Source organism: Musca vetustissima, unplaced genomic scaffold (genome assembly GCF_032173495.1).
Source record: "Musca vetustissima isolate MV318-11 ecotype Yass unplaced genomic scaffold, APGP_CSIRO_Mvet_v1 utg32735, whole genome shotgun sequence".
In the NCBI taxonomy this organism is placed as follows: Eukaryota; Metazoa; Arthropoda; class Insecta; order Diptera; family Muscidae; genus Musca; species Musca vetustissima.
The window spans coordinates 3,490-75,578 of NW_026888895.1; the positions used below are offsets into that span (position 1 = coordinate 3,490).

Genomic DNA, 72,089 nt, shown 5'->3' on the forward strand with positions numbered 1-72,089 from the left:
CTAGACCTCGGATTTTTGCATATTTTTTATGCTTTATCCGATTGGACTCAAATTTTGTATTTAGGCGTTTCATGCTTTAATTGATCAATATTTGAGGTCATGTCAAAAATATGCAAAAAATATGCAAAATATATGCAAAATATGCAAAAAATATGCAAAATATGCAAAAAATATGCAAAATATGCAAAAAATATGCAAAATATGCAAAAAATATGCAAAATATGCAAAAATATGCAAAATATGCAAAAAATATGCACGGTATGCTAGGTCGATATGCGATAAATATATGCAAAAAATATACAAAATATGCATTGTCGATATGCAAAATATGCAAAAATATGCATATTTTACATATATTTTGCATATTTTTGCATATTTTGCATATTTTACATATGTTTGCATATTTTGCATATTTTTGCATATTTTGCATATTTTGCATATTTTTGCATATTTTGCATATTTTGCATATTTTTGCATATTTTTGCATATTTTTGCATATTTTTGCATATTTTGCATATTTTGCATATATTTTGCATATGTTTGCATATTTTGCATATTTTTGCATATTTTTGCATATTTTGCATTTGTTTGCATATTTTTGCATATTTTGCATATGTTTGCATATTTTGCATATTTTGCATATATTTTGCATATTTTGCATATGTTTGCATATTTTGCATATTTTGCATATTTTTGCATATTTTGCATATTTTTGCATATTTTTGCATATTTTAGCATATATTTTGCCTATATTTTATGCATATATTTTGCATATTTATTGCATATCGACCTAGCATATTTTGCATATATTTTGCATATATTTTGCATATTTTTTGCATATTTTGCATATTTTTTGCATATCTCGTGCATATGCAAAATATGCAAATATGCAAAAAATTAAAAAATATGAACCCTTCAAATAATTCTAAATCCTTTGAAACGAATTTGTGTCCAATCAGAATTTCGATATCTTCATTATTAAAAAATATGCAAATATGCAAAATCCGAGGTCTAGTTATTACTCAACCGAAGTTTCTTTAATTTAGCATTTCAGGTTCTTGGTATTCTCCCAAAAAATGTTTATATAGATTAACATTCTGTTAGGGGCTACGACACACACGGGCATACAGTGGACATTTTTCTAGACGCCGTCTGAAGTTTCCGCCACACATTGTAGATTGTAGTTCTAAGACATATTTGTTGTATTTTCACATTTCAGTTTTTCGAAGAATAAAATACCACTTGGCGGAACGTTCTGAAATTTATCATGGCCCCCATTTAGAGGCCCCAATTCACTTTAAAGGTTTTAGTGATTCTATTTGAAATGGATTTAATTTAGAGGTTCTGATTCTCGATGTGAAAAACCTACTCTCAGGGCATTCACAAAATCCGGGAAACCTCTTCAGGTATTTTGATGGTTCTCTCCACATTTTAATTCGAGTACTTGGGTGATAATGTATTTTCCCACAGAAATATGTACATGTTGGGTCATGTTTCCAATACTCATTGTACACGACGGTTCCTCGGTTTTAGAGGCCAAGATGAATTTTCCAACCGATGTGGCTGTAATTTCATTTTTCATGTTCTTAGAGGAAAAAGGCATCTGGAGGAGTACAAAAATCAGTTTAAATATAGGTACACGTTTTGAGGTAACTCCTGTATTAGGATCGCAACCAATTCCATGGAATTTAAGGTTGTAGACACATTTTTCCACCGATATGGCTGTAATTTCGTATTTCGTGTTATCAGAAGTATATGTTGTAACATATCCCCCATATAGTAGTCCCGATGCATTTGAAGAATATTTGAAGTTTCAGTAAGTCAGAATTTAAGATTCTCAGTAGGTCCTTGTCCATCCCAACTTACATATATCAGTGAAGTGTTATTTTTCGGGTTGTCGGATGGTATTTGTCTTTGCTTTGACATACCGCCTATATACGTCAGATTTTAGAGGTTTTAAAGGCATGATTTAGTCGATGATGTTGTAATTTGTTCTCAGAGGATAACAGAAATCCAGGTAGTGGAGAAGATTTCTAAAATATGACATTTAGGGTCCTCAATGTAATTGTCACGTCCTACTCAATATACTCTGAACGTCATAACAGTTCCAAAAGAAAGGGATCTTTAGGAGATCTATGGGCCCTTTCAGGACTATTTTAAGTTATATTAACATAATTGTAATATTTTAGAAAGTCTTTTATCTATAGAATACCCACAGGCGGTATTTCATCTATGGAGGACCTATAGAAGAAACTTCTAAATGTAGAATAACTATAAAAGCGCTCCTAGACCTATAGACGGGTTTCTATCTAAAGAAGGCCAATGACAGGTCGTCAAGCTTTAGAAGATCTATGGAAAGTCTTCTGCCTTTAGAATACCAATGGAAGGTAATAAAATATATGTTATCCATAGAAGTAAGTCTGTACGAATTTGTAAAGCTACATTTAGCTTTTCCATTTAATTGTTTTAAAGGGCTTTTATTTGTAGAAAGACCTACGGTCATTTTTTAATACTACCCCCTCCAATACACAAAATTGCCTACGCCACTGACTTATTAACAAGCTTTGATTTTGTTTTACCTTAACTCATTTGGCCAACAATAATAATCGTTTTATGAAAGTGCATTGGAAAGTATTTTTTATGAAAAAAATTTATATGGATTGCAAATAAATAATTGGATCGGCGTTAGGTCGTCTATTGTATCCGCTACAGTGAGCTGCGGCGCCCCATATCGTATAGCATCCATTTAGACATTCATTCATTCAAACACTTGAAGTGATTCACTTCCTTCCTCATTGATTGCGAAAGATGTTGTTGACAGTAGTAGCGCGGGTTAGAGTTACGTTTTACTTTTCATCTCACTCTCAATTTTTGAGATATGTTGGTAAAGCTGCTCTCATCATTAGCAGCTCTTAATAAGATGGCCATGGACATTTTCATGTAAACTGGGCAAACAAATAATAGCTTGGCCAGACAAAACCCCACATATGTTTGCATGTACCTTGGACCGACTATGTTGGCTGGCTGGCCAAAAAAAGCTTTTTCTGCAGTTGTCTGCTCGAGTGTGTGCGTGTCTTTCCCGAACTATAAAAAATGTGTGCAATGATGTCGCAGGTTTTTTGTTACAATTTTTGTTTTTGGTTTTTGGCTTTTTGTTTGGCTGCTAAGCCTTTGGCCTCAAATACAAATCGTGATTTAAAGCACACCGCCTATTTAGTTGGATTTTACAAATTGTACGAATTGGTAGTGCTTAACGGAACTCCGAAACTTCGTGTTGATTTTCATCTCAACATAATTTTTTCGTTCGTTAATTACAATTTAAAACCCAAAATTTTGTGATCGAAATGAAACTATTTTGTGTCTTGACCATTAATGTGGTATTGTTGTTGTCGACATTGTGTGTTGCCTTGCCATTGGAAAAACAACAACAAGAAATCATATTTAAAGATCAAAGTTCCGATGACATTGACATGGACGTAGCCGAATCTATAAATATTCCACTGGTGACAAAAACTGTAAATCTACCGGAGAAAAATAGTGATGATACGGGAATTGCTGGTGTGCCTAAGAATTCTGAACGCATTGCCCGTCAATTGGATATTGAAACTGCGGAAAGTGTTAACTATGGTTTGCAGCCGAATAGCCCACAATCTGATGATTTCGATATACATTCACAAGCGGAAGATGCTGCATCTGATTCAAAATCTGGATTTAGGGTAATGTATAAAGACTAAATTGAAAAAGTGTTGGTAAATAACAAAAAATTAGGTAGACAGTAACATAATAAGAGTCGAAAAATAACAAAAAGGTGCGACAAGTAGGTCAATGACAAGAACCTAATAATATGTTAATGGGTAAATAAACATGCCATAGATGATGGCCACATTTATGATTATATTGTAAAAAATGTGTCTAAGTGTGGTAATTATATGGCAGCGAAATGGGAGTAGGACAATTTATTTATAATTTAATAATATGCATAAATTAAAACGTTTTTTTTTGGAATATTCTGAAAATAATTCAAGACATGATTTGAAATAGGTTTTTAGGAATTTTGATGGATTCATCGTCATTATACCCTAAACAACTATATTGTCAGGGCATTATAGCTTTGTGCAGCCCCAATAATTTTGTAACGCCGCGAAACATTGGTTCTCATATCTCGACTAGCTGATCGTCATATCTCGACTAGCTGAGTCGATCTAGACATATTTGTTTGATCCGTCTGTCTGTAAACACGATACAGGCCACAGTTATGGACCAATCTTCACGAAATTTTGCATGTAGGATGGGTTTTGGCCTATTGGTGTTGGTAAAGATCGGATAATATTTAGAAGATGGACAATAAAAATTAAATATTTTTTTTTTTGTGTTTTTTTTTTTACATGGAGAAGGGGATCGGGCCAAAGCATGACTGTTGTGATAAAGATCGGTCAATATTTTTTTGCTTTTTTCGATTCGATCTATAGGCCACAATCGAAAGCCAAATATCACAACATAACCCACGGTGAAGGAAATCTGGACAAGTAATTAGAAGGGCTGTGTTGAATATTAGTAATATTTGTTGACCTCTAGTCGGTCAAGAGGGTGAAAATATCGCTAATTATTTTATTAGATTAGAAATACAAAGTTAGATTTTCGTTGAAGTTTTGTAATGTACCATATGGTCGGCCCCGTCCAACTATATTGCTCCGCTCACTGGTAAGCTGTATTAGTGGGCATTTCCGGATTTACAGAATAAAACATATGATGCTAGAATATTTTAACATTGCCTTCCCATCCTATTTTAGGGATTTCCTAGGCTTATTTCCGACGGAATGGGGGAAGTTTGATATTCCAAGACCCTGAGTTCAATAATTCTTTGCATATATATATATATATATATATGTCTATGATCTGTTAGGGGCTACGACAATAGAAGTCCCGTTCCACTTTGGATCAGCCTATTACCTTATTATTTTGTAGGTACCATAGGAAGTGTCATTTACGGAATTGATCTAAGTTTGAAATTTGCAAAGTTTGCGAACAATTGACATTAGATTATCAAATTTAGACAGGTCTCACATCCGGACATAATTTAACTACGGTCAAAATATTATGTTGTACAAAGTTTCAATGAAGTTCGCTTCATATGAGATGCAGAGAATTTCAAAATGTTGAGCCTGAAGGAGTAGACCAATGAGTATAATTTTTCAACATTATACAGCCATTGTTAAAATATAGGCCCCGATCGATTTTCATAAGATCTCAGATAGGGTCCTCAAAGGCAAGAAATCGGCATTCGTATTTTTTATCGCCCTTTCACAGCCTTACTCGATACTTGCCAAGAAACTTGTACATATATACACACTAATTAATTAATGTAGGAAAATTATAGATTAGGAAGAGCTGTCAGATTCATTTGCAATATTTTTCAATTCCTCGTTATTATATGGAATTAGAAATTCCAAAAATGTCATACACTCACAAGAACTCAAGCCTGAGACTTTATAATGCAGCTGGACCATTCCCATCTCTGTGACTACGTGAACAAGCGGAAACACTATGAGTTATTGTGGAGAAGCCCAACTGTGAACACGTGTGGTGTGGTTTACGGATCGACAGGGGTCATTGGGCCTTAATTTTTGCAAAAGAAAAAAAAAACAGTAAGGAAAGTGGTAAAGTCGGACTGGGACCGACTATATGATACCCTACACCACTTTGGGAAAATGTACATATGTTTCCTACAATTGCATGTCAATGTTCCCTCCAAGGGACAGACTCGTGTCTTTCTGCAACCTATGCTAAATTTAAAATTTAGAGTCGTTTGCGTACCATGGGGCAAATTTATGAAAAACGATAGCAAAATTGATACACGCTATTCGGTACGCCCCAAAATTTCGAACGAATATATATGTATATGTGGGAGCTATATCGAGATTTGGAAATTGGAACACACATCTTTTTAGACTTAATTCAGTACGCTATGTGTGCAAATAACTTTGGTGCACTATTTACCCAAATCGGACGAAAATATATGGGAGCTATATCAAAATCTAAACCGATTTCCGCGAAAGTTAGCGCACATCGTTCTAGACTGAATTCAGTACGCTTCGGTGCATAATTTACATAAAATCGGATGAAAATACATATGGGAGCTCACCACTCATCCAAATAAAAAAATGTCTTCCATTATTTAAAATAGCTCATATAACACCAAATTGTATTTGTTTATTTTTATGGAAGGTCGAACTGTTAATAAAGTTTGTATTGGGTGTATTATGTAGTTAAGCACTTTTAAAATACAGCTACCAGCAATTTCTGTTAATAGCTTTTAATACTTATCTTTACGAGCCACAGATTTCATATGTACTTATCGTAAACTAATATTAAGCATACTTGCATATTTCATTGTTTATATTTTTTTCTGCTTCAACATAACATGTGCTTTTTTTGATTTCGTTGTTTCAGGTATCACTCTTCCAAGCTCCCGTTAAAACTCGTGAATCGGTAAATTTGGAAACTGAAGCTGTACCCTCCAAAGTTTTAAGTGTCTATGATAATAGTCAGAAATTTATTGCCGATAAAACACAGGTAGGTTTTGGATTATGGTGTCATGAAATGTAAACATTTAAAAAATATTTCTTTGTTTTTGTAGCCCCAACCAATTTTGGATACAATTAACGAGCATGAGAAATATGGGAACAATGGTGATATGTTTGATGGCATATCTCGCAGTTTAGTCAATGGTTATGAGGCTTTTTCAAATTTCCTCAATACAATAATAAAGGTACGTTGAGGAGCATAATTTAATAAGTAATAAAAAAACCGCAAGCAGATAAGAATATAAGTCAAGAAGCTTTATTTGAATTCGAAACTATTACATTGGTATTTGACTTACATTCTTGTACTTTTTAATTTCATTTAATAATTATTAGATAATAATTACTTACCTTATATTATATGTTTCTTTTTCCCCTCTCTCTCTTTAGAAACCTCAACAAATCTTCAAGTCGATTAACAAAAGTGTAAATGCCCAATTGGATATAATTGGCGGTAAACTTGTGGGTCTATAATTTAGATAGACCTTATTTTTCTATTTTGTAGTATTAGTATTCTTTTTAATTTCTTACAGTTCTTGTATTAATTTCTTATTTAAGTTTTATAATTTTCTTATATACTTTTTTAAATAAATAAATTATTTGTATAATATGAATTAATGATTATTTGATAAGAAAATAAAATTTCCATAAAAAATACCAGTACTGTTGGCAGGTTATTAATACTAATAAATAGTTGTTTTTATAAAAACTAAGATCTGGGATTAAGCTCGACTATTTTGCAAAAACAAAATACAAATACTAAAATTCTAAATGGCAACATATTCGATATTTTGCAAAGGGGTTGGGATTCGGAAAATTTTTATACCATGCCTTATAGCTGGAAAAATGAGCCTTATCAGAATATTGTTTTTAGGCAACATGTTTCGTTTTACAAATGTCCGTCCGTCTGACCGGCTGGTGCGCGCAATAAGTCTCGAAGGGCGTAAACGATTTCATTCAAACTTTGCACATTGTAATATTATTCAAATTTAGATACAGTTCAAACATTAGGAATATAGCTCTACTCTTTCTTGTACCTTCCACACAAGATTGTCAACATTTTGCTGAAAATTAATTTTGTAATATTGCGAACGAACTATCCGATTTGTAATTTTGCACAACCTAATATTTTTACCACGCCTGTATATTATTAGAAAATGGGACGTATCGGCGCATTCCTTCTAGTACGTCTCCCATGAATCGTCAACATTTTTACAACATTTGTTAATCCAATAACAAATATGTACATACAAGGGCGGTTCGGAAACTTCTTAGCCTATCAATGAAAGAGAATAGTTAGTTTTTCAAAAATGTTTTTATTTTTCAATATAATATATGAAAAATCAATACACTTAGTCCAACGCTTTTCTAGCAAATCTATCCCTTGATTAAAATAGGTCTCTTCAAAATCTTCAAAATACAGTTGTAATTGCATCTTCAACGCAAGGATTTTTTTAGATTTTGGAATAAGTAATTAGCTCCCAGTGAGCAACTCGCACTGGTGTGTTTTTCTAAAATTTGTACATTTAATTGAGCCAAAAGTAGTACTCTAAAAATTTTGTTTTGTATCCTTTTGAAGATAGCCAATCAATAAAATACTTCTGAAGTCCCAAAAAACCATTGACTTAACCTTACCAGCCGATTTAATTGTGTTTGCCTTCTTTGGGGGACTTCCTCCAGCTTCAGTCCATTGTTTTTATTGTTCTTTTGTCTCTGGATTATAGTGGTGGATCCACGCCTCATCAACAGCTATGAAAAGACGCTTGAGAAATGTTCATTCTTATGAAAAGAATCTTGAGATATGTCCATTCTTATGCGCTTTTGATCGACTGTTAACAAATGCGGCACCCATCTTACAGAAATCTTTTTTATCTGTAGTTCTTCATGCAAAATACTGCGCACTATAAGATAGAGGATGTACTAAGCTATAAATATACATTCAAAAGGTGTGAAGAATCTAAAATACCAATGATTTTCTGTACATTTCGTAGAAGCACTGGCAAACACTTGTCATTAGCGGCATCTATTGAAATTTGAACATTGATTATTTTAGTCATGCCTTTTTTGGTACAGAATGCATTTTAATGAAATTGGCGTCATATGGATGGTATATATGAAATAAGAAAAAACTTTAATTTAATAATTATTTTAATATTAAATTTATTTGTGTTAATGATCGTAGTACAGCATACACCTTGCGCATTCATATGCGCTTCAAAATTTGGACTTCAAAAACGTATATGCATGATTCGAATCATGTCCATTAATAGATGGCGCTTACGACGTGATCTTATCATATCATTTCTTTCTTCATAACTTTTTTCGTAATACAGATATTAAATAGAAACTAGTGTAATGAAGGGTATAATTGTATAATATATTGTGAATTAATAAAATAAGATTTTGAAGAAGGGTTTCTACTTTTCTGTTACAGTGGCAACTCCGGTATAACCTCATTAAAAACGTTTACAGAGAAGATATTATGATCTGAAAATGTCCGTTTGATTTGTTTCTGTATCATACGCATTCAAAAGTTATGAAAAATCTAAAATACCAATGATTTTATCTCAATTCATGTCAACACTGGCAATCACTTGTCGTTAGCACCATCTGTTGAATGGATAGATTAAAAAATTTATTATGAAAAAGTTAAAGCTCATTTATTTATTCTATAACTTTTGACGTAATGTATATATTTAAACGAAATTAGTATCATAGGAAGGGAACCGTTCCACACTTTTTTGCAAAAAACCAATAATTTTATTTTTTAAGTTTTTGATATTAAATGCAGTATTGAAGGTTTCTATAATTTACCTCGATAATATTTGTGTTATAAGAATTTTTTGAAGATAGCAGTAAATTGGATTATTTACACTTTCATATGACAAAATTTTTGTTGAAATGCGATAAAAGTCGGACTTAAAAAACAGAGTTGTGTGAATCATTCCTATCAATAGATGGCGCTCGTGATGGGGTTATAAGAATTACATTCTTCATTTCTACTTGCTATAACTATGAAAGGAATTTTGATATGATTTGGAATTTTTATTTATTTCACAAGAAAGTAAACGATTACTTTCTTGTGAAATAAATAAAAATTCCAAATTAGGTTTTTCACTTTCAGTTAAAAGGTTCCCAGCACCAAACGGTAATTATATTTCGAAACATTTTTGAATTAAAATACAATTATTTCTGATGTTCAGAAATATTGACACACGTTATGATATACTAACTCCGATACCATGTGCAAAATTTCCTGTCAATTGTACAAATGTGGAAACTGTGATGCACCATTTACATAAAATCGGACAACAATATATATGGGAGCTATAACTACATCTGAACCGAGTTCAACAAAACGTTACACACAGCAAACAATAATTAATTCTTTACTCTGTGAAAGTGGTTTAAGTCCATTTTAGATTCTGACACAAATCTTGGTTTGCAGAAAAGTTTACAAAACATATTACCTTATATATTCGATCATGTTTGAAGACACAAACCACAAACACAATTAATACCACTTAACAATATTTTTTTTCAAATCAAATCCAATACTTTAAATAGTTCGATATACTAACCACTAAGGAAAGTAGTAAATTTGGACGGGTCCGACTATAGGATACCCTTCACCACTATGGGTATCGTTGTGCAAAATTTGATATCAATCTGACTAACATGTGGAGTTTGATTCCCAATTTACTTCAAATCGGACGAAAATATATATAGAAGCTATATCCAAATATGAACCGATTTCAACGAAACTAGTTACAGGTTAGGTTATACTAATTTCAGTACGTTTTGTTCCTATCAGCCATATATTGGTTCCTTGGTGCGTGAATTACTTAAAATCAATCTATAATATAAGGGAGCTATATCTAAATCTCAACCGATTTTCACGAAACTTGGCACACATTATTCTGGACTAAATTCAGTATGCTATGCCAAATTTTGTGCAAATCGAAAGTTGAGCAAATGCAATACCCAAGCCCACAACACCTATGATATCGAGTTTATCGGTTAACCAGGTTTGCAGAGACTGGGCACAGCCCTTATCCCACCACAAGGTTGGGTTTTCAGATCTGTAAGAAGTGTAAAATTTAATTATATTATTTTTTGGAAAATAATAATTCAGTTATACCTTCCACACCACTTTGTTGCACCATTTACATTAAATCGGACGAAAATATATATGGGAGCTATAGCTAAATCTAGACCGATTTTCACGAAACTTGACAGACATCACTCTAGGCTCAATTCAGTACGTCTGCCAAATTTCGTGCAAATCGAAAGATATGACAATGAATGAAATTTTTTCACTGAATACATTTTTTAAAGAATCCTCACTTAAGAAATGTTTAACAAAAATCGACGAATTGAAAACAAATTATGAAATCTACGACTTAATAACTATTTACGACTCAAAATCATATAAGACGTCTTTTGTAGGGTATTGATCCCTTCCGACTATCGCATTTCCTACTACTGACCATGGATTTGAATTCAATTTCAATGTCAGTGATGTGCTAATATACTATTAGCATTAATACCAATACAGCTGTGAACTGTACAGATCTGACCTAATTATTTCCTATTTATAAGTAGGTGTGAAAAATCTTAATGTGTTTTTAGTTTGTTTTAGCATGTTTTTATTATTTATTATTATTTTCTTGTTGAGGAATGTTTTATCATCACATTATTGGTTTTGTTGTTTATTTTCTTAATACATAAAAAATAGGCAGTATTTTTAGATATGTGTTTGTATTGGGGTTTGCTTCAAAGGACTTCTGCACAAATAATTTAGATTTGATTTGGATTTATGACAATTTAGGATACAACTTAATTGTTGGTCTTAAAAATATACATATTTCCTTTGTCGGCGTTTCTTATCGATTCGTATTAAATATAGCAGGCTTATTTACTAATATTAAATATTTTGTATATTACTCACACTATTCGACTAAATATAAATAAGACTAATGTACTAATAATAATAATGACAATTATGTAGGGATAATGATAGGATTATTGATATGTAGATTTAACTTTGGTTATTTGATTTTTTGTTGTAATAAATTTTATTTTAAACTTATAACTAATAATTTGTGGTTAATTAATTTACAGTCAGGCAAGGTTATAACGAATGATATTCGAGATTGTTATAGCAATTAAAATTGTTATATTAAATCAGCTATTAAAGGAATTGATTCGTTATAACGTTACATGTCTGCAATAATTTATTATATTTAAGGTATTGCATTATATTAAATAATAATTTTATAACATAATTTTTTTATTCAATTGCATATCATATTAAATAATATATTTTATAATGTGATTTATTATATAATTATAATTATTATCCTTATTTGTGTTTGGTTGCGGTTATTTGGCACATATTTCGAGAAAAAAATGTCTCTGTTTTTTTGTTGCATTTGAAAAAAGGCACAATTACCAGACATTCGCTATAGTTTTTTTCAATTTAAATATTGTCTCGAGATTACTGGTTTTTGATTTTTTCATTTCACATCCTTTAACTACTTTCCTACAAACTAAAACTTGGTTCAATCTTCCCAACTACTGGGTCGTGTTTGAGGATCAATCGAGGGTGAATATGACTTATAGGTATCCGATTCCTTTTTATGTTTCACGGTGCAGAATAATAGCATTGAGGTGATCAGGCCGAAAAGTTGAGCAAATGCAATACCCAAGCCGACCACACCTATGACATCCAGTTTATCGGTTAACCAGGTTTGTAGCGATTGGGCACAGCCCTTATCCCACCACAAGGTTGGGTTTTCAGATCTGTAAGAAAAATAGAGGATTTAATTATTATATTTTTGGAGAATAAATTCATATTTACCTTCCACAATCTACTCTCACAACATTGTCACCAGAACCCTCGATCAAAATACCACGATTCTCGTAAATGGGTCTACAGCAGGATTCTGGCACCCAACGTTTGCCGCTCCATGACTTGATGTCATACCAATCTTCGTATGAAGAAACACCACAGCATTCAAACTAAGAAAGAAAAATAAAATGTTAATAATACAACTACAACAAAAAAAGTTGTTGACTTTGGCCGCACTTTTTCTATCTCCTGCCATCGAAAAGACCTAACCACGAATGGGAAAATTTATTTGTAAAAGAGTTTTTACAACCTCTAAGTCATTTAGAAACGGCACATTGTATACCAAACACTATATGTTACTCGCCTACACCGACGACATCGATATAAAGGGTCCAACATTGCGAGTGGTAATAGCCACCTTTGAACGAATTGAGAAGGAGTCGGCCAAAGTGGGACTAGCAGTATATGGCGAGAAGACCATGCTGATGGTATCAACGCGCAAGACATCCAGTAGACCCGGACCAACTGTGGAACTTGAAAACTACAGCTTCGAGGTAGCTTTCGATTGTATATACCTTAGTACCGCTGTAAACAAAACTAATAACATTAGCTTTGAAATCCGGCGGAGTATATTGTTGGGCAACAGATGCTATTATGGTCTGAGTTAGCAACTCAAAAGTAAGGCCACCTTTGAGAGAAAAGTTCTCCGGAAGATCTATGGGCAGATCGTGTCGATAATGAATATCGTCGTCGAACGAACCATGAGCTATACTGCGACTACGTTGGCTAGGTCATGTTGTGAGAATGGATGAGGATTCTCCCACTCAAAAGGCATATAAAAGCGAGCCAAGTGATGATTCAAGCAGAAGGGGAAGGCCATGAATCCGATGGGAAGATCAAGTAGAAGACAACATCTCGGAACACCGCCCTTCAAATTGGATGAGATGCACACAAGACCGGCACCCTTGGAAATCTTTTTTAAGCTCGGCTTATGGAACAACCGTTCTTTTACAAACCAATGGTGCGGGACCTTTACGTGGACCTACGTTGAACATTTTCCGCAAAAAAGTTTCTTACCAACCAAGAAAATGCTGACGAAGCCATCAAAATATCGAAAATGGGCGAACTTTAATATTGGGACTATATAAAAAGCATGCACCTATATTCAAAATTTTCTGCAAATATTTCGACCTTCTTCAAAATACCGAATATGATGCAGGACTTTAATATTAAGGTAATGACAAAACATGGACAAATTTCCGTCAATAAGTTTAAGAATAAGAAATCGGAATGCCAAATTACAACCTCTTCGATTGGGAAATGCGGATGAAACCTTCAAAATACAAAAAATGCACGGGAAATCTTATATGGACGGACCCTGGATAATTTGCTGCAAATATGTTGTCCTACACCCAAGAACTCAAATTTTCAAATTACCACCATTTAGTCGGGAAAATTAGGACAAAAACTTCAAAATACTAAAAATGGGAGCATGATGAACCAATATAGAAATTTTTCGGATAGAGGGTTTTCGCACTCCAAGAATCAGCAATGCAAAAATATAGCCATTCGGTTGGAATATGCCGCTAAAAACCATAAAAATACGGGCGGAAAATGTATATGACGTCATAATCAGAACATGGACCAATGATTTCCCCATTTCTTTGAAGCAACTGGAATGCCTAATTACAGTAACTTTGGTTAGAAAATGCGCTCATGTCAATCAAAATACCAAAATTGCGGCGGAACCCTTATATGGGGGCTATACCGAATCATGGAGCCATATCGAATTATTTCTGCTAATAAGTTATTTGGTATAGGTCCTGCAAAGAACATAAGAGCCATATTACAGGCACTTCGACGGCTAATCCCTTGGAAATGTCGAAAAGGAAACCTTACCATTATAAACCAGATCTAGAAAATTAGCCAATATTGAAAATTTACTGCAAATATATTTGTTCACCCTACAGTAAGCCCAAATGTCAATCTAAAATTTTGGGAGGATATAAAAACAAAAATTTTTCCAACTTACCGAACTCTGTACATTATCCCATATAGCCGCTACCGAGGGTGCAATTATTGAACCACGATCGGTGGCATTATAATGCTCTTCAATGCCAAAACGCAACTCATTGGCCAGGGTACGTTTCAAGCCACCACGGAAGACAAAAGCAATGGAACCAATCAAAAATTCGCTGAGGAACAACAAAATGATCAGCATGAAATACTAAAAAGAAGAAGAAGAAAAAACAAACACACATTTTTTTAGAAACTTATTTAATCTCAATAAATTATGTGCACCAACTTACCAAACTCAGCAGACACCGTGACTGGACCCAAGCACCACAACAGCCCAAAAATGATACAACAAATCCAATGACACCAATGCACAAGAATACCGAATCAGCACTGAGGGCAGCATGATCGGGTAGCAGCGTAGCATAACCTTCATATGAGAGACGCAGCCAAACACCAGCACCCAAGAAAGCACAACTGCAAAGCTGTTCGTGTGTTCATTTGTTCAATTCAATTAGGGTGTTGGGAATTCCAGACACGAACCGTCGTCACAGAAACATAGAACAATGGCAGGGTAATAAAATTAGAATTAATGATTGTGAGACATTTTGTTATTGTTGTTTTTTAAAGGTAACATTTAAGAAATAATAATAATAAACATCCGGAACATTTTTTGAAAGAAATTATGTTGAAACTTCAAAATTAAAATTAATGATTTTAGTTTTAGGGTCAAAACACATCACATTGACCAGTAGTACTTTATTAAAAACTAATTGTCAGCAATTATTATTTATTTGTGACAAGGGAAATATTTATTTTATCATTTAGACGTCTCATGCAAAATGCACCAATTTTAAATTGGTCGATAGTAGATACATTTTTGAATAATTCCCCTATAAAAATCCAGGCTTATTATAATTATTTCCATGGACATAGGATTATTTTCTAATCGAAGTGGTTGTAATTTGGAATTCCGCGTTATATTTTTTACAGAACATTTTCAAAATAGGTTTGTGTAATGCTTTAACTCCAATATAAAGGTCCTAGTCTATTCGGTATGTGGAATTGGTCTTGGCGGAATTTTGCATATAAAATGGAGTCGATATTAAATATTGTTATTCCGTCCGCCAATAAGAAAAAATATCTATATGGGTTAACTTTTTAGGGTAGCCCCATTTTTTTGGTGTAGTGTCTTGAGGCACTTTTTAACCAAATTGGCTATGATTTGGTATTTTGAATTCCAAAAATTATAGATTTCGGTCCAAGAATACGCATAACTTACCCACTTGATTGAAGCAAGCACTACTTGTCGCGGTAATAGTATAGAAGCACAATGGCAAATAATTGTCCACTCCCTACAAACTGCAGAAAAATCAAAACTAGGGTACCAAAAACCAACATTAAGAAACCCTTGGTACGATCAGGATCAGGAGGTGAGAAACCCAGCGAGAGAGAATTATCGAGAGAAAAGAAGGAATGAGAAACTTACTTTCAAAAGAAAGAACTAGAAAAACGTAAGCGTGGGCAAATCGAGTGGTACAGAAATCAGATTGAAGTCTGGAAATCAGATTGAAGTCTGCAGGCACATCCTCCTGTGAAGAGGAAGAAGGAAACTTTATGACAGATACAGGCATCGTGATAAGGATCTGGAAGGAGCATTTTGCAAAGCTTCTGGTATCAAATAATGACGAAGAAGAAGCGGTGATGTATAGATTTTATACCACCTAGCCAAGATGAAGTCAGAATAGCAATTAATCGTCTGAAGAATAATAAAGCAACAGGTGCCGATGAATTACCAGCTGAACTGTTCAAGGCCGGTGGCCAGACGCTGTTCAGAAACATGCACAGATTTGTACAATTTGATTCGAGGAATGCATTCACAATGATTGGAACCTCAGCATCCTGAGCACCGTGCACAAAAAAGGAGGAATTAGTCTCCTTCCCATCACATATAAAGTGCTATCCAGCATACTGTGTGAACGACTGAAGCCAATGGTCTATTATTGGACCATATCAGTGCGGCTTCAGACCTGGCAAATCCACCATAGACCAGATTTTCACTTTGCGCCAAATCCAAATCCATCAAAACCACATCGGCACATTCGACATTCCTGCAAAATTAATAAGGATGTGCGGGATAACTTTAACTGGTACAACGTCAGCAGTTAAAGTAGGAGAGGACCTCTCGGAATCCTTTCAAATCGAACAAGGATTCAGACAAGAAGACAGTTTGTCATTTGACGAGATGCAAATGTGAACAGAAATGACACTTTGTGCACCAAACTGCATATGTCACTCGCCTATGGCGACGACATCGCCATAATGGGTCGCAAATTGCGAGCGGTAACCGCCACCTTTGAACGAATTTATAAGTGGTCAAAGTGGAACTTGCAGTAAATGGCGAGAAGACAAAGCTAATTGTATCAAAGCACAAGTTGTCCAGTAGACTCGGATCAACTGTGGAACTTGAAAACTACAGTTTGGAGGTAGTGAACGATTTTATATACCTCGGTGCCACCGCTATAAACAAAACTAATAACATCTGCTTTGAAATCCGGAGGAAAATAGTGTTGGCCAACAGATGCTACTATGGTCTGAGTAAGCAACTCAAAAGCAAGGCCACCTCTGGGCAGACCAAACACACTCTACAAGACGCTGATACTACCCGTACTGTTGTATGTGTCTACAGCATGGGTATTTGCGCAAACAGATGAGGCAGCTCTTGGAGTGTCTGGGAGAAAATGTCTCCAAAAGATATATGGACCGATTTACGTCGATGGTGAATATCGCCGTCGAATGAATATCTATTATCGGACATCGACATAGTCAGACAGATCGAGCTGTAGCGACTACGTTGGCTAGACCACCTAGTGAGAATGGATGAAGATGCCCCAGCTCAAAAGGCATATAAAAACGAGCCAAGTGATGGTTCACGCAGATCGGGAAGGCCACGCACCCGATGGAAAGATCAAATAGATGACGACATCTCGGAAAATAGTCTTTCAAACTGCACAAGACCGACGCGCCTGGAAATTTTTTTAAGCTTGGCTTATGGAACAACCGTTCTGTCATAAGCCAGCTAAGTAAAGTAAGTTCTTTCGAAAAGACGCAGTCTGTTAGGAGACATACGTAGAATATACTCAAAGTGGTGAAAGGTATAATATAGTCGGCCCAGTCCGACTTTACTACTTTACTTACTGGTTGATTTTAAGGATGCACCTCGCACAGGTAGGACGGTCGTCGAAAATGTCGATAAAATCGGAGAAATGATCGAAGTTGACCGGCATGTTAGCAGTCATAAAATCGCCCAGGAGCTAAATCATTTACAAAAATATATATATTTTTTAAAAAAAACCTAATATATGGTTTTATAAGGAAAGTAGTAAAGTCGACTATATGATACCCTTCACCATTTTGGGTATATTCTACAGGCTGCGACTTTTCGAAAGAACTTACGTACTTTACTTAATCCAATAAACCTATTTAGCCTTGTCCGTCTGTCTGTTGAAATCACAAAATTTAAGATGAAACTCTGAAATTTTGCACCGACATTGCCAGTACTCGAATAATGTTTGGTATTATATTTTTAACCACAGTTTGCCCAGTAGAATGGCAAATTCTCTAATCAAAAATTATTAATATCGGTCCCCTAATTTTTGGATTCGTTTTCTGAATTGGTTGTAATGACTAAGATACTGCCTTCATGTTATGATTTTGATACCGTTATGATTTGTCAAAAAATGGTCGAAAATTACATCAAAAGATACATTTACTTTTGAAACCAAATATTATATATACATACATATACACATTTCATAGGCTGAAGGCAACCGTCAGTGCTTCTTTCTTAATGGTTTTATAAATAAAAAAACATTATATATTATTTTTTATGTACTCAGGAAATGGTGTATTTGTTTTGTTATTGAAGTGAAATAATTACGTGTGAATTCATTTAAAATGAAATAATTTTGGGGGAAAATCAACAACAATGACAACAGTGATGAGGCACAATTATTATTCCGATACACGTACCTTTCTTTTTTACGTTCGTTCGTTCGCTCGCTCGTCCGTTCATTCGTTCTACATTGGCAATAAACTGAAGCGTACCGAATTGATGTCTTGTAAAATGTAAATGACAAGCTCACGTTTAGTGTTAAGCAGCAAATTCAATTCGGCGACGCGCATGCGCTTATAAACCAAACAATGCTGACTCTCTGCGTGTAATTGAAAGTTGAACTTAAAGAAGATTCCACAAAAAATGTGTCATTATCATTTCAAGCATCCAACAACAACAACAACAAAATGATTGTTGTTAATTTCTATTTAATGTCTTAAAGTTGATTTTTACTGGGAGTGGTAGGGGGAAAGGTGAGAAAGTGAATTTGGAAAAAAAGCCATAAAACAAGATTTCCGTCTTTGTTTTTGTCAATTTTTATTACAGTTTTGTTTTTGAACTTTTACTTTGCATTGTTGTTTTTGGTTTTTTGTTATTTGCTGTAATTGTTCTGAAAGTCTTTAAAAATTCAAGAAGTCCAAATGAAGGCTTTTCTGTAGCACTTATTTAAAATGATGAATATAATTGTGAATTATTATATCGTTTTTAAAATGTAGGGTAGGGGAATAAATTTTGTCGTTTAGCCCCAGGTACCGTTAACCATAAGAATTGAAAATTTAAATTCTGATTGTTGGGAAGTTAAAAAAAAAACATTAGAGTGATGGGAATAAAAGTGTAATAAATTGAAATCATATTTTCATTTTGTAAATCAGTAAGCGTAGAGGGTTCTGATCTATGCTATAGGGAGGGCTATGACACGGAGGACTGAGTCAAACATTATCTACATTGGAAATATTCTGCCAAACCGTAACAACATAAGATGGGTAGGACCTTTAGCTGGAAACTAAAATTAAGAATAAATACACGCCTATTATACACCCAATCTATGATATAGGGGGGCTATGACAAGGAAGACTGAGTCAAAAATTACCTACATTGGAAATATTCTGCCAAACCGTAACAACCTAAGATGGGTGGGACCTTTAGATGGAAACTAAAATTAACAATAAAGACCTGGTATACACCCTTGAAAAACTCATTCAAAAATCCACGACTGGTATTGACCCTTGAAAAAATTATTTAAAAAGTCTACCCCTGGTGTAGACCCTTGAAAAACATAATTAAAAAAATTCACGCCCGGTATAGACCCTTGAAAAAATTATTTAGAAAATCCATGCCAGGTATAGACCCTTGAAAAAATTATTTAAAAATTTACGTCAGGTATATATCCTCGAAAAAAAAAATTATTTAAAACCAGTAAGGAAAGTAGTAAAGTCGGACTGGGCCGACTATATGATACCCTTGACCACTTTAAGTATATTCTACATATGTATCCTAACAGACGTAACGTTTTTCTTATATATCTATATCTGAATCGATTTCAGGGAAACTTGCCAGAGACTAACTTATATTACTTCAGTACGTTGTGTCAATCGGCCTAGCTATGGATCTTTTCAAACCAAAATTCGTGCAAATCGACTTTGGTGCACCAATTACATAAAATATATATGGGAGCTATATCTAAATCTGAATCGATTTTCACGAAACTTAGCACACGTCGTTCTAAACTTAATTCAGTACGCTATGGCAAATTTCGTGCAAATCGAAAGATATATAGGGACATTGGTACACAATTTACCTTAAATCGGACGTTGATATATATGGAACCTTTATCTAAATCTCAACCGATTTTCACGAAACTTAACACACATAATTCTGGACCCAATTCAGTACCCTTTGCCAAATTTCGTGCAAATCGAAAGATATATATGGACTTTGGTACACAATTTAGATAAAATCAGACGAAAATATATATGGGAGCTATATCTAAATCTGACCGATTTTCACGAAACTTTGCACACATCATTCTAGACTTAATTCAGTATGCTATGCCAAATTTCGTGCTAATGGAATTATAAATAGGGACTTTGGTACACCATTTACCTTAAATCGGACGAAAATATATATGGGAGCTATATCTAAATCTGAACCGATTTTTTCCAATTTCAATAGGGTTTGTCCTTGGGCCAAACAAATGCGCTGTGCCAAATTTCATCCAATTCGAATCAAAAATGCAACCTGTACTTTGTTTACAATTTAACATGGACAGGCGGACGGATGGACATGCATAAATCGACGCAGAAAGTGATTCTATGAATATTCTCAAAAGGAACCATGGGTCTATCTCGTTTATTATTACCACAGTGTGATGAAGGGTATAAAAACCACGCCTTATAATGACCCATGAAAAATTATTTAAAAATTCCACGCCAATGTTGCCATTTTTAAATACACTTCACCTCATTGTCCAGGGTATAATTAAATAATAGGTACCTTTGAACCAAATACAATTCAAAAATATCCGGAAAAACTCTCAATAATACAAAATAGTTATCGAATAGCATCACTTTTTCTATTAAAAACCACAAAACCCACCCACAACCAACTACTGTGGTTCAAAATACCATTTCGAAAAACACATCTCCGCAAAATACTGTTGCAATGCCACAAACGACAACGATGATAAAGAAGAAGACGACGACGAGAAGAATTATAAAGCAAGAAAGAAGAAACATGTCAAAACTTTGTCAACAATACAATTTCCGTAGCAGACGACTATTTTGACAACAATGGATGATTGTTGCAGTAACATTAGTCGTTCATTGTTGTTGCTGTTCTTTGGTTGCCAGTATTTTTGTGGTTAATACGTATGTGACAATGATGATGATGGTGGTAGTGATGGCAACGAACATTCAATAGCTTCTGTTGCATTTCCAATTGTTGTTGCTGCTGCTACTGTTCATACTCAAACATTGTCGATTGTCGCATTCAACAGGTTTTTGTTTGTCAGTAATAGCATTGACAAAAAAATGAAAACTTTGTAGACAAATAAATAAATTATTAGTTGGTTAGCTCTTCTCTTTCACATACCGCGCAACAACAACTTTCTAAAGGCCGATGAATGTTTGGATGTGACAGCCCGGTGAAGGCTATTTATTGAATGTGAATAAATGAAGGTATGTAGCTATTTGATTGTACAGTGAAGCTGAAAAATTTGGCCTCACATATATATGTATGTATGTAGTTAGATGTGTCAAGTTCATGTTTATAGAAATTGTATTTGAATTGTCATTGGTGGGAAATTTAACTGCTGAAATTGTATATTTTCACACATGTAATTTGATTTTTGAAGACTTCCATTATATACTAGACTATATATTTCGACGAATTTTAAAGGTACATCTAAACATTTTTTTTGTGTATTTGAGGACTATAATTGATAAAGGTTGTCGACAAGAAATATTTTGTCATTATGAATTAACCCTCTTACTGATTATTTTTATTAATTTAATATAATTAATAGTGATTAGGTTAATATATAAATCGATATATTTACCCATAATAAAATATTCAGCCAACAAAATGTCCTTCTTATACATGTGTATCCTGCATTCGCCATTTTGTATTAGATGTTATATGAACTGAAAATAAGAGATTGCAATTATTATTTTATTTTATTTCAAACTTTAAAGAAATTATTTCATTTTATTCAAATAAAAATGTTTTGCTCGTCTAAATTGTATATTTTGTAATAATGGAATTTGATTTAAGATGACACCAATTCTAGACTTTATATTAAGATTATACAAAGGCTTGTAAGTTTAAGTTCCTTTTTTTGTAAAATTTATATCTTTTTATTGGACGAAGTTAGAAACAGTACACGTTTTTTGGATATGGTTCATGGTACAATAATAAAAGGTAACAGCAAGTGTTGTTGTACAAAAAACGATACAACAACCACATGGAAATTTGTTGTTGTAAGTTCTACTAGTGTCAACTCATTTGACAGAAAAATGTAAACAATGAAACAAATTATCATCAAATTATTTTTATTTTGAAAATTAAATATTTTCGAATCCTCAAAATAAAAATTGAAAAACATGAATGAAAATCTATAAAATTTATATTTCTATCGCTTTCTCAATTTTACATTCTTGTAGTTTCTGGAACAGACCAATAATTATTAATTTCGAACCAAAATTTTAACTTATTAATAATAGAGTTTTTCAGCTGATTTGATTCGGCTAATTTAAAATATGAAATCGGTAGGATTCATGGTTTTTGAGTAATATAAAAAGGTTTCTAGACTTCAGAATTCGGTTATATCTCAAAGATTTTTCAATTATAAAGAGTAATTTCGAATTAGATAAAAATAAAAAAAGCAGATTTTAAGTTCGGACGAATTTTTAATCTCACCCTCTTCTAAAATTCCTTGAATCGACCTTTGTAGATTGTCCACTAGTAAGCGGTTGAAAATCTGAATGAGATGTGAAAATTTTGAAAATGTTGATCCTTTGTGGGGGTGTTCAGAGGAGGGGGTCAATAAGACCCATCTTTTAAAATTATACAGTAATGGTTAAAATATTAGGTTGTGCAAAATTTAGTTCGAATCGGATAGTCCCTTCACGTGATATTTATAATTAATTTTCAGCAAAGTTTGAATATTTTGTTGCGGAGGTACCAGAAAGAGAGGTCCGATGGGTTCTATTTTCGGACATCATATAGGTAAGGAAAACATATTACGATGTTCAAAGATGACCAACCATCTTCGAACTTGAGGTAAGTTAGGAATAAATATTACGATGTGCAATTTTTTTAATAATATCGGTTACTTCTTTCGAGAATTATAGTTAGAGAGGTTAGACAGATAGATGGACGGACAGACTGACTGACTGTCCATCCTAAAACGGATATGGTCCAAAGAAATATGATGAGACACATTTTGACGTATCATAATTTGAAAATGGTACCGGAATACCAAAATTAAAGTGAATTCGATGAGGAAATGCAGCTACAATTTTCAACATACTGAAAAGGGCGGGGACCATTGTATAAGGTTTATGTTCAAACATTGTCCTTTATTAAATTGTTTATGCGAAATTTTTTCTCACAATCCATGAAACCTAATGCCAAATTACAGTAACTTCGGATTGATAAACCTATTAAAATAAAACAGCCAACATGGGAGCCACAGGCAAAACGTGATCCGATTACAATACTATCCTAAGAGTATTCACCATGTAGGGGCAAAATATTAAAGTTTTTTCTTAAATATTGCAATCCTTTTCGTAATTATAACAGACAGACGAACGGCGTTAAATCAACATTTAATTTTGTTCTGATCAAGAACTCGGAATGGAAAAATGCACTCTCTTCGGTTGGAAAAGGCAAAAATGTTTTCATGATTTTCCGCACTGGGTTTAGAATTCGCTATTAATTCTACCAATAATATATGTCATGAAGATGATCAAAGGAAAAACAAAAAACTATTCTTAAAACCCCGTTCGTATTAGAGGACTTCTTCCTTTGGTTACAGTTTCACAATATCGAAGTCTCAAAAATGAACCACTTGAATGTTCATATAAAATGGCATGCTTTGAAATTTAAAAGGTATACAATTTTCTTTGAACATACAATTGGTTTATTTTTGGGGAAACTCCCTTCCATATATAAAAATATCTCCAGATTTTAAGATTTTTGTATATATATATATATATATATATATATTTTTTTTTTTTGCAACGAACAAATCTGTTCCTGGTCCTTATTACTGGTGATATTATAAGATCGAAAGATGAATAACCCCAATAAAACTGCTACATTAAACAATACCGAAAATATTTGAAAGTTAAAAAAATCAAGCAGAAACGTCCTGAATTTTCTCGTGGTGCCATATCTTGTCAGAGTAAATTTCCCAAATTATTGGACAATATTCAATGTATATTGATTCGTTAAAGATTTAATTAAGGGCGTATAAGTAATATGTACATTATCCATTTGATAATATTACTCATACGCCGAAATCCTTTAAATAATGTTCATTCTTTCTATGAAATGAATCTAAAATTTCATCTACAATCAATTCAATTTGTTATAATATCGTATAGCAAATTAATGAATTTAATGTGTTTTATTTTTGTTGCACAGTGTAAAAAAAGATGCCACAGCATCTTCTCAACGCTATTAATAATACTTAAATTTTATTGCACAACTGGTTACTTTTCACTTACATTCATGAGATTGTAATAGCTCTCTTGGATGTTAATTACTAATGACCTGATAAGTGTCTTCATAAAATTATACTTGTTTTTCATTTATTTGAGATGTGAAATTGCGTTGACCAAAATAAGAAATACAAACGAGATTTAAGAAAAAGTAGAATGAATGAATTAAACATGATAATTTAAAGAAAATAAATTTGAAAATCTTTAAAAATATTAAAAATCACAGTTCAAATATGCACATTTATGCATATAGATCAATTTTATTGCATACGTTGCACTATATACCTATCTATATATATCATATGCCTCTGTTAGTAGTCACGAAATATAATTTTTTATTTTGATTTGTTTTGCTTTGATATTTTTTTTTTGGTTTCACGGATTTTATTGCAGCATTGTTTTGATACGATTTCATGGCGACAATCTGATCTTCCTCGACTAATTAGCTGAAGGTTTTGAATTTCATTGAAATGCATCATTTGGCAAATCTGTGTGAATTATGGCATAATAGTATTATTAGCAGCCAGCTACAGAAGTAAATTGTTTTTGGAAATATTCGTACATGGGAAGTGGATTACATTTGTATCATAGAATCGTGCAAAAATAATGGAAAATTAAACATTAAAGCTCCACCAAAAATTGAAATACCTTATGGGCATATGGATTCTTAAAATGTACAAGAATAAAGTAGAAATGCCGCAAATCGAATACCGGTTTAAATTCACTCTCTCTCCTTCTCCCTTGTAGCGAATTTTATAACTATTATGCGGTAATTTTATCAAAATTATTCATTGTAAAATATCACATTAAATGATTGCAGGTCATGAACTCAAATCTTTTTGTTGAAAATTCTTTTGTATGGCCGCCATAAAGAAAATGTAAATATATATATCACATAATGAACCAATCGTTGACATTAAAAGTTTGACAAAGAAAATATATCAAGCATGAAAGCCATCATATGTGGAAAATTTGAGCATCAACATGTTTCTATATGTATAAGCAATGTGGTTTTTTGGAAAAGTTATTTGGCGAAGAAAATATTAAAATCTTTTGACAATAATCTATAAAATATAATAACAAATCGGCCTCGTATATTAATTGATCATTAATGAGAGTAAACACAAAATGTGTTTTTAGACCCCATGTTTCTTTGGAGTGAAATTGTTTCAGATAATATACGAACATCTATCCGCCCGTTTCTCTGGCCAGCTGGTGAGCACGTTAAGAATGTAACCGATTACATTCAAAATTTTCACATCGTAATATTTATTCCAAATTTATGTCAAGTTCCTCCACAAAATTATTAAGAATATTAATATTAATTTTCCAACAGCGAACCGAATATCAAATTTTATAGAAAATTTGTACGACGTAATATTTTTACCGTACTTAGATTACGTCCGAAGATGGTACTTCCCATCCAGTGTTAATATTTTTTGTACCCTCAGCCTTATGGATATAAGGGGATAAACACATTGATCTGTCCGTCTATATGTCTGTTAGGCAGCTGATGCGCACCATAACTCTCGAAGGGTGTAACCGATTACATCCAAACTTTGCATATCGTAATATTTTTTCCAAACTTAGTTCAACCTTGATGACGGGGAACATCGGTCCACACCTTCTGGTACTTCCTCACACAAACCGGTCAAAATTTCTATATAAAATCCAATATTAAGCTAATTGAATGTCCGATTTGAACCAAACTTTTGCAAATGGGACCCATTGGTCTACTCCTTTTGGTACCTCCCCCACAAAGGGTCAACATTTTCAATATTTATAAATTCAATATTAGGCGACACAAATGTTCAATTTGAACCAAACTTTGCACATCGCAACTTTTTCAAATTCGAAGATGGGGAAACCCGGTCAATTCCTTGTGGTACCCTCCCCATAAACCTCCGCAAAACATAGGCAACACTGACGGACACTTTTTTACTTCTTTATCGGGCTGCGCATGAGGATCATAAAGCTTTTTTTAATCAATTGTAGAATTAAGTTCTCATTTTGGGAGTCCCTTCAATGTAGCACCTCCATTGGAATGATTGAATTATGATTTTTCGTCATTGTTATAACCAATCTGTGATGCTCCACATTGAGTCCAATATCCACATTTCGTAGAAATTGGGGAAATTTCAATTATTTTTGTAAACTGAAAACCTATGTGGTGCGTGAACTGATATTGGAATATTGTCATATGACATTCGGTATGACAGTGACATTCTTGTAGATTTCTTCACCATAAAAAGGTTTCTCGTTGGAACCCACACAATTTGACAAACCCTCAAAAAATACTCACACGGGTCTTGTCGATTTGTGCTGTCTTTATACCATCGGGGTTTTAAACATACATTTGTCGTTCCGTTAGCAACTCCTTGAAATATTTATCTGAGATCCCACCCGTCTGTCTGCCTGTAGAAATCGCGATAGAGCTCGCAATGTTGGAAATAGACCTTTGACATTTTGCACATTTATTCCTACTACTACTCCTCAGATTTTTCGTATTAAAATTTAGATATATCAGTTCATTTTTTAGGGTAGTCCTCATAGTAAGGTATCGCCTTTTTATACCCTACACAACTATATTAACAGGGTGCTATAGCTTTGTGCAGCCCCAAGAGTTTGTAACGCCGCGTGATATCTCGACTAGCTGAGTCGATCTAGACATGTGTCTTCACGAGTTACACTTAAATATTTACAGGTGTCTACGTATTCAGATATAATTTAGCCACTCTAGAGGCCGAAAATATAGGGCTGATAGCTTTGAATTATTTTATTAAGTTCCAGTTATGGTCAAGCACAACGCCTATAATTTTCGGTGGTTATCAGATAATAATTTAGGGTTAAAATGGACCGAAATTATAATTTTTGTGTTTTTGTCTAGTCAATCTATAGCCCACAATAATAAGCCGAACATCACAACACAACCCACGGTGAAGGGAATTTGGACAAGTAATTAGAATGGCTGTACTGAATATTATTAATATTCGGAAAATATGTCAGTGTAAGGAAGAGGTGCTGTTGACCTCAAATCGGGCAAGAAGAATCTCCATACCAAAATGATCAATGTTGGTCCAATTTTCCGGGTACCCTCCATTATTTCATTTATTTCATACATAGTAACGCATAAGCTGAATACATCCAAACAAGTCGGTATTTTGAGAAGCTTGGGTATGTTTTCCAGCCGAATTGGCTCTAACTTGATTTTTTCAGGTTTCAACCAAAAATTATCAATATTGGCTCCCATTGGCTCCCCACCAATTTCCGGTACATAAATATCCCGACCGATTTCAGGAATTTGGCACACCCCAGAGGATATAAAAATATCGTTCCTGCCAAACTTAAAGGCATTTTCACACGTTGGTGATTAAAACTCATATTTTTATGAGTGACATTTTTATCTCATAAATACGTATATATCCTCATTAGCCAAATGACCAGTTCTACTTTAATTAACGTTCAAAACAATAACACAATTTGGATTATTAAACGTAATTTATATAAACTAATTACAGGTAATTAAACAATTCCACATGCCTTACAGGTGTTCGAACATACCTTTGTTTAAATATTGAATTAAAACGGAAATAATCCTATTTGTATAACAGCTTCTAATGATTTCAAACAATTCCCCTTAAAAACTTTTCTGCAACACTTCATGTAATGTCCTTGACCCAATTTTCCTTGGTTCTTCTAATGTGGCTGTTTGTTATTTTTTACACCATCACTTAATTTAACTTTGTCAATTCCGAAACATTACTAAACACAGTAACGGGATGATGATCTTGAAAATAAATGTGATAAATATGTCACACTGATCTGTTGTGGGTAGATGTGCAGAAAAAAGCAGATGATCACAAAATCACAACAAAACTAAAACACAGATTCGCACTACATTCGCAAGCAAAAAAAATATTGCAATTTCCTCTGGAGAAGCAGTCGCAGCAGCAGCTGCTGCTGTAACAGCAACAAAATGACATTTCCGTTAATTTATAAATTATATCTAATAAAACAATGGCAAAAAATTTGTTATAATAGTCAGAGTGCAAAATAGAATAGTAGTTGCAAAGCCCCCAACGAACAAAGCGACACACGCGACACAATACAACACACGGTCCCACACAGCACACAGTATTTACCAGCTGTGGAGCAGCTAGTCATCAAAAATTGCTTTAGTTCTGTTGCATTAAAATCTCAATCCCCATATTCAAAAAATTAAAAAAAAATGAATTTATGTATTTTTAACAAAAAAATTAAAAATAAAAAATACTCAACAACTGTGACTATCATCAACACCGTGCAACAATAGTTTATTTTATTTATTTTTTTCTAAAGTGCCACACAGCCAGCCCTGAGACCGCCATATTCTTCAATGGGCCAGGGCAATATCCAAATTATGTCTGTTGTTACGTTTGTGTATGTGTGTTTGTTTGTCTACTGTGGCACTAAACGCAAAATAAAAACACACAAAAATAAATAAATGAAAACACCGAACGCTGAGATCCGAATATTGTCAATTCAAATGGATAATTCCGCTGCCACACAGTGTGGAAATCGCAATCATTTTCAATTTATTTTATTTTTTAAATTAATAATTGTAATATCAAATATTATTGCACTGGATATGATGCGGATCACGATGTTGCTGCTGATACTAATGGTGTTATGTAGGGTTTTTTTCTGTTCCCTAGGAAAATAAAATGGGATGGGAAATATGTTTTAGGCCAACGAAAGAGAATTGCGAGTTTTTTAGTTTATATAAATATAATAAATAGAAGTTCGATTGAAATAATAAGGGCATTTAAAGACCATTACGTTCATTATCGCATTCCAGCCTCCAAAATATTTTTGTTATTTTTTACATTTTCGCCGCGGATTTAAACTCCTAATATAACAGACCCACGACCTATACGAAATTTTTATTGAAAAATGTTCTTAATCTCAAAAATTTAACTTATCCATTCCTCAATTTTAATATTGAGCTTCTAAATATCAAAGCCAAATTCGTGTTATTTATTCAATGTAATTCCCTTCGAAAGTTATATGCCGAATATAATGATAATCCCACACTCGACCTGGCCGAACTTTTTATGCCCTCCCCATATAATTCCATTGTTGAGGATTCCGGATCTATCGGATAACGTAAATCCAAATTTTGTACCATTTACTACCCATAATTACACACCTACATCCGTACAAAAATCCTGCATTCCAACAGTAATCTCAGTTCCAAATGACAGATATATCAGATCATCGAAATCCAAATTATATCAAATTTAGTACCATTTAGATCCTAAATCCAAATTTCAGAAATCCAGGAATACAGTTTACAATAATCTTATTTTAAAATTTCAGTGTTCCAGCTCTATCGATTTACCAAAATATAAATTGTACTAAAAATAGTACCATTTAGTATTTTTCGTACACATAACTACAAATTTACAATACTAACTACATATCCCACTCCTAATATTAATTTAAAATTTTAGGATTCCAGCTACATATGTTCCTCCAAATTTAATTTGTACCAAATTCATGGAAAACCAGTGAGAGGAGCAGTATACTCGGACTGGGCCGAACATACGATACCTACACAACTACCACGGAACTCTAAAATTCTGCAGATTTTTATTCCGAGCCTGGCCATATTTTCACGATATTTCGTGATATTTGCACTCTCTTGCCCGATTAGAGGACAACAGCACCTCTTCCTTACACTGAAATATTTTCCGAATATTACTAATATTCAGTACAGTCCTTCTAATTACTTGTCCATATTGTGTTGTTTTGTTCAGCTTATAACTGTGGCCAATAAATCGATTTCAAAAAAAAAAAAAAAAAACACAAAAAATTAAGTTTTCGGCCCACTCTATTCCAAAATTATTATCTGATCATCACCGAAAATTATAGGCGTTGTCCATGAGCATAACTGGAAACTCATGGAGCATTTCAAAGCGACCAGCCCTATATTTCCGCCATCCAGTGTGGTAATGGGTTACTAAATAATATCTGAATACGTAAGCACCTGTAAATATTTAAGTGTAACTCGCACATCCGAAAACATACGGCAATATAATTGGTATCAATTTAAAGGCCAACCATTCCTATTGGATATACTATCATCTTCTTGGGTCTATGTCCTTCATGAGTAAATATATACGATATAAAATACAAATTTTGTATTCTTTTACACAAAAATCAGCGTCCATTTGACCCGTTAAATATTGGCCGATCTTTATCTTCTTCTTTGGCCGATCCCCTTCTCCAAGTAAAATTTCGCGATGTTCGGTTAATAATTGCGGGCTCTGGGGCGACCAGAAAAACTGACAAAAATTAAGTTGTTGGTCCATTTCATCCCCTAAATATGAAACGATCTTAACCAAAATTAATAGGACAGAGACAAAACCCATCCTTCATGCAAAATTTCGTGAAGATTGGTCCATGTCTGTGGCCCGTATCGATTTTACAAATTGTAATTTACAGACGGACACACATGTCTAGGTCAGGTATGGAGATTGTTATACTTAAACGAGGTCTTGGACCAATATTTTGCGCCGTTACAGACTCTTGGGGTTGCACAAAGCTATAATACCCTGACGACATAGTTGTGTAGGGTATAGTAAATAGTGTCAGGGATTACTACCAAGTAGTAATCAAATTGAGAATCCGATTTGTTTCAAACTTTCCACATCATCATATTTTTACCGAACCTATATTAAATCTGAAAATAAAGTCGATGTACAATTTCTGGTACTTCCTCCAGAAAGGGTAAAAACTTTGAGAATTTGCAAATCTACTATGAAACTAATTTACAAATATCATAATAAATTTACCAAACCTAGATCAAATCTGAAGATCGGTCCACCCCTAGTTTTACCATGAAGCGAATAGGGTATTCGTTTTAATCAGATCTATGCACATTGTAATATTTTCACCAAACCTAGATCAACACATTTTGAAACATTGTCGTAATATTTTTGCAAAATATTAATTATCGTAATATTTTTTGAGGTCTATTGCAGTACTCCTTCTGGTATTTCCCACACATATGATAATTTTCGATACTCTAGTGATGAATTCTGATTAGTTTAAAACAGACATAGTACAAATATCTGTTATATAGGTCCAGTGCATCTGGTACATCCCCCACAAATTGTCACCATTTAGACGTTAGACATTTTTATTTTTAATAAACTTCAGATCAGTTCAAAATAGCATACAATTCCCAGTATAAAAGTATCCTGTAATAAGTTGTGGGTTTATATCCGTCGGCAACACCGACTAATAGCTGTTAGTCCACAGCAGCTCCTATATTAACAGTGAGTGTTGGCAATACTGGGCTATTCTAATCGGTTCTGCAGAAAAGTGTAAATATCATCCTCCATTCCTCCGCCAATAATACATTTTTGCGGAAGCATCATGATTGACAATTAGTACATCCCAGGTTCCATTTTTACAATAACTCCCACATATGATTCTGAATAGGTAAAACATTTTTTAGATCGAGGTCCATGATTTTACAGTCTTTGATTGTGCTCCTACATAAATCCCGACAAGCTTGAACAATATTAACCTGTCCCAGCTTTAATATGGCAAATCGATTTATTTTTTAAATTTTTGTTGTATAATATTATTTTTTCTAAAAATCGTTCATATTTCATTGTTGTGTTTATTTTTAATCTGCTTAGGCACAAAGTTTTTATTAAAACATAAAAATGAAAAATTAAAGCAACATCATTACACACCTCACGTACTGCCCGTTGTAAATCGTTCACCAACAAATTTCTATTTTGCTTAGCCGTGTGTTGTTGTATTTGATTTTCTTTTATTTATTTTTTTCTCTAATTATTTTTGTCGTCGGCGTTCTTTAAGACGATTTGGTTCTTATTTTTTCGTTTTCTTTCAATTCAAAGCAAATCTAATTTGTTGCGATCATTATTTTCATTATAAAGCAAAAAAACGCGCAAGAACAAATATCTTAAGCTTGCAATTTATTTTGTTGTTGTTGTCGTTGTTGACGATATTTCTTGTTTATTCATTTATTTATTATTATTATTTTTTTTTTTGCAGAACTTGTTCTTCACATCATCTGCCACTTGACCACTCGCATTCGCTGATTGACAAACACTGAATTCTGTTCGGAATCACTTATTTGTATTTTGTTTTGCATTCAATATCACACGTTTCGTTTTTCGTTGCTATGTTTTTTTAGTTTTCTGTTGGGGCCGATATCTTTCGGAAGAAAAGTTCTTAGCGCTGCAAAACCGCGACACGAACTGAATTTGACATTTTTGAAATTGCTCAGATATCATCACAACAAACCACCAACATCGTTGCCTAGCTAAACTTGCGCTGAGTATCTCCGGAGAGGTGATGTTCTTCTGCTCTGTTGGTGAGTGAGTGAGTGGATGCCAGCATATTTGCTACTGTTGTTCGTCGTGTTCGTCAGTCTTATCAAACCAAATTTGTGTTGTGTATTGTGAGGCTTGCACGCACATAGCCCCAATACACGGGGGCTAACTATCCATCATCAACTAAACGGGTCGAACTTGTCGTCACCATTATCGTTGTCGTTGTCATTCATCGCACACAGATCCACACACAATCACACCAATACTGGCTTGGAAGATGTCGGTAATGTCGAGGTTGTGTTATGTTTTACTAATGCCTTTTAGAGTTCAGTGGAGAGTTGACGAAGAGAAATTTTCAGGTGAACATGTTGTACACTGTTTCCCTATCGAAGAAACGAACTACAATTGACAACATATTAAAAAATGTAAACTGATTGAATGACATACTGACCGATTGTCTGCCTTAACGATTTATGAACGCCTAGACGATGCGGCTGAAGATAGAATCGTGAAATTTTGGGTGAGAGTCACTCTTAGCCCGAAGGTGTCAGATAAGGCTGGGTACTATATATGGTACCATTTTAGAACATTCAATGAGGATTAATGATGGAGTGTACGATAGATGTACTAGAGGTTTTTAAAGGGTACTAAAATATACTAAAATTCGTACAATTTCGTAGCATGTGAACGGATAGAGCAAAAAACTTGAAATTTGGAATGGGAATCAAGATTGAGAAGTAGGGTCGATATAAGGAGGTAGTTTTGGAAATGTGTACTCATCTATACCGAAAGTACTTAACAGTACTAAATTTGGTACAATTTGAATTTGGATGAACGAATGGAGCTTAAATCCTGAAAATTGAAAATTTATATTACCGTCGGAGTGTAGGATTGGGATATGTAGGTGATATTGGATATTTGTACTTATGAGTACCAAAAGTACTAAACCGTACTATATTTGGAACAATTTGGATTTGGATGAACCGATAGAGCTGGAATCCTCAAGTTTGGAGTTAGGATCATTGTTGAGGTGTAGGATGGGGGTATGTAGGAAATTTTGAAGATTCGTACTAATGTGTACTATATGGTACCAAATTTGGATTTGGGTGAAACGATAGATCTGAAATCCTGTCATTTGGAGTTAGGTGTAGAATTGCGATATTTAGGAAATTTATTAAATCCCTTTTAACGTGAATTCAATTTGGTACAATTTAAATTTTGGTTGAACCGATGTATGAAGTTTGGGAAATCTGTACTGAATGGTACCAAATGTGGACTTGGGTGAACCGATTGAACTGGAATCTTGTAATTTGACATTAGGATCACAGGATTGGGCTTTGTAAAAAGTTTTGGATATTCTTACTAATGTGTACTAAATTTGGTACGATTTAAATTTTAGATGAACCAATAGAGGTGGTAACCTTGAAATTTGGAAATAAGGTTACTGTTGTAGTGTAGGATTGGCGGTACTAAATGGTACTAAATTTGGTACAATTGGAAAATTGGGTGAACTGATAGAGCTGTGTAGGATTGGGCTATGTAGAAATTATTGGAAATTTTCACTAAAGTGTACTAATTGGTCCAAATTTGGATTTGGGTGAACCGATAGAGCTGGAATCTTGAAATTTGATGTTAGGATCGCTGTTGGGATGTAGGATTGGGCGTTGTAGAAAGCTTGGAAATTCGTACAAAATTTGCTACAATTAAAATTTCAAGTGAACCAATACAGCTGGAATCCTGAAATTCTGAGTTAGGGTCACGGTTGGGGTGTAGGATTGGGATATGTAGAAAGTTTTGGAACTTTGTACTAATGTGTACAAAATGGTAAAAAATGTGGATTTGGGTGAACCGATAGAGGTAGAACACTGAAATTTGGAAATAAAGTTACTGTTGGGGTATGGATGTAGTTTTGGAAATTCATACTTATGGGTACTAAATTTCGTACAATTTGGATTTTGGGTGAACTGAAAGAGCTGGGATCCTGAAGTATGGAGTTAGGATATGGGATATGTAGAAAATTTTGGAAATTCGTACTAATGTTTACTAAATGGTACCTAAATTTGGATTTAGGTGCACCTAAATGTGGAGTTAGCATCACTGTTGGAGTGTTGGATTGGGGTATGTAGGGAGTTTTGAAAATGTCTACTAATGTGTACTAAATAGTACTGGAACATAGATTACTGGAAATAAGATTACTGATTCATTGAACAATTCATGTACGGAAGTATTTGTGATAAAACGTACATATGCGTAATAAATGGTACTGAATTTGGTGCAATGTAAATTTTGGATGAAACGATAGAGCTGGAATCCTGATATTTGGAGTGTAGGATTGGGGTATGGATGTAGGTTTGGAAATTTGTATATATGGATACTAAAGGGTACTAAATTTGATGCAATTCGGATTTAGGTGAACCAATAGTACTGGAATCCTGAATTTTTTTGATTAAATGAGGTTTACACTTACAACAACAAATTTCATGTGGTTGTTGCATGGTTTGTTCCACAACATTTGTTACAGCATAGACAGCGGTATGTTAGGTGTTTTGAAAATTTCTACCAACTATATATGACACTAAATGTGGTGGAATTTTGATTTGGGGTGAACCGATAGGGCTGGAATCCTGCAATTGGTAAATATGATTTCTATAGGATTGTTGATATGCGTACATATAGAAATTTATGTTAATGTGTACTAATTGGTATAGTATTGAGTAGAAAATCTCCCTAGCATAAATGATCAATATTGGTCCAAGATTCATAGTATCTATATATATATAAAAGAGCTTAGTGTTAAGTGAGTGAGTGAGTGACTGACTGACAGATCATCGCCCAGACGAAACGGCTAAAGCTAGAAGCTTGAAATTTTGAGTGTGGGTTGGTGTTGGTGTGTAGGCGTGAGATAAGGCTGGGTTTTTGGAAATTCGAACTAGAAGGGTACCAAAAGTACTAAAATGTACCAAATATGGTACCCTTTGTATTAGGCGAACGGGAAGAGCTAGAATTCTGAAATTTGGAATGTGGATCACTGATGTAAAGTTAGGAAGATGTACAAAAGCGTTTTTGGAAATTCGTACTAGAACGGTACGAAAAGTACTAAAAAGTACTAAATGTGATACCATTTGTATTTGGCGAACCGGTAGAGCTAGAACTCTGAAATTTGGATTGGTGGTTGCTGAGTGTAGGATAGATGTACCAACGGGTTTTTGGAAATTCGAACTATAAATATCCGAAAAGTACTAAAATGTACTTAATTTTGTACAATTTCGTAGCATGTGAATTGATAGAGCTAAAAACTTGAAATTTGGAATGCGAATTAGGGATGAGATGTAGAGTCCATTTAAGGAGATGGGTTTGAAAGCGTGTACTCATGTGTACGAAAAGTACTATATGATACTATATTTGGTACAAATTTAATTTGGAGATACAAATCGAGCTGGAATCCTGAAATTTGAAATTAACATTACCGTCGGAGTGTAGGATTGGGAATGTACGAATTTACTATTGTTTACTAAATTTGGTACAATTTCAATTGTGGGTGAACCGATAGAGTTGGAATCCTAAATCTTGGATTTAGGATCACTCTGGGGGTGAAAGTTTGGGTTAAGTGGGACGTTTTGGAAATTCGTACTACTGTGTACTAAATTTGGTACAATTTGAATTGTGAGTGAACCGAAAGAGTTGTAATCCTGAATCTTGGATTTAGCATCTCTGTTTGGGGTAAGTAAGAAGTTTTCGAAATTCGAACTACTGTGTACTAAATATCGTACAATTCCAACTCTATCGGTGAACCGATAGAGTTGGAATCCTGAAACTTGGATTTAGGATCACTGTGGGGGTGTAGGATTGGGGTATTTAGGAAGTTTTGGAAATTGGTATTACTATGTACTAAATTTTGTACAATTTGAATTGAGGGTGAACTGATAGAGTTGGAATCCTGAAACTTGGATATAGGATCAATGTGGGGGCGTAGGATTGGGGTCTGTAGGAAGTTTTGGAAATTCATACTACTGTGTACTAAATTTGGTACAATTTGAATTGAGGGTGAACCGATAGAGTTGGAATCCTGAAACTTAGATGTAGGATTGGGGTCTGTAGGAAGTTTTGGAAATTCGTACTACAGTGTACTAAATTTGGTACAAATTGAATTGTGAGTGAACCGATAGCGTTGGAATTCTGAAACTTAGAATTAGGATCACTGTGGAGTGTAGTTTTGGGTTAAGTAGGAAGTTTTGGAAATTCGTACTACAGTGTACTAAATTTGGTACAAATTGAATTGTGGATGAACCGATAGAGTTGGAATTCTGAAACTTGGATTTAGGATGACTGTGGGGGAAAATTCGTACTACTTTGTACTAAATTTGGTACATTTAAATTTGGAATCATTATGGGGGTGTAGGATCGGGGTATACAGGAAGTTTTGTTGGAAGTTGAAGGGTACGAAAAGTACTAAAATGTACCAAATATGGTACCTTTTTTTATTAGCGAACGGGAAGAGCTAGAAATTTGGAATGTTGGTCACTGATGGAAAGGGAGAAAGATGTGCAAAAGGGTTTTTGGAAATTCGACCTATAAGTGTACTAAACTTTACTGAATTTAGTTCCTATTGTATATAAATTGAACAAATATAGCTGAAATCTTGACATTTTTAATGGAATACAGGTTGGGAAGTGGTGTTAATGTACGGAAGTGGTTCAAGACATTCGTACTTATGTGTATAAAAAGTGTAAAATGGTACTAAATTCCGTACTATTTACCTTCAGTTGAGTGTGTAGAGATGGAATCTTGATAAACGGAATTAGCTTTAAAAAATCGTACTTATTTGTACGAAAAGTACTAAATGGTAATAAATTTGGTGGAAGTTGGATGTAGGTGAACAGATAGAGCTGAAGTCTTCAAATTGGGAATTAAAATGACTGTTGGAGTGTAGGACTGAGGTAGATTATGAAATTTTTACTTATTGGTACGAAAGGTATATATGGTACTAAATTTTGTACAATTTGGATGTTGCTTGAAAGGATAGAACTGAAAACCTGAAATTTGGAATTAAGATTTCTTTTGAAGATTGAGCTATAGATACAACTTTGGAAATTCGTATTTATGTGTACGAAAAGTACTAAACGGCACTAGATGGATTTGGGTGAACGCAGAGAGCTGGAAACCCATAATTTGGACTAATGGTTGATGTTTGAATATAGAATTGAGATATGGATGCATATTACATATGTGTACTAAATAGTACTCTATTTGGTACAACTTGATTACGTGTCAACGGATAGAGCTGGACTTCCGAATTTTTTAATTAAAAATACTGTTGGAGTGTAGGATTGACATAGTTTAGGAAATTTTTAATTATAGAAACCAAAAGTACTAAATGGCACCGAAAAGCTTACAAATGTGTGAACGCATAGGGCTGTATTCTGAAATTTTGAATTAATATTACAGTTTGAGTGCAGAATTGAGATATGTCGGTAATTTTTTAAAATTCGTCATTATGTGTACTAAATGGTAAAAAAAAATTGGTACAATTTTGATTCGAGTTTACGGATAGAGATAGTAAACGTAAATTTGGAAGTAAAATTACAAGATTAAGGAAGTATTGGAATTTCGTATTTATGGATACGAGAAGACCTAATTGGTACTAAATATGGTACAATTCGTTTTGTGTGGGCGGGAATCCTAATATTTGGACTTAAAAATAAGGTTGGATTGTAGGATGAGGTAGTTTTAAAAATACGTAATTATCTGTACTAAATGGTGCTAAGTTTAGTACAATTTAGATTTGAGTGAAAGGATAGAGATGAATGGATTTGAAAATAAAATTACTCTTATAGCAAAGGATTGAGACAGTGTTGGAAATTCGAAAAGTACTAAATATGGTACAATTTGGATCTATGTGAAGAGATAGGGTTTCAGTGTTTCAGTGAGAAATTGAGGCAGTTTTAGAAACTCATACTTACGTGGTTGTTATTGGAGTGCATGACTGAGGTATTTTTGGAAATTTGTACTTTGGGTACGACAACCAAAAAATTTGGTACAATTTGGACTTTGGTGAACGGGTAGAACTCGAATCCTGAAAGTTGCAACTTAGGTTACTCTGGGAGTGTAGGAAAAGTACAGAATGGTACCAAATATGGTACAGTTTAGTGAACAGATAAAGCTGAAATTCTTAAATTTGGACCTACGATTGAAAACAGGTTTGGAATATTGAGATTGGTTTGGTATATGGGTACGAAAAGTATGGTTTCATACAGAGCTGAAATTCTTAAATTTGGACTATTTGAAAGAAGGATTGAGGTACATTTGGAAATTTGTACTTATGAGTACGAAAATCACTAAATTTGGAACAATTTGGACTTTGGTGGAAGTAAGATTACTTTTAGAGTGTAGGATTGATGTAGTTTTAGAAATTCTTACCTATGAGTATGAGAATAACTAAATGGTATTAAATTTGAAACAATTTGGATTTGGTTGAATCTTGAGATTTGGAACTTAGATTACTGTTGAAGTGTAGTATTGAGCTATGGAGACAACTTTGGAAACTCGAATTTATGTGTACTAATAGTAAATAGAATAGAAAATTCACTAAATTTGGAATAAATTTAATTTGGGTAACGGAGAGAGCTGGAAACCTAAAATTTAGAATGTTGGTTATTGACAGAGAGTTAGAAAGAAGGGCAAAAGGGTTTTTGGTACTAAATTTAGTGGAGGTGACGGTATAGAGGTAGTCTTGAAAATGTATTAGAGGTAGTCTTGAAAATGTATTAGAGGTAGTCTTGAAAATGTATAATGAAAAGTTCTAAATGGAATTACATGTGGAACCTGTACGTTTTTGCTAAAGTGTGGATTTCGGAAAATAGTGCTTATGTGTATGAAGAGAACGTTATAGTAATAAACTTGATATTAAATGTAGGAATAGAGGTGGAATTCAGAACTATAGTACAACTAATTATACGGTATTCACGATTTCCATATGAAATATTTTTTTATTCCCTTTCCGCATACGAAGTAGCGGGTACTTTGCTAGTAGCTTATATATCGGTATCCTCATTATACGGTATTTTGATCACGTCTTTCTTACATTCACCAAAAAACGATACCCCCTAATTTTTACTTTAGGGATTTCAGACACGTTTTTCAAATGTATTGTAATTCTCAATATAGGTCTATGATCAGATATAGTATTCATATAACGGCACCCCAATATTCGTTATTTTATAGATTTAAATCCTCACCTAATTGTGGAAGGTTTTAAAACTCCTGCCTTCTCCACTAACTATAGTGTTATTTCAACCCCAATAGAGAAGGAAAACTCCACAGATGATGACCCATTCCTAAAGGATTCCTATGAGCTATTCAGTTTACCTGACAGTTTATCACCAATTCAAAACAAGATAATGATATTGACTGCAGAATGGTTTATCGACGAAGTTTAAATACTATGAACACTATTTGTATGTACCCAAAGCGGTGTAGGGTATTAAATATTCAACCCCATTATTTTAATTTTTTGTTAAGCAGTGATTGTTCCTAAGATATTGTATTCTTCGATTAACGAAACTATTAAATATTCTTATAATATTATTATAAATTCTTATAAATTCAGTATGTTGATTTTCTCAATATTTTTTATTTTAATACCAATCACAAAATATTCCAGATCGTAATCTCTAAAAGTATTAGGTTAACATTTGCAAAAAAATTAATTATATCTTCTCCCAGCGATGTGTGATGTAAAACAACAATTTTGCAATACAACCAAAAGATATAATTTCATTTGAGAAAGCTTTCATGCTCTCTAAACAACACACATTGCAATAAATGTTAGGGTAGGTCGATCTGCTGTATTGATAACAATCATTATCAATGGCTGTGGAATACCAAATCATAAAAAATAAATATAAATAATAATGTATGCATGTTTGTATATACTTCGTAACAATGCTAATGAAAGACTTAAGTTTCAATTATCTGTACGGAAGTATTAGAAACACTCCCCCGATATGAAATGCTTATGATTAAGCACATAGCAATACACAAACAAACGTGACTGTGAAGCTATAGAAAACGAAATAGATGTGCGCATGATAACTCTCGAAGAGATTAAGCAATTTCATCTAAACTTTGCTCATCGTAATGTTTATTTCAAACTTAGATCAAGTTCGAAAAGGCAATATCGATTCACTTCTTCCGGTACCTTGCACACAAAATGGTCAAAATTTTGGTGAAAATTAATTAATTTTCCTTTAAGACGGCAACCCTGACAAACACTTATCGTCAGCGCCATCTATTGAATGGGTAGATCAAAAAATTAAAAACTGATGTGTCGGATTAGAATCGTATACGTCATAACTTTTTATACCCTCCACCATAGTATGGAGGGCATATTAATTTTGTCATCGAAATATTCATTTCCGACCCTATAAAGTATATATATTCTTGATCAGACGATCTAGCCATGTCCGTCTGTCCGTCCGTCTGTTGCAATCGTGCTATCTTCTGAAGGAATTGAGATAGATCGCCGAATTTTTGCGTTGAGTCGTCTTTTGCCTGCATGCAGGTTAAGTTCGAAGATGGACTATATCGGTCCACGTGTAGGCATAGCCCCAATATAAGTGTACCGCCCAATTTTCGATATTTTGGGGTTCTTGAGCACGCTTTTCTACCGAATGCGCTGAAATCTGGTACATTGGGTTCTTATTGAGTACTAAATGTCTCCACTAAAAAAAATTATAAATATCGGTCCACTTTTTCTGGTAGCCCCCATATAACGGTACCCCCAATTTACGGTATTTTGGGGGTTTTAAGTACCTTTTGTAACCGAATTCGCTGAAATTTGTTACAATGGGTTCTTATTGAGTACCAAATTTCTCCATCAAAAATTATAAATATAGTTGCATTTTTTCGGGTAGGCCAAATATAAGGAACCCCAAATTGTCGGTATTTTGGGGTTCTTGAGCGCGTTTTTCAAACCAATTAGCTGAAAGTTGTTACATTGGGTTCTTTCTGGGTACCAAATGTCTCCACTACAAATTATAAATATCGGTCCACGTTTTCTGGTAACCGCCATATTTTTATGCGCGTTATTAACCCGAATTCGCTGAAAATTGGAACAGTGGGTTCTTATTGGGTACCAAATTTCTTCACTAAAAATTATAAGTATAGGCCCATTTTCGGTATTTTATGGGTTCTTGAGCGCGTTTTTCAACCGAATTCGTTGTAATTTGGTATTTTGTAGTCGCACATTGTAACAAATCTTCCTACCAAAAATTATTTATTAAAATAGTTAGCTGATTAGTACCGTGTGTAGGGGTTGTCCCCACATAGGCGTATTTTACCATAGTATAGGGGATAGTCGTTATACGAAATAGTCAGTTTTACCCTACAAATTATGGAATTCTAAGACGATTTAGCCATCGGTTGTAATCATTCCGCTTTCTAAGGAAATTGTGACAAAAAAACTCGAACCTGACGATAATGAAATATGTCGGCCAGCATTTAGACATCTCCTCCATATAATTGTACCTCCTGAAGGAGAGCAGAGACACAAAACAAAAATATTAGGTTCGAAATTGACATATGTCGGTCATTAATTAGGCATAGCCCTCATGTAATTATAACCCCCAAATATTCGCTAATTCATACAGTATGTAATCTAACATTGTAATCTAAATTGCAGAAGTTTGAGGATTGTATATTCTACCATGCGTTATTCGTATCAGTCCACGCTTTTGGGATTTTCATTAAATATTGCTGAAATTTGTATTTGGTGTACACAATGGTTTACATAAACCGGTTTGTAGAATTATCGGTATAGGTTCACTTTTTGCTATGTTTCCTACATTTTCATTTCAAGTATCTGTCAGTATACCTATGGTGGAGGGTATCCAAAAATTCGATACAAAAAAAAAAAAAAAAAAAAACTAGAACATAAGGTTCGATAATGAACCTTATATATATATATATATATGGGCAATATTGCCAATTTTTTAACATAGCTGAAGCGGAGGTTCCCCCCTTTATAACTCGGGAACTACTTAAGTATATGAAAAAAGTGAATAGTTTTGGGTTAATTGATCTGTCGTTGCAAACTGTTCATGATATTGACCTCCAAACTTTATTTTAGTGGAAGCTCTGTCTACTTTAATGTAAAAAAATGTGTAAAAACGGGTTGAGGCGAACCAGTTTTTTTATGTTCTCTATCGATTTATGACTAAGCCACTCATTGCACGGTCTTCGTGTCAAAATAAAACTAAAAGCCAACAAAATGGGGACTACTCCCCTTATGTATCATTTTTCAAAATTTTAACTGCATCTACCTTTAAATAATGCTGACATTTTGAAGCTCGATTTTGAGTGTTTTTTTTTTTAAATTTTACTTCTAGCTTTAATACGCAAACAGGAATTTATAAAAATCGATATAAAATTATTATTGATATGTATTTTGTGTATGTAGTATGCACAGCTTCAGAGTAATAGGGGAGACTGGGGCACCTTCGGCACTTTTTTTTTAGAGCTCTATATCTCAGTACTTATTCAACATATATAACAACTTTATGGCTGATTTTTGTCCTCTGACACTTAATTATAAAAAATAGTACCAAAATCATATAAAAAATAGTATTAGTTAAAAAATTTTACAGTTTTTTTAAAAAAAGTCAAATTCGCCGAATGTGCCCCAACCCGGGGTAGCTTCGGCATTTGATGGGGCACATTCGGCACCATAGTCATAGCCGGGTAATTGTCATCGCTATCAGTCTGGTTGAAATTCTGATCCTCTAAAGGCTCTATTAGGTTTTAATACGCCACACAATGTTTGAATTATATGGCTTTATTTTCGAGCGGCGGACGTTTACATCTCAAGGTCGCACACACCATCAGAAATAGGGGTTTTCTATCGCATTTTCGTCAATACAAGCACGTTTGATCTTATATATGCAATTTCGAACCATATTAAAGGATTAGTTTTAAAAACAAACTCAAAAACCTTTTACGGAAATAATATTGCACAATCTGTATATGGCCGAATGTGCCCCACTTTGAAATGCCGAATGTACCCCGAATGTACTTTTTATAGTTTTTTTCATTTTTTTCGATCAGATTTGTAAAAAGATTATATTTTTAAATATTTTTATAATAATACACATCGTAGTTAACCACTTTTTAATAATGTTGTCTTAAAAATTTTAAAAGTTTTATACACGAAATACTTACGAAATGGAATTGAAATATTACAGAAACATCTATAAAAATACAAAAACCTATGTATCTAAATAAGCTTATTAGCTAGAAATGTCAAACTTTGTGTCAGTTATTTATTTCGATATTCGATACCTATGTATCGAAACTAGTGATGTACGGTGAGAACTTCATATCGAAAACGCGATTGCCGAAGGTGCCCCGATGCCGAAGGTGCCCCAGTCTCCCCTACTCATCCGAAGGTGCGAATTTTGTGCGATCAAATTTCTAAAAAACCTATTTTTCGGGCCAAATTTTTAGATCTGTCAACTGAATGATATGGGTACCCGCGATCAATAACCTTTTTTACGTTTCGGATGATATAAAATCTTCTTCGTGAAAATCCATCTACTAGAACGGCGGGAACTAGCCTTCCAAAAACACGAAATTTGGCAAAAAATGTTTTTGAAAATATCGCGGATTTACTTGCGTCTTCTGTGTATCATTTCCGCTTCAGTAAATGACCTCATACGGATTTTGATCTTTTTCGAAAAGAGAACTTTAAAAACTTCAGCCGAAAGAGAGATGTACGCAATTTATCTCAAAAATAGATTATGCTGGCACATCCATGGTTCTTAATGGACCACATTGAAATGGTATAGATCGATGTATTTTTTTAGGGTGCACACCGAAATCGGATGCGCGTTAATGGCGGTTTTTTGGGTACTTCAATGCAACGTGTGGCACATCTTAGCCGTCAAATGAAATTTCGCAAAATATATATGGATTGGAAGATAAACTTCAGTACTTCCTGGGAACCGCATGCGCATCAAATGATTTTGAGAATTACGCGATTTACACGCAATTTAAAATGTATATTTCATAATATTATTTTATTTTAAAATTTATTCCTATTTATAGAATTCTAAGATTTATCGGAAGGGTCTTGATATAATCCGCAAGGCGTATACTTATACACAAAAAATGATTATTATTATATATGTCAATTTTTCGGCGAAATTCGGATAAAATAGCAGAATAACCCCAACATTTTTTTCTGAAATTTCTTGTATACAATTAAAAAAATAAATATGTTGACATTATTTTTTCGAATCCAAAACAAATATTTTCCCTCAATACCTTTTTTTGTTATCGCTTTGATTTAGAAACCGCTATACGGACTTGTGTGATTTTGATATCATTTGATGTTTAGATTATGTAAATATTTTTAAATTTATTTTTAGGTGTGTGTATGTCATTAATATAATGAAAATATTGATGTAATCTGCTATATTTTTGTTATTTTTCTCATATTTCGCGAATATGTGCAACTTTATCGTGATTATTATAATATATTCATATTCTTATTTTACGGAGAAAGATATATATCAACGTTTTAGGTCAATATAATAAACGGCGTAATTTTAAGATTTTTTTCTTATGCCCAAAATTAAAACCTCGATAACTTTTGCGCGCATCAGCCAAAAATTTGATCGCGAACGGTTTCGGAGTCAGAACATTTTTCTCTATATGTGTACCAAAAATCATTTATGTGCCACAAAAACAAAAAAAGCCGGCAATTTTGTAATTTTTTAAGCCCGTAGGCGTGATTAACTCTTTAAATGCGTTTTTCTTGTGAGCCGTCCGAAGTCGAGCAGTTCGTCTAATATTTTTTGCTGGTCATAGTAACGTAGATTATTTACTATTTCATAGGACACCTTTTTTATTTTCATTGGATTAATGAATTTTCAAAATTTTAGCCATTTTGTGTGGAAGGTATCAGAAGGAGTGGACCGTTCGAACTTCAGTTAAGTTTGAATGAAATATTACAACGTTGAAAGTTTGGATGAAATCGGAAAGCTGGAAAACCATTGGAAATTCTATCGTTCTTTCAACAGAAGAACGAGTATGGATCAATCAACATAGAATTATATTATAATCATTTTTCAATATTTTATATGGAATCTTCGGTAAATATTTAGAGCAAATTTAATATATACTTAACCCTATGGGTATAAAAATCAGGCGCTTCGATAGTTTACTTTTGGAAAATGTAGGTAAAACCTATACCGTTTTTTTTCTAAGAGTATAGGACCCAAATCAAACAATTCGAGGAATTCATTCATAATGTTCCACTATGAAACGATCCACCCTAATACATACTGACAATGCACGTTTCCACACTCACATAACATATATAGTTATATAGTCATTGTACTAATTACAAAACTTTCTTGTTTTAGCTTTTTTCAAGCGTGAAAAAAAGCTTTCAGTCACCTGTATACTATTGAGTAAGTCGGAGAGTATAAACCCGCAACTGAGAGATACACTCACACACACCAACAAGTATCTGGCTGTCTGTGTATCTATGTTAATGAAAGTGAATTTCGTTTCGTTGAAGACGATCAAAGAAGTGGATGTGGTGGCACTGAGGCGATAAAAACATTCAGTTGGTAAACATAAGTTGGTCAGTTTGGACGTGATTCGAGTTCAGGGGAACAGGCAACAGGTAAGTGGCATTGCTGGCTTCTTTTTTGGTCATGGAATTACAAAAGAGTTGCTATTGTTGTTTTTTTAATTTTATTAATGACATCCAATATTATTGCATTTAGTTCAAAATCCAATGAATTGATTTTGAAACCTTGAACTTTAAACGTTACGAAAATAAATGCATATTATTACAATATTTTGTGTGTTGTTGTTGTTTTATTAAAATTGAATAAAAAATGTATTAATTGTGGTTTTTTATTTTGCAGTTGTATACAAAAACCGGTTACCATGGGTTTTCTATTATTCGCTCTCATCTTGTACATCATTTGGGATGTCAATTATTTCCTACGTTGCATTTTCACCGTCTTTGCTGGGCGTTTGTTCCAAAGTAAACGGAAAGTTACCGACACAACAACGATTTATGGTAAGTTATAATTTGAAATATTGAATGGAAAATTTTCAAGTAATTAAAAATATTTTTTTTTTCATGCAGGCCTTTGCACCTCCCAGGATGTCGATATTTTCATTAAGCACATGAACAATGCCCGCTATTTGCGTGAATTGGACTTTGCCCGTTTCCATTTCTATGCCTTGACCGGTATTTACGAGAAGATCCGTGAACGTCGTGGTGGTGCCGTCCAGGGAGCTTCCAGTGTCCGTTATCGTCGTACCATTCCCATCTTCCACCCCTACAAAATTCAAACTAAATTGATTTGGTGGGACGATAAGGCCATCTATTTGGAACAACAATTTGTCACCTTGACTGATGGTTTCGTCCGTGCTGTGGCCATGTCCAAACAATGTATTACCAACTGTAATGTCATGGATATTATGAAAACATATCCCGAGGCTTCGAAACGTCCTGAAATGCCCGAAGAATTGAAACTGTGGTTAGATGCCATTGAAGTGTCCAGCCAGAAGTTGCGTAAAGACAAATAAGTGGACGAAGACACACACACACACGGGGACTCAAATTTATTCATTGTGCAGTATCTGCATAATCCCTCCTAATTAGTTGTAGTACTATATAAATAATGTCGTCGGGTTAAATTTTTTGTACTTACATTTTATTGCTTTTTGTAAATATATTGTGAATAAACTAAGCTTCAATGATTGAAGTATTAATTTCAAGTGATGTTTTGCATTTCCTAAGTTATTTTTTAAATATTTGCGTTATGTATAGTGAGGTTCGGAAATTGTTTATAAATATTTACATTTTTAATTTCCCTAAGAGCCACTTCTTTGTAGAGCGTGAGTGAATACACTTGCATTACACTTATAAGAACAAAATAAATATAAAAATAAATAAAACTTGTATGTCCCCCACCATGAGGCAGACATTCCAAATTCCTAAAATCGATGGTAAAAAACCTTAAATATCAAAAACCTTAAATATCAAACTATATACATTAAGGTTAAAAAAAACTTGCCCTCAAATAATTCATAGTAATGAAATGAAATCCGATGATTTTGTTGAAAAGTTTCCGAAATATGGAAATGCCTTTATAGTCCCCATATAAGGATTCAATTAAAATCCAAAATCTAAATCGGTTGATAAATGTTCGCAAAATCTCACAAAACACGAATGCCTAGGGGTAATGTTGTAACCCCTACCAAAATGATAGACACTATTTTAATGCCCTCAGATAATTTGTAGTCGATTTACAAATGCCCGTCAGTCCGTACGTCGCTGTGTAGGTCCGGTGCGAAGGATAACTCTTGAAAGGAGTAACCGATTTCATCCAAACCAATTTCATCCAATTTTTACCAAACCTGTATATTGTTGGAAGATTGGACTTATCGACGCATTCCTTCTAGTTCCTCCCCCACGAAATGGTCAATATTTTGAAAATTTGTTTAACCAATAACAATTGGTTTTGGGTGGGTTTCCGACGTTTGTATTATACGTCGGAAATGTATGTCATTTACGTCACTGTTTCTGACGGACCATATCTGGCCCAATTTGATACAAAATACGCACATCGCAATATTTTTTCCAAACTTAAATCAAGTTCGATAATGGGATCCATCAGTTCACTCCTTCAGGTACCTCCCACACAATGTAAAATTTCATACTTTATAAACCTAATTTTGAAACTCCAATTTCATATTAATATTCAACAAGTTTTAAAATAACTTTTATTTGACACAAAATTTATACGATTATACCTTTCGTATGACACCACTTTCATTTGAATACCATCAATACGAAAAAAGTTATAACAACAATAAATGAGGTATGCAATTATTATAAACCCGTCGTCAGCGCCATCTATTGAGGGACACGATTAAAATCACGTTTAAGGTCCAACCTTCGTCCAACCTTGAACAGAATATCGCATTTCAACAAAGAAAGGTGTCACAGGAAAAAGTAAATAATCTACGTTACTTGCAAAAAAATCTTATAACTCAAATAGTACCGAGGGTAATTAAAGGAAACTTTAATGCTACATTTCATATTCAAAAATTAACAAATTAAAATTATTGTTATTTTACAAAAATATATGAAGTTGTACCTTTCATATGACACCAATTTTATTTAAGTAGGTCAAAAGTTATAGGAAAAACAAATGAGGTTTACACTTTGCATAATCGACTTTTGAATCTACCCATTCAATAGATGGTGCTGATGACGAGTGTTTGCCAGTGTTGCCGAATTTATAGGAAATCATTTGTATTTTATATTCTCCATAACGTTTAAATATAATAATTATAATTCGAATGGATATTAATAGCTTCGAAGATACACTATCCGCAAGTATCAACGATTGTATAACAGAGTTGCCATGTTTAAAGAAAATTACAGTTTTCTGGGATTCTTCATAACGTTGGAATGCGTAACGATACAAAGACAAATCAAACGGATATTTTAGCTCCTCATATTTTCTTTGTAAAATGGTTAACTGATGTATTACCGGAGTTGCCACTGTAACAGAAAAGTGAAAACCCATTCTTCAAAATCTAATTTCATATTCAATAACATGGGTTTTTATAAATTTATTTAATACACAATAAAATATACAATTATACCTTTAATATGACACTACTTTTAGTTTAATATCTGCAAACCTATCTGCAAAAAGAAATTTTGTATGCATATTTAAAGATTGCGTCATCAGCGACATCTATTTATGAACATGATTCAAATCAGACACATCAGTTTTTTAAGACCAGCTAACAAAGCGTATAACTTTTGAACGGATAATCGGATTGGATTTTTTTGTTATGTCACCAGAGACAAGAAAACTTTACCTTTCATATGACACCAATTTCATTGCAATATCTGTAATAGGTCAAAAAATTATGGCAAAAATAAGTGAGGTTTAAATTTTGCATGACAGATTTTTGGATCTATTCAATCTATAGATGGCGCTGACGACAAGTGTTTGCCAGTGATGCCAAGTTTACAGATAATCACAATAATACAGAAATAATTCAAAGAAATAATAATAATAGCTTAGGAAACCACTACCATACCGGATTAAGTTAAAGCCTCAAAGGGTAGAACTTCTAAACAGATAATCGTATTTCCACAAAATTAATGTCATAAGAAAAAGGAGACATTCTTTACTGATACGATTTAATTTAATTTTATGCTGGAGCATTTGAATCCTAATCTATAAACCAATTTTATATTAATATTCAAGTAATTTTTAAATTTTGTTTATTTAACAAGAAAGTATACGATTGTGGCTTTCATATGAAACCAATTTGTTTTTAATATCTGCACTGCGAATAAAAATTATGTCCAAAAGAAATGAGGTGCGTAATTTGTATAAAACCCGTCGTTAGCGCCATCTATTGTTGAACATGATTTTAATCAGTCACATCGGTTTTGGAGTCAAAATTTTGAAGCGTATAACTTTTTATTATCGCATTTCAAGGAAACTGGAGACGTAAATAGTCTACTTTACTATGACCAGCAAATACATTTTATACCAAAAATATTACCGAAGGAAATTAAATAAAACTTTATTACCACATTTAATATTCTAAAATTACAAATATTGAAGTTTTTGTTCTGTCACAAGAAAGTGTACGATTATACTTTTCATATGACAATTTTTTTGTAATAAGTAATACGAAATAGGTTAATGCGAAAATAAATTATGTCAAATGGAGCATGATCTATTTTCGGTTCTATCCAATCGATAGATGGCGCTGACGACAGGTGTTTGCCGGTGCTGCAAAGTATAGTATAGGTGAAAATGTACCCGGTTATTGAGCTTTAGTTTTCATAGAACACTTGATTTTCCTATACTTAATATTTATTATTTAAATCCCTATCTTGTGGCCTTACCCCTTACCCCCTACCTTGTGTGTACCCCTTTTATCAAAAATAAAACAAAAACACATCCATTTTAAATACATTAAGTTATCCTGTTTTTTTATTTTTCTTGTTTCATAAATTCATTTTTTTGTTTAGTTCATTAAAATATAGACACCACTATAGGATTACAATAATAGATTGTACAATGAATAACAAAACAAAAAATAAAAATAATACTTCTCTTTAATTTACTATACATATATGCATGTATATATGTGTATATATAAAAAGGAAAACAAAAACACAATACTTCAATAAATAGCGCATCAAGACACAGAAATACGCGGCACAAACACTTTTCACATTCATTCGCGATTTGAATCCATTGATTGGATCCATGATTGTAAAATTAGAAAGGCTCAACGTAGCACAACACCTCCTCCACTTCTGGCAATCAAGAGTTAGGCCGTAAATTCTTACTCGATAAATCATTATATTCGATCCATTTTTGTATTTCTGGTGGCAGGTCAGGTTTCATTTTCGTATGAACTTGACCATTTTCGGCCATATCTTGATCGACATTTGTACTGGCTATGGCATGATCCAGAGTCACAGTGGAACTCAGCGTGTTGCGGGATGCTTGCAGTTGGGCGGTTTTCGGCGACAGCAATTCATTCATAACATCCTCGGCCGAACAGTCGACAATACGTTGACGACATATCGCAATGGCGTGTATAAATTGATCGGATGGTCGTATGAAACGATGTTCCATAAATACCGATTGATCATCCCAATAGATTATCTGTAGTTAAGAAAGGAAGAGAGAGAAAAAAAAGAGTAAGAAAAAATGTTTTAAAGGAAATAGATAAATATTTACCCTGGAAGCAATTTTAAATCTACAAAATGGCCTTATAAACCGCCTGTATCTTATGGTCGCCGCTCCCTGAAATACGGAACCACCTTTGGCCACAATTGTACGATATAAATTGGTGCGTTCATAGAAATCGACTCGAGCGAAATCTAATTCTCTTAAATATCGTGCATTATTCATATGATACAACAGCGTATCGATATCATTGGTTAGGCAGAGACCTGAAAGTAAAGAAAAGTGAAATAAGTTTTGTGTTGAAAAAATGCCCTTGTTTTAAAATAAACAATGTCGATAATATTTAAAAGAGTAGCAGATTAATACAAACCCTTTAAAACATATTTATCACGATTATGAACATGTGTATGGTCCAGTAAAGAAGGACCAAGTTGGACAATTACAATAATGAAACCCAGCATCACTTTGGCTGCATACAATATATAAATGCAAATATATAATACATTGTACCACAGTGTGGTTTAAAATAAGAATTGGGACGACGGATATACCACAAAGTACAGGTTAAACATTTGTATTTTTATACCCTCCATTAAGATTGTTTTCCCGCTTGTATAATATAAAAATAATCATTTCAGATTGCTGATCAGCGTAAAATTCTATGACGAATTATACATGTCTGTCTGTCTGTTGTAATCACTCTAGCCTCTAAACGAATTAAAATAAATGCTATCGGTTGATATTGTGTACTAAGTCTCTCCACTGAAAATAATAAATATAGATCAATTTTTGGTTGGCCCTCACATAATGGGACCAAATTGTCCGCATTTTAGGAGTTTTGGGCGAGTTTTTAACCGAATTGGTATTAGTATTTTGTAGTCGTATTTGGTAACAAATCTCTCAAAAAACAATCGCCACCTTTTGGGGTGGGAACTATGGGAACTGTTTCGCGTTTTTGGGTTGTCCCCATATGTCCGTATTTCAACATAGTATGGTGGATATTCTGTACTCGGAATTGTCGGTTTATGCACTACATTTATACATCTAAGACGATTTAGCCATCTGTTATAATCATTCTACCTTCAGGGATATCGAGAAAAAAACTAGATCAAATTGTCAGGTTCGAGAATGAACTATATCGGCCGATTTTCGGTATGTTTAATATTTATTGTGAAGGATATTGTGGTCATAAATTAGGCATAGCCCCTAATCTAATGGTAACTCCAAATGTTTGGTAATTCCTACACGATGTAATCAATATTAAGCACCCTAAAATTTTAGTATTTTGATGATTTCATACACATGTGCACTATCAATATCGGACTAAGATTTGGGGTTTTGAGATTTTAGGGAAAAAAATCCATTAACAATTTCAGAAATTTGTATTTTATGTGCATTATGGCATACAACAATTGCTAAACATTTTGAAAAAAGTGCGACATATATACATACTTCCTACAAATTCATTATTTTGAGTGTGTTATTGTGATGGTATTATAACTTTGTGTGGCTCAACAGTTTGTAACTCCACGAAATATTAGTCCTAGACCCTCCTTTTAGTATACCGAACATATTTCGAATAGCATTTCGCAATCGTCACAAGATTTTTATACCCTTCACCACACTGTGGTACAGGGTATTATGTCTTTGTGCATATGTTTGTAACAGGCAAAAATAATCGAGATAGACCCATGGTTCCTTTTGAGAATATGCATAGAATCACTTTCTGAGTCGATTTACGCATGTCCGTCTGTCCGTCCGTCCGTCCGTCCGTCTGTCCATGTTAAATTGTAAACAAAGTACAGGTCGCATTTATGATCCGAATTGGATGAAATTTGGCATAGGTCACTTATTTGGCCCAAGGACGAACCCTATTGAAATTGGGAAAAATCGGTTCAGATTTAGATATAGCTCCCATATATATATTTAACCGATTTAATGTAAACAGTCCCTATATAACTTTCGATTTGCACGAAATTTAGTACAGCCTAATCATTTAGGTCTAGAATGATGTCTGCCAAGTTTCGTGAAAATCGGTCCAGATTTAGATATAGCTCCCATATATAGTTTCGTCCGATTTCATGTAAATGGTGCCCCAAAGTCTCTATATATCTTTCGATTTGCACGAAATTTGGCATAACGTACTGAATTGAGTCTAGAATGGTGTCTGCCCAGTTTCAAGAAAATCGGTCCAGATTTAGATATAGCTCCCATATATAGTTTCGTCCGATTTCATGTAAATGGTGCCCCAAAGTCCCTATATATCCTTCGATTTGCACGAAATTTGGCATAACGTACTTAATTGGGCCTAGAATGATGTCTGCCAAGTTTCATGAAAATCGGTCCCGATTTAGATATAGCTCACATATATAGTTTCGTCCGATTTAATGTAAATGGGGCCCCAAAGTCCCTACATATCTTTCGATTAGCACGAAATTTGGTACAGCCTAATCATTTAGGTCTAGAATGATGTCTGCCAAGCTCCGTGAAAATCGGTCAAGATTTAGATATAGCTACCATATATAGTTTCGTCCGATTTCATGTAAATTGTGACCAAAATCCATATATATCTTTCGATTTGCACGAAATTTGGCATAACGTACTGAATTGAGCCTAGAGTTATGTCTGCCAAGTTTCGTGAAAATCAGTCCAGATTTAGATATAGCTCCCATATATAGTTTCGTCCGATTTCATGTAAATTGTGCACCAACATCCATATATATCTTTCGATTTGCCCGAAATTTTGCACAACGTACTGAATTGAGCCTAGAGTGATGTCTGCCAAGTTTCGATAAAATCGGTCCATATTTCTATATAGCTCCCACATATAGTTTCGTCCGATTTCATGTAAATGGTTGACCAAAGTCGCTATATATCTTTCGATTTGCACGAAATTTGGCATAACGTACTGAATTGAGCCTAGAGTTATGTCTGCCTTGTTTCGTGAAAATCGGTCCAGATTTAGATATAGCTCCATTTTATTATAGATTGATTTTATGTAATTGACGCACCAAGGAACCAATAGGAACAAAACGTTCTAAAGTTAGTATAACCTAACCTGTGACAAGTTTGTTTGAAATCGCTTAATATGTGGATATAGCTTACATATATTTTTTCGCCCGATATCAAGCAAATTGGGCATCATACTCCTCATGTTAGTCAGATTGACATCAAATTTTGCACAACGTACAAAATTGAGCATAGAATTACGTAGTTGCGTTTTCTAGAAGTACAGACATAGTCAACCGGATGACCTATTTATATTTGTTTGAAGTCGATTTACACACTTTATGGACAAATCTAGGTAGATTCACATTTAGATAAATATCACATATTTTATTTCATCCAATTTCATGTTAATAGTCCTGTTTAATGTACCCATAGTGGTGAAGGGTATCCTAGAGTCGGCCCCGTCCGACTTTACTACTTTCCTTACTGGTTTTAATGTATCTCTGGTTCTAGCCAAAGAGGGCACTCTTTTGATAAAGATCGGTTAATATTTAATCACCGAAAAACATTTATTTGTATTCATTTTTGGTAGACCTAGAGGTCACATTTATTATCAAAGAATAAGAATATTAGCGGATCAAAGTGACAAAGACATTCGTGCGAAAAATTACAAACAAAAATATATTTAATACCCAAGAGGAGTGGTCCAACTTTCAATTCATACTAATTATATTAATAAATGTAATTGGTATACATAAACATTTAAAGAAGTCTGATAGCTATGAAATTTGGGTTACGGTCAAGTGCGACATTTATGGGATGAAATGAACCAAAAAAATACTTTTGCTAGTTTTTATAGTCGCTCTAGAGGTAACATTTATAACCCGAACTCTAATTAATTAATTTTTTAATTTATCTGTTCCACAAAAAACATGTCTGTTCGCGGGTTTATAATGATCGATCAATATTAAGCGGGATTACATTTATGTCATGGAATATAATTTACAAAAATAATATTGGAGTTATACTAAAATGTTCACAGGGTTTAAATACTATGATACTGTTTAGAAGTATTTGTTATCACGCCAGCAGGTGTATACCTCGCTGAATTTTTCACCTTTACGAGAATTAGTAAGGAAATTTTAATTTAAAATCGAAAAATCCAAATTTATAATCAATTCCAGGAAAAACTAAAAATGCCAAAAAAGTGATAGATGCTAAACGAGTTTAAAGAGTGCTAAAACTGGAACTAAAAGTGCTAAATTGGTAACATTGCTTATTTGTAATATGCCATATATAAATACCCACCTGTCTGAATTTTTAACCACATATCCCAATGTCATTCGCTATAGTAAATGAAAGGTCAAGTAACTTACGGTAACTTATGGTGTACCGTATCCAAATTTCGACGCGTCCGTTTTTGCTTTTTTTTTGTAAAACATAAACATTGTCTATCTCGAGACCTTGTGTATCTATATCGTCCTCTTCCGCAAAAATTTTTTGACATCCAAATATTCTACAAAAAAGTTGCCGATAAGTTTTCAGTTAGGGTCCCCAAAGACAATAAATCGATATTCATCGTTCATCGCCTTTTATTGGATTCTTACTCAGAATACCTTGTTTGTATGTATAATCTCGCATTGTGTATAAATTGTAGATTATGTAGGTAGATTAGTCAGGTATTCGATATTTTCTCTATGGCAATGTCTATGTATGTATTTATTTCATCAGGAAATAAGATTCCAAATCTGAGTTCTTATTTAACTGTGTTTTTTGGGCCTTATTTCATTCGGGGACTTATTTCGTAATACCGTTATATGAACTTCCTCTTTTAAAATTTCATGATCTTCGGGTCACAAATATTAACAGACAAAGTGTCGTTCAGGAATTTTTGATGTTAAAGATGCACCTCGCACAGGTAGGTCGGTCGTCGAAAATGTCGAAATAAATAGGAGAAATGGTCGAAGTTAAACCGGCATGTTAGCTGTCGTAACATTGCCTAGGAGCTAAAAATACGCCATAAAACTGTTTTGAACCATTTACAAAAAAAAAAAAATATATATATAAATGGATTTCTTTTTCCGCAACCTAATATATTATAATCATCGGACGTACTGCGGACATAAATAACTACATCGATTCAGCTTGTCGAGATATTGCGACAACTAGTACACGTTTAGAAAACAACTTGTACAAAATATCCGATAATCAGAGTTTCAACAATGGATGATAATAAGAGGTGGCTCTAGGACCAATGCACCTTCTTTATACCCCTACCATAGTATGTTATTGTATATCCCATATAAATATCCTATAATCATTGGTTATCAGTGCATACACAAATTTTATTCTTGTTTGTATAGATCGATAGATTCGATATAGTTTTGGACTTTAACAAAATATCAAATTAAAATTTCCTGCAAATTATCATACTACCCATCCATTATTTCTTTGGTGTAAATTAGCCCTTGACCAAGGCTGTAATTAAGACGAATACACAAACAAATGTTGGGTGTTATTGATTTTTCTGTACGACACCTTAATTAAATTTTGCCAAACGGGCGGAAATACAAGTTCACAGACAAATGGCTGGCAAAAAAATAAATAAAATGAAAAAGAAAGAGTGAAAGAAAACAGAGGAAGAACAGTGGAATACGATCATGACGAATGACGAATATTGTAAATCTATACTAATAAAAGTAAAAAGTGATTGACTGACTGATTTACTGACTAAAATTTGGGGTAAGGGTCACTCTTGGTCCAGATGTGTCCGATAAGGCTGGGTTTTTGGAAATTCGTACTAGAATGGCACTAAACGTACTAAATATGATAACATTTGAATTGGCCGAACCGGTGGAGCAAGAACTCAGAAGATGGAGTGTAGGATAGATGTATTAAAGGTTTTTTTTTAGAAATTCGAACTATAAGGAAATTTGGAATGCGAATTAAGGTTGAAAAGTAAGGTTAATATAAGGAGGTGGTTGTGAAAACGTGCACTCATGTACACGAAAAGTACTAAACTGTTCTAAATTTGGTACAATTTGAATTTGGGGAAGAGGATGAAGCTGGAATACTGAAATTGTAAATTAACATTACCGTCGGAGTGTAGCGATACGTAAGTAGTTTTAGAAGATTGTACTTTTGTGCACGAAAGGCACTAAATAGTACTATATTTGGTACAATTTAGATTTTGTGTGAACAGATAGAGCTGGAATCCTGAAATTTGGAGTTAGGGTCACTGTTGAGGTGTAGAATTTGAATATGTAGGAAGTTTTAGAAATTCTTATTAATGTGTACTAAATAGTATTAAATGTGTATTTGGGTGAACCGATAGAGCTAGAGCACTTACATTTGGAAATAAGGTTACTGTTGGTGTATGGATGTAGTCTTAAAAATTCATACTTATTGGTGCTGAAATCCTGATATTTTGAGTTAGGATCATTTTTGGGGTGTAGGATTGGGATATATGGGGTGTAGGATTGGGATATATAGTATGTTTTAGAAATGTGCAATAAATAGTACCAAATGTGCATTTGGGTGAACCGATAGAGCTAGAACACTAAAATTTGGAAATAAGGTTACTGTTGGACTATAGGATTAGGGTATGGATGTAGCTTTAGAAATTCATACGCATGGGTTCATTTAGTACCCATGCGTATGTATATCTAAAGCTACTACTAACTTTGGTACAAATTAAATTTTGGTCGAACCAAACGTCTGAGATCCTGAACTGTTGAATTAGGATAACTCTTGGGTTGTAGGATTGGGCCATGTAAGAAGTTTTGGAAATTCATACTAATGTGTACTTAATGGTACAAATTGTGTATTTGGTTGAAGCAAATTCAGCCATCTACGAAATTTATGAAATTGTGAAAAAAATCGATCAAATCGTTTTCCCGTAGAAAAATAAAATTGTGTATGTCAGCTTTCTTCAGTTCATTGTCATCCAATTGCCAAATAAAAAAAATTATTATACCTCTTTTTTCTAAAGGTCCAGTAAGTCAAATCAAATCTAAGTTCAATAATTACAAAAAAATTATATAAAGTGCACAAACACTCTGCAAAGCATTAGTCTGCAATTTCCATCTAACCATGTCGCACTGTACTATCGGAAAATAGAAAAACCCCGCCTCCAATTTGCGAAAACATTTAACACTATACCATATCAAATTATCATCTACAAAAAAAAAAAATACCATGAAGAGAAAAAAAGAAATACCTACCGGATACAGTTGTCGTTTCGAGGATATGACATTTTCTTTTGACAAAACGAGCCAAAAATACACACAGGCACATACGTAGGAAGTAATGTAGTTCGAAAAGGCAATACAACAACAAAACGCCAACTAAACAACAAATTAACCAAAAACCATATTCTGAGGCCATTATTTTTTTGTTACTTTTTTTTAAATTTTCGAAGATACAATTTTTATACTAATTTTTTTTTATTTTTTGTTGTAAATTGGTTGATTGATTGATTCCGTGATTTGTTTTTGGTGGGGTCGTTTAGATGGTACTACTTCGCTATTGATTTGCATTCACTTTATACAGCAACAACAACAACTATTTTCTAGGTCCAACGGATTCCTTGACTTGAGTTGTGGCTGAGTTGTTGTTGGAGAGCGGCAATGACGGCGGTTGGTATAATAATTTGAGGTTAAATAATTTCCTTTTGATGACCACTTTGTGTTGCTGTTGTTGTTCATTGTTTTATGCCAAGGATAAAGGATAATTGTTGTTTTTGTTCTTGTTGTTCGTGGTCGTGGTGGTGATGATGTGACTGTGGTGTTCCGGTCAATTTACATTATCTACTACTGTTGCTTGAATAATTGCCACTCACAGTTGGTTGCATCACACGCACTCACATACACTGTATCTGTGGTGTGTGTCTTCTTCATTCCGCACCCACAATTTTAGTCATTGGGGAGCCATTTTTTATAGAGGTTTCAAAACCAAAAATAGGGGTAGAGATGTCAAATGTGGTTGCTGCACTTGAGGGGCGGACAGGCGGGGTGGGCTGGCAATATAATATGTGGGTCAATATCAGGATTACTTCATCTCAACTAAAACCCGCACACCCATACACACACACACACTGTCGTACAAATAACAGCAGCAGTTGTTGTTCTTCTTATTGTTGTTATTGTTGTAGTGGAGGCAGAACAAGGGTATGCGCGTAATACAGTCAGTGTTGGGGAAGGCGGAAATCGTTGGCCACACTAAGCATCCAATATAGCCGCATTTGTAACAGCAACAGCATCAACATCAGCCACGATATGGTCACGGTTAGCCTTAGCAGTAGTAGCAGCAGCAGCAGAAGCAATTCCGACAGCTACATACATTGTCACACAACTAATTTTCTACACTGATTTATATATTTTTTATTACATTTTTAATTGCATTTTATATTTTCCTTCATTTCTTCTACTTCTGTGTATTCTTTTTCACTTTTTTGCAATTCTTTCAAGGCGTATGTAATTCGAATAACAACCGGGGATACGAAGGCTTATTTTTTACTATTAGATTTTTTTTTTTGCAAAACATTCACTTTTTATTTAATTAAAGAAATTGTAGTGGGTGGGCAAGAGAAGGGGGAGTACAACAATAATGTTATTGCTGGTAATTTTGTATTCTTGTTTTTGTAATTTTTTGTATTATTCTCTTTTATTTGTGAGACCCGTTATGCGAACAATACGTATTCCAGAGTTTTCAAATATAACAATTCTTAAAGAACTAAAGACTACAACTGACTGACTGATTTTCGTTTGGTTGGATAATTTCTATTGCCTGGCATGAAATTTTCAAATGTTGTCGTCGTCATTGTCTTTGTCATTGCGAGAGCCTGAGAGCTAATACAACAGTCCTCACACAGCGTTGCCGTTTGGTATTTTTAATTTTGTCTACCAAAAACATTCCTTGAAAAAAGCGACCAAAAACATTTTTATGGATATTTTAAAGGAAATTTATATATAATGGCGAACTATGTAGGAATAAATTCAGATACTCCGTTCTTTTTTATCCTTCAACATTCGAATCCTAGCGGAGTGATCTGATATCATCCATCTATGAACTTCATATAAGTTTAAAAAAATAAATTACGCTGTGAAAATTTGAAATAGCCTCGGTTATCTCATTCAAATATTATCGAATAAACCGACCGCTAGTACAATCCATCCATTCATTACCTACCGACGAAACTCATCCTGGTCCCATTTACGCATTTGAATGTCCCAACCACATTTTCTCAGAGACTAAAGGACGTTCCCTTGATTTTTGACATTTTAAAGGTCATTCAATACCAACAATTTTTGGTCGAATTGAGTATCACATATGGCAACTCTGATTTTCATCTTGACGCATGCGTCTACAATACGTAATCTCTTCTAGTCGTAGAAATGTAAATATATGGTTTTTGCATGTAAATATATGTGAGTGTGTTTATGTGTATGGATGGATAAAAGTTGGTTGACTTACAAGTGTAAACCCAAGTGAAATTGTTTACATATACAGCTGGTCGCAAAACGTGGTACATATATTGCTAGATGTGTAGCTATATACATACTTTTGGTCGCTCTAGAGGCCAATGACTGAACATCAGACAAAGGAAGAGATCTGAATGAGGAATATGCCTGACTCTTTTAATTGACGATTTGTCAATATTTAGCGGTTCAAAGGGACCCAACATTTTGTGCAAATAATGACAAATTTGGAATTAAATTATAAATGTACCCCAGAAAAATTTAGAGCGGCATAGGCAGTAGGTGTAGTTGGCCTTTAAAATGATGTAATGGAATTATACATAACTATTTAAAGAGGTCTACATATTCTGATATTGTTTAGTATTTCCATTACCACAAAAGAGGTCTCAAATTTCTAGGACGACATTGGGAGAAGAGGTCAACATAAAATTACCGGTCAAAATGACCAAGTGATTTGACCAAGCGTGTTGAGGATCTGGAAGAATCGTCTTACAAAGCTTCTGGTATCAAATAATAACGGTGAAGAAGATACCCCAGATCCAATAAGATATAGAGTGTGTTCCATCTACCAAAGAAGAGGTCAGAATAGCAATTAATCAGCTGGAAAATAATAAATCAGGTACCGATGGATTACCAGAAGAATTATTGGAGACCGGTGATCAGACGCTGATCAGGACCATACATGCATATATGTCCCATGATTGAAACCTCAGAATCCGGTGTCCCATGCACAAAAAAGACGATATGTGCCAACTATAGAGGGATTAGTTTCCTTCACATGGCATGTAAAGTGTTATCCAGTGAGCAGCGTGAACAACTTAAGTTAATTGTCGATTGTATTATTGGATCTTATCAATGCGACTTCAGACCTTGCAAATCCACTATAGACCAGATTTTTACACTGCGCCAAGTCATGTAAAAGACCCACGAAACATATTCGTCGATTATAAAGCCGCATTTGCCCAATCCGCTCAGAAGTGTTTAAATCCATGTTTGTGTTCGGCATTTCTGCAAAATTAATACGCCTATGTAGGATAATTTTAACTGTCACAAGGTCAGCAGTTAAAGTCGGAGAGGACCTCTCGGAGACCTTTAAAGACAGTTTGTCGTGTGACCTTTTTAACATCCTGCTGGAAAAGGTCTTACGAAATGTGAACAGAAATGACACTCTGTACACCAAACAACACATGTTACTCGCCTACGTTGACGACATCGACATAATGTGTCGAACATTGCGAGCGGTAATAGCCACCTTTGAAAGAATTGAGAAGGAGTCTGCCAAAGTGGGTCTGGCAGTAATTGGCGAGAAGATCAAGCTGATGGTATCGACGCGTTAGACGTCCAATAGGCTCGGACCAACTGTGGAACTTGAAAACTACAGCTTCGAGGTAGTGAACGATTTTATATACCTCGGTACCGCTATAAACAAAACTACTAACATCAGCTTTGAAATCCGGAGGAGAAAAGTGTTGGCCAACAGATGCTGCTATGGTCCAATTAAGCAACTCCTGAGCAAGCCCACCTCTCACCAGACCAAACTCACACTCTACAAGACGCTTATATTACCCGCGCTGTTGTATGGATCTGAAGCATGGGTACTTGCGCTAGCAGATGAGGCAACTCTTGGATTCGTCGAAGGATATATGGGTCAATCTGCCTCGAGGGTAAGTATCGCCGTTGAATGAACCATGAGTAGTACCATCTATTCAGTCATCGACATAGTCAGACGAATCGAGCTGCGATGCCCCAGATCAAAAGGCATATAAAAGCAAGCCAATTCATGGTTCACACAGAAGGGGAAGGCCGCGAATTCAATTGAAAGATCAAATGGAAGACAACATTTCGAGACATGGTCTTTAAAATTGGATGAGACGTGCCCAAGACCGACGCGCTTGGAAATTTTTTAAGCTAAGCTTATGGAATAACCGTTCTGTCACAAGCCAGCTATGTAAGAGTTGTGCATATAACTCCCTTTTTTATATTAACATAGTTAATTGATTTCTTCGTCGTTTTGGGGTTGTCCCCATATAGGCATATTCTACAATATTGTCAGTTTGGACCCTACAAAGTATAGAATTTGTAAGCGATTTAGCTATCTGCTTTAATCATTTTACCTTCAGAGGATATCGAGATAAAAAAACCAGAAAGGTTCGAGAATCAAATATATCGGTCCAGGTTTTGGGGTTTTCAGATTTTAGGAAAATTGTCGGTATAGGCATATTTTTTAATATGTTCTCCATACTTTCATTTCAAGTAACTATCAGTATATCATGCTGGAGGGTATCCGGATCATTCTGTTCGTTGAAAATTTAACTTTTAGAGAACCCATCTACTTGATATTCCATTCAATATCAATTGTCGGAACATTTTTAACGCTGTCCGTATACCAGTATCTTTGTTTATTAATATGAGTATGAGTTCCTTATAAACAAACCCCTAAAACTGGTAACACAATGTTAACTTTGTGTATTGCATGAACAGTTGTGTTCAATAAAATAGATACACTTGTATATTAGAAGACATTTGCAATTTTTACAGTTGTTGAAAATGAAGTTTAATCGTATTCCTCATGTAAATATTGTGAAGGTTTCAGTTGATCTACCGTAAACATTATACCGTCTATTTTGATACCATAATTATTAAACCTGTGAATTTAATTATACCTCTCATTTTTTCTTTAAACATACTCTGCCTGGAGCTTTTAGAGTACACATAGCCTCTTATTGTTTTAAATATATAAATATTTTTTTATAGAAATTACAAATCTTGCTATTGTTTTGACCATTAGCAGTTATCTTAAAATCATTTTTATAAACGCAAACTGTAAACTGGTAAATGTTTAAACCACGTTACTAGACTTAGTAAATACGATGACGTTTGGCTTTTTTTAATATAAATTTTCTTCTCCGCCGTTTACAGGTGATCAAATCGAAATTTATGTTTACATTTCTAAATGCGACGACAACTAAAGTGAATAGCCATTATTTTTTTGCTATCTTGGCATTAGGAAACAATGTGGACAAGTTTATAAGTGCAGGTTGTTAATGTAAAATCATTGTGAGGTTACACTTTTAGAATATAAATAATACAAAAAATACAAAAATTTACAAAGAAATACAAAAGGCGAACAGAGATCTAATGTCTGTTCATAGTATTTTCAAAATCAGATTTGTTTAAGATATATAATAGAAATGTTTAATAATGACAGGCTGTCTAATAATCAACAACACGATAAAAAGGATGAAGTCGAATTTTAAAATTAGTACGAAAGCTCATATTATCGAGGGGCGTGACAAGGCTGAATTTTAGTATGGAAATTTGTCATTCATTTTTCAAACCAATAAAAATTTATTTAAAGACACATATACATGTGTATACTAGCTTCTCTTAGACACTATCAGATCTTACAATAGATTAAGCTGGGTCTGAAAGATTTTTGAAATTTTACACATGTATTGCTACTAATCCTAGAAAATTTTTGTTACTGACTATATCGTTCTACATTTTGTGTCAGTCCCCATGTAACAATATTTCCCACATTTTGGTTTTCTGATCCCCGGTTTATCTTTAGGTATAGCGCGCGTATAAAGGTCCCATTACATACATTTAGATGGTGGTATTTTCCAATCGAAGTGTCCATATTTCTTCACAGAAGAAGGTGCTATAATTTGTCATTCTATGCGGAAAATTATAGGTCAATTTTTGACATAGCCCCCATATAAAGGTCCGACCAAGAGAAATTGTTGATAATTGGTTTTCCAGGTTTAAATTATTTTGGTAAAAAATGTTTTCGCCGTGCTGATTTGGTCAATACTTTTATGGAATTAATAAATCTAATTTATTCAATGTTTTACTCAACGTTTCGTTGGTATTTTGATAAGGGGGAACATACCGACATTTTCATTTCTGATTCGTTTAGTACAATTTTATAATATAGCATAAAAATGATTATATTAATGTAAAAATTATTTTTTGTCTCGCTTTACGAACAGCCATATCGCTGTGGTTTCAATAACCAATCTCATAGTCCGCTGTTGTTCACATATTTATTTTTCACATTCCGCTTTGTTCAACAGTTCTCGTGTGCTCTTTTATATTCATTTTCATGACCACACAGTGTTGCTTATTGACGTAGTATTTTAGTAAGCGCACGACCGAATATTTTATAACGGCCAACTCATTTTAAAAATACAAAATGTGTAATTTAATTTTGTATTCCTAAAAGACTTGTCCAAAGTTCTATCGATTCCGAAAATCGGAGGTCACTATTTAAAGGGTGCTACACTTAAACGAACTTCGAACTTGACACACCTGCAGAATATTTATAGATTTTTCATTGATTGTAATTGTGATTACAATTTATTATTGAAGACATTTCATAATTAGGAGGAAAGGATCTATTTAAATTCAAATTTGGGACGTATACGTAATGACCACAATTATACGCAGCACGGAACTGAAGAATATTAATATTTCTAACTCCGAAAATTACAAAATCGAACTTTGAATCCAAATGATGTTATAAAATCGAGTTAGACCTATGGTTCCTTCACCAAAGTTGCTTGAAATTGTCCATAGAATCATCCTCGGGGCTGGATTTAATCGACAAAAAATTTAGCCCGCCCTAATAGACATAGATTTTTATACCCTACACAACTATGTTATCAGGGTATTATGACTTTGTGCAGCCCCAAGAGTTTGTAACGCCGCGAAATATTGGTCCTAGACCCACCTTTAAGTATACCTATCGTCATATGTCGACTAGCTGAGTCGATCTAGACATTTGTGTCCGTCCGTCCGTATGTCCATTATAATTTGTAAACACGATACAGGCCACAGTTATGGACCAATCCCGAGAAGTTGATAGTGTGGTTGACCTTTAAATTGGTACCAATTATATTGTCGTATGTACTCGGATGTGGGAGCTACACTTAAATATATACAGGTGCTTAAGTATTCACATATCTGATCGCTTTGAAATTTTCTATGATGTTCCAGGTATCGTCAAGAACAACGGCAATAATTTTGGGTGATGATCAAATAAAAATGTTGGGATGAAGTGGACCGGAAACATAATTTTTAATGCTTCTTCGAGTCGATCTATAGGCCACAATTATAAGCCTTACAACACAACTCACGGTGAAGGGAATATGGAGAAGTAATTAGAAGGGCTGTACTGACTATTAGTAATATTCGAAAAATATGACAGTGTAAGAAAGTGCTGTTGACCTCTAATCGGACAAGTGGGTTCACCACACTGTGGTACAGGGTACTATGTCTTTGTGCATATGTTTGTAACAGGCAAAAATAATCGAGATAGACCCATGGTTCCTTTTGTGAATATGCATAGAATCACTTTCTGAGTCGATTTATGCATGTCCGTTTCCTGAAATCGTTGAAATCGGTTCAGATTTAGATATAGCTAGTTTTTTTATTGGCCAATAAATAGACCATATAAATATTTGTTCATAGGTCATATATGGGTGTAATATGCTTTATTTTTCATGGACCATTTTTTAAATTACATTTTCATATATATTTGCGGACTTTTTAAAAAAAAAAATTATGGACCACATATAGGCGTGGATTTTATTAAATTATTTTTTCATGGACCCTACATAGGCGTGGATTTTATTAAAACATTTTTTTCGTGGACCATATTTAAGCGTGGATTTTATTAAAACATTTTTTTCGTGGACCATATTTAAGCGTGGATTTTATTTACATTATTTTTTATGGACCATTATTTTTCATGGACCATATAGATGCGGACTTTTTAAATTATTTTTTCATGGACCATATATAGCTGCGTACTTTTTAAATTATTTTCCATGGACTAATATAATGGTACACGCTATTTTTAAAATATATTTAATATATATCCCCCTTAAATATTGTCTAAGAGAACACCAATAAAATATCACAAACTCTCTTTACATACCAAAATTGCTCTTTGTTCAACGGCATATCCATGTGTCCGTATGTTTTTCACGACAGAGCAGCAAACTATATTGATAACATTATGGTTTCAATCGATTCCGGAGAGCCATTTGCAATCGTTAACATGTGCATGTTCGACGACGTCGTCGCAGCAAAAAGCCGACGACAACAACGACTCTGTCACCTACCAACGCTGTCAACCAAAAAGGCAGGTAAAGTTCTTTTTAGCCAACTTAAACCAGTTAGTCGTGTGCGAATTATCGGTTTGTTTGGACGTTCGAAATGCCATAATACCAAATACAAATAACCAACAACGTGAATGTTGCGAAAATACAAAATTGAACTGAAAATAAGCAGTGTTTTGAAATTTATGGAGGGACAATTATTTATGGAGGTTTATATTTTTTGTTGAACTACCCCAGCCTGTCAATCATCCCCCAATAAATTAAATGTAGGTGTACGATTAATTTGGTAGCGATGTCCAGATGTTTAAGTGTTTAAAATATTGCAAGTCGCAAAAATCGCAGTGTTATTGTTTGTGACACAAACGCCCGACATTAACCGCAAAATTGTAACAACAATAAAAAAGTGAATTTGAAACCCAACCAAAATTGGTAAAACTGGATTAAATTTCAAACCAAAACAATAACAAAAACACAATAATGAAAATCAATTTCTTTATAACCCACATTGAAGCCTATAAACTTAGTTAATACGACTTAAATGTCGTAAAAATTATTTGATTTTTTTGTCATAAAACCTACAAGTGCAACAGCAAACAAACAAATAACCATCCATACATACATTCATAATACTGCAGTAAGTAGTGACCCATCCAGCTAAACCCCACCAACCAACCAGCGAGCGAACTCTAACATATGCTACAAAAAATTATTTGCGCCAAAACACAAAAAAAGTCGCAAAACGTGATAAAGTTTTTGAACTTCATTTCGCCGCCAGAGTTATTAAATATGGCGACTTATACCCGGAGGGATATAAAGGCATAAATCAAATCACACAGTATTGTTATTAAACTAAAGACCAGATTATACATATTCAGTATAGAAAAGTTAATGAAAGTTCTGCTATAAACTCTTTATACATCAAATTTTTTGTGTGTGTGTGCGAAGTGATGTTGATGTTATTGTTGTGGTGTGTGTGTGTTTTTAATATGTCCTTTTATGTTGAATTGATTTATTGCAGTCATTTATCTATGTGTATGTGTGTGTTTTAGAATATTGATTATGGCTATTCAGCGAACATATGGAAGTGCAGTTTCAAAGCAATGGAATTTTTTTTAATTAAAGTTATTTTGACAGTAACCTGAATAGAGTGAAAGACGGTATAATGTCTTATTGAAAAATAAATGTTAGAAGTTATTATGTTAAAATTGGATTTTAGATTTAGATTTTTATGTTAAAAATAGATTTTAACATAAGGCAAAAACAAATCATTAAAACGGAATATATTAATGGTCAGAAACATCTTTTACTTTTATGGATTACAATTGGATTCTTGTTTTACTGAGGGATGGTCGGATTCCGCCCTCTTTAATCTGATGTGATTTTGAAACAAATATCCTTCAATGAATACTCTGAATACTAAAATACTTTAAATATTGAAAATATATTAGTCAAAAATCCTGCCACATTAAATATAGACAGTATTAATCGATTTGTGTATGTAAAATTTTTGTATTGTAGAATTTTTAACAGCACTTGAGTCTGAATCAACTTATTTTTTGTACAAAATTTTATATAAGTTTCCAATATACCACTATAAGGTGGACATTCAAAATGCTTAAAATAAATTGCGTCAAATTACTATCAAACGAAAACGAAATACAAACACTCAGCTTGGAAAATTGACATAGAACCTTGAAAATACCAAAAAAATACGCGTTAACTTCTTATGAGAGCTATGTAAAAATATGGACATATATTTAATTCCGGAATGCCAAATTGCAGCCACTTCGTAATGCTTAAATATAGTCACTTCAGTTAGATGCTATGCCCAATGTTCAGGTATCAGGAGAAGACCGATATTGGCAATTAACAAACTTTCGAACTTTTGGCACTTTGAGGTTCCAGAAAGAGTTTTTTATTAAATTATTTTTTTCATGGACAATATATAGGCGTGGATTTTTAAATTAATTTTTCGTGGACCATATATAGGAGTAGACTTTTAAATTAATTTTTCGTGGACCATATATAGGCGTGGACTTTTAAATTAATTTTTCATGGACCATATATTGGAGTGGATTTTAAAATTAATGTTTCCTGGACCATATATAGGCATGGACTTTTAAATTAATTTTTCATGGACCATATATTGGCGTGGATTTTTAAATTAATTTTTCGTGGACCATATATAGGTGTAGACTTTTAAATTAATTTTTCGTGGACCATATATAGGCGTGGACTTTTAAATTAGTTTTACATGGACCATATATTGGCGTGGATTTTAAAATTAATTTTTCGTGGACCATATATAGGCGTGGACTTTTAAATTAGTTTTACATGAACCATATATAGGCGTGGATTTTAAAATTAATGTTTTCTGGACCCTATATAGGCGTGGATTTTTAAATAAATTTTTCGTGAACCATATATAGGCGTGTATTTTTTAATTAATTTTTCGTGGACCATATATAGGCGTAGAGTTTTAAATTAATTTTGCGTGGACCATATATAGGCGTGGACTTTTAAATTAATTATGCGTGAACCATATATAGGCGTGGATTTTTAAATTCTTTTTTCATGGGCAATGTATAGGTGTGGATTTTGGTAATGAAATAACAAAATTTTCAAAATATTAACACTTTGTGGTGGTGGTACCAGAAGGAGTTGACCGGTCGGTCCCATCTTTGGATATGACCAAGGTTTTGTAAAAGTATTACCATTTGCAAAGTTTGAATTAAATCGGACATTCCAATCGTTTGATAATAAACTGAATTAAAATTTTAAACATAAAAATAAATTTTAACATGTGTTTTTTGGTGTACAGAGTGCCATATCTGTTCCACTTTGCGTCTCGTATGACCTTTTCTAGCAGGATGTTAAAAAATCACACGACAAACCGTCACCTTGTTTGAATCCTCGTTCCGTATTAAAGGTCTCCGAGAGATCCTTTTCGACTTTACCTGCTGATCTTGTGCCAGTTAAAATTGTCCTGCATAGCCTATTTATTTTGCAGGAATGCCGAACACAGACATGATTTTAAACACCTCTGAACGGATAGAGCTGTCGAATGCGGCTTTATAGTCGACAAATAGATAGAATGTGTCGATGTGGAATACTGAACGCATACATGGATTTAAACACCTCTGAACGGATAGTGCCGTCGAATGCGGAGTTATAGTCGACGAATAGTTGGAATGTGTCGATGTATGGGTCTTTTCAGGATCTGGAGTGAAAACCTGGTCTATGTTGGATTTGCCAGGTCTGAAGCCGCATTAGTATGGTCTAATAACATCATAGAGCATTGGCTTCAGCTGTTCACACAGTTCGCTGAATAGCACTTTATATGCGATGGGATGGAGACTTATTCTTCTATAGTTGGCTCTTAGCGTATTGTCTCTCTTTTTGGGCACGGGACACAGGATAAGGCTGGAAAAAATGTTTAGATGAGCAAAGTTTGGATGAAATGGTTTAGACCCTTCGAGAGACAGATGAATGGACATTTTTAAAACGGCTCCAAATTGTCTGAAAGAGATTTGGGCCAAAGAAACATGGTTTCTAAAACCACCAATATTTCGATGAGGCAAATTTTTGTCGTATCAAAGTTTATATACTCTCATTAGCCATAAGACTGAGGGTATAACAAATACGTTTAAAACCTTGAAAATATCGAAGAAGAAGCGTGCCATTTTTTATATGAAAGCGATGTAAAAACATGGATGTGGGGCTTAAACTTTATATGGAAGTTAAATTAAAACATGGACATATTTCAAAATAGTTCACAAAAAAATTTCTCAATAACCTGGAATATCAAATTACAGATCCTTTGGTGAGAACATTGAACGTTTATATGAAATCTAAATCAAAACATAGACCTTTATTGATTATTTTCTTCAGGGAAGTTATTGAGACTCCAAAATCTGGGATGCCAAATTATATCTCCTTTTATTAGTAAACGTGGCTAAAACTTTCAAAATATCAATAATGGGCCGGTACTGCTGCATTAGCTCTATCGAAACGAATATATATAAACATTTTCATATATGAATAATTTTCAGCATATATATAAGCTTTATGTGGAAGATAACAGAAAGAGTGGGCCGATATACATAATCTTTGGACTTGATATATGTGTCGTCGAATACTACAATACGAGAGCTCCATTATATATTTAGACATTAAGTTTTACCTAACGAAATCTAATATTTCCACAGTAAAGTATGATTTTTTATCACAATTTTACTCAGTACGTATGATCATGGCACAATGTTCTCGTTGGCACAATTTTGAAACAATACGATCGCTTTGGCGTTCGAAAGGCGTTTATAAGATCGCCATAGTTGCCGAATCATGGATCTATGAGTATGAGCCCTTCTTCGGTAAAACTGTTTCTGTGGTGACTGTTCCACTGGCGCAATTCAAAAATCGAACAAGAGAAGATGAATTATTGTGCACCATGACAATGTGAGCTCTCATATATCGGGTAAAACTAATGCCTTTTTGACCGGCAGAAATGTAAAATTATGAGTACAGAAAGCATGACAAAGTGTATAAATCATGATGGAGAATAATTTTTAAAATTTCCATAAATTTTGTATTTTATAAAATTATAAAAAATATATAAAACTATACCACATTTATTTTTTAGAGAAAAATTTCTTTCACCGAAGCAGAATTTACAGCATGGCTTTATATTATCACTCCCATTTCTAGTGTTTTTAAAGTGCTAGCGATAATCAAGAACGTCAGTTTTTTTTTTTTTTTAATTTAAAATTATTCAATGCAAAATTGGCATAGAACTAGATATTTTCTGAAGTTTGAACGCATTTTTTTGATTTTCAAAATAGATTCCTT

The 72,089-nt window shown here is 33.8% G+C and overlaps 4 protein-coding genes across 4 annotated transcripts; 2 read left to right on the forward strand and 2 right to left on the reverse strand.

The window, feature by feature from the left end:
* The first annotated feature begins 3,344 nt into the window (after positions 1-3,344).
* On the forward strand, positions 3,345-7,055 carry LOC133336670 (uncharacterized). The gene is made up of 4 exons (XM_061544950.1): positions 3,345-3,716; positions 6,451-6,573; positions 6,638-6,769; positions 6,972-7,055. Exons 1-4 carry the CDS (start codon positions 3,345-3,347, stop codon positions 7,053-7,055), a joined length of 711 nt encoding a protein of 236 aa, XP_061400934.1.
* A 5,080-nt stretch (positions 7,056-12,135) lies between these two features.
* Positions 12,136-21,988, reverse strand: LOC133336675 (tetraspanin-9-like). Its single transcript, XM_061544954.1, has 5 exons — positions 21,903-21,988; positions 14,745-14,936; positions 14,468-14,662; positions 12,445-12,605; positions 12,136-12,386 (listed from the first exon to the last, which is right to left on the reverse strand). The coding sequence occupies exons 1-5, from the start codon at positions 21,963-21,965 to the stop codon at positions 12,146-12,148; spliced, it is 852 nt and encodes a 283-aa protein (XP_061400938.1). The 5' UTR covers positions 21,966-21,988; the 3' UTR covers positions 12,136-12,145.
* A 24,879-nt stretch (positions 21,989-46,867) lies between these two features.
* LOC133336669 (protein THEM6) lies at positions 46,868-47,531 on the forward strand. Its single transcript, XM_061544949.1, has 2 exons — positions 46,868-47,016; positions 47,086-47,531. The coding sequence occupies exons 1-2, from the start codon at positions 46,881-46,883 to the stop codon at positions 47,529-47,531; spliced, it is 582 nt and encodes a 193-aa protein (XP_061400933.1). The 5' UTR covers positions 46,868-46,880.
* A 3,785-nt stretch (positions 47,532-51,316) lies between these two features.
* On the reverse strand, positions 51,317-59,026 carry LOC133336671 (protein THEM6-like). The gene is made up of 3 exons (XM_061544951.1): positions 58,861-59,026; positions 51,740-51,954; positions 51,317-51,664 (listed from the first exon to the last, which is right to left on the reverse strand). The coding sequence occupies exons 1-3, from the start codon at positions 59,021-59,023 to the stop codon at positions 51,317-51,319; spliced, it is 726 nt and encodes a 241-aa protein (XP_061400935.1). The 5' UTR covers positions 59,024-59,026.
* Between the last annotated feature and the right edge of the window lie 13,063 nt (positions 59,027-72,089).

Excerpts from the sequence above, each read along its gene's own strand:
- LOC133336669 (XM_061544949.1), top strand. The coding sequence starts at position 46,881 with ATGGGTTTTCTATTATTCGCTCTCATCTTGTACATCATTTGGGATGTC. Across the intron at positions 47,017-47,085 it reads CGACACAACAACGATTTATG|GCCTTTGCACCTCCCAGGAT; the intron begins GTAAGTTATAAT and ends TTTTTCATGCAG.
- LOC133336675 (XM_061544954.1), bottom strand. The coding sequence starts at position 21,965 with ATGGCGAATGCAGGATACACATGTATAAGAAGGACATTTTGTTGGCTG. Across the intron at positions 14,937-21,902 it reads GGCTGAATATTTTATTATGG|CTTTGCAGTTGTGCTTTCTT; the intron begins GTAAATATATCG and ends ACACACGAACAG. Across the intron at positions 12,606-14,467 it reads GGGATAATGTACAGAGTTCG|TTTGAATGCTGTGGTGTTTC; the intron begins GTAAGTTGGAAA and ends TTTCTTTCTTAG.
- LOC133336670 (XM_061544950.1), top strand. The coding sequence starts at position 3,345 with ATGAAACTATTTTGTGTCTTGACCATTAATGTGGTATTGTTGTTGTCG. Across the intron at positions 6,574-6,637 it reads TTATTGCCGATAAAACACAG|CCCCAACCAATTTTGGATAC; the intron begins GTAGGTTTTGGA and ends TTGTTTTTGTAG. Across the intron at positions 6,770-6,971 it reads TCCTCAATACAATAATAAAG|AAACCTCAACAAATCTTCAA; the intron begins GTACGTTGAGGA and ends CTCTCTCTTTAG.
- LOC133336671 (XM_061544951.1), bottom strand. The coding sequence starts at position 59,023 with ATGGCCTCAGAATATGGTTTTTGGTTAATTTGTTGTTTAGTTGGCGTT. Across the intron at positions 51,955-58,860 it reads CGAAACGACAACTGTATCCG|GTCTCTGCCTAACCAATGAT; the intron begins GTAGGTATTTCT and ends CTTTACTTTCAG. Across the intron at positions 51,665-51,739 it reads GATTTAAAATTGCTTCCAGG|ATAATCTATTGGGATGATCA; the intron begins GTAAATATTTAT and ends TCTTAACTACAG.